The sequence below is a fragment of the Mustela lutreola genome, chromosome 1, assembly GCF_030435805.1.
Source record: "Mustela lutreola isolate mMusLut2 chromosome 1, mMusLut2.pri, whole genome shotgun sequence".
Lineage (NCBI taxonomy): Eukaryota > Metazoa > Chordata > Mammalia > Carnivora > Mustelidae > Mustela > Mustela lutreola.
The window spans coordinates 85,262,012-85,334,100 of record NC_081290.1 but is presented as its reverse complement, the minus strand read 5'-3'; positions in this window follow the sequence as shown (position 1 = coordinate 85,334,100).

The following is a 72,089-nucleotide window of genomic DNA, read 5'->3' as shown; positions in this document are numbered from 1 at the left end:
CTGCAAATTTAGGGAGGGGGGATAATGCCATTATTTTTTCAACAAGATAAGCCTCTGCTGAGAAAATGAAATTATATTCTTTAAACAACAACTAAATCGGGACACCTGGGTAACTCTGTCATTTAAGCATCTGCCTTCTGATGGGGTCATGATCCTGGAGTCCTGGGATGAAGCTCTGTGTCTGGCTCCCAGCTCAGCAGGGAGTCGGCTTCTCCCTCTTCCTTTGTCCCTCCACTGCTCATGCTCTATCTCTCTCAAAGAAATAAACAAAATATTTTAAGGGGCACCTGGGTGGCTCAGTGGGTTAAAGCCTCTGCCTTTGGCTCAGGTCATGATCTCAGGGTCCTGGGATCAAGCCTCACATCGGGCTCTCTGCTCAGCAGGGAGCCTGCTTCCTCCCTCTCTCTCTGCCTGCCTCTCTGCATACTTGTAATCTCTGCCTGTCAAATACTAAATAAAATCTTTAAAAGTATATTTTAAAAGATTTTTAAAAAACAGTAAAAATAATCTTAGCAGCATTTCCTGAATGCTCCTTATTTTCTGGGAATTTGGCATTATTTGTCACGTTCTTTATGTGCATAAACCAATTGTTACTCTCAATGGCTACTAAGTTAACATGTTGTTATTATTTTCAATTATGAAGTTTTAGAAAGTACAGGAAAATTAGGTAACTTGCCCAAGGTCACAAAGATAGTAGGTATCAGAGCTGGGGTTAGATCCAAGGCAGAGTTATTTTAAATGCTTTGAAGTCCAATCTGTTGAATATTATACTAAGTATACTCATAGCAATCAAATGGTTTGCATTTGAATAGTTCGGTGGTTCCTAAAGCAATGTCATGGAAGCTCAGAAACTTGAATGGAAGCAGTGAATGTCTCTGAACAACTTTCATGCTCCTAAGTAGCATGATTATTACTCATACCTTATCTTGTGATAAAGTATCTCTATTTCTACTTATTTTTTTATTTCTACTTATTCTATAAATATTTCTAGGTATGGGACTCTTTCTAGACCCTGAAGACAAAATTGTGAAGAAAAAAACAGAATTCCTTCTCTCAAGGAGCTTGGATTTCAGTAGAAGAAGATAAATGACAAATAAATAATGAGATATAATAGCATTGTGGAAATATGGTAAATAAATAACTAGAGATAAAGACAGGCCTGGCTCCACCACTTTCTACATGTGTCATCTTGGGGAAATTACATAAACTCTTTGTATCTCTGTTACTTGCTCTGTAAGAAATGAGATAACAGTATCTATTCACTGAAGTGTTAGGAAAATTAAATGCATAAATATTTGTAAAAATATTAGAACTCTGCCTGGTGCCAAATAACAATATAAAAGTGTATGCTAAATAAAAAATTTGAAATTTGTTACTAAATGCTTTAAAATAAGCAAGATTAAAGAAATTAGATATTAGGGTAATTAAGGATGGAGGAACTTGGCATTTTAAGGAAAAAGAAAAAACTATCGGGGAAGGTGTCTCTGTTAAGTTTCCATGTGAACAAAGAACTGACAAAAAATTAAGAAAACAAGCCTTGAGGTACTTGGTGACCAACATTTTAAGCAATAAAAATAGCAAACACAAAGGCTTTGGACATGCAGTTGAAGGGCTGGAAGATCAACAGTCAGGGTTTAGAATGTTTGGGGCATGGGGTTAGGGGAGAGTGTGGTGACATATCAGTTTCTTGTTGGCCAAACAAAGGAGCCCATGGTCAAATCTGCTTTCGTGGCGAGTTAGTTTAGAGGAGGACACAGGAGGGTTGGGGCAGTAGGAGTGATATGGTCTGACTCACTGCATATAATTTTAATACTGACGGCCACTGAGAGCTGGGAGAATTCATTGTAGGAGGCAAGAATGGGGGAAAAACATTAATCAGGAATTATTTCAATAATCCATGGAGAGGTGATGCTGGCCTAAACTAACATATTACTGGAGGAGGGCATGGGAAGTGATTGTTTACCAGTAGATTTCCTGCATTAGACCTAAATGCCCAATTCTAATTTCTCATAAGTCTCCCATTGTCCCCTCCCTCCTAACTACACCTATATTGGTCATTCTCATTTCAGAAAATGACAACTCCATTCTTCCAGTTATTCAGTTCAAACATCTTGAAATCATCCTTGACGGCTGTCTTTCTCCAACACCTTGTGTCATGCTTCTCAATGACTCATATCAGCTACCTTGAAAACATTCCCTTCCATCTAATTCTCCCACTGCCTTCTGAATCTAATCTGCCATGATGCTCTTGCCTGTATTATTCTTATAAAATACATTTTAACTAGTCTGCCTTCTACAATTCTTCCCCCTAAATATTATCTCAATAGAATGGACAAATAAAGGGAGAACCTCTGTAGATATATCAGATTTTATCAGTCCTTTCCTTCAAATCTTCTATCAGCTCCCCACCTTACTGGAAAGGGAAGCCAACATCCTGCTGATGGCTCTAATGCCCACATGAGCCTCTCATTTCCTGTACCTGGTCTCCCCTTTCTCTTAGTTTCAGTGCTCAAGATTCCTTCTGTTTCTTGGTTGTTCTAGACACCACTTTAGCCTTCGGTATTTCTTTTCCTCTACCTGGAATATTCTGTCCAAAGAAATCCACCTGACTGGAGAGCATGGGTGTCTCAGTCAGGTGAATGACTGACTCTTGATTTTGGCTCACATCATGATCTCAGTGTCCTAGGATTGAGCCCTGCATCAGGCTCTGCATTCTGTGCGGAGTCTGCTAGAGTCTCTCTCCTCTCTTCCTCTGCCTCTCCTGTGCTCTCTCTCTAAAATAATATCTATATATAATATATCTATATATAAAAAATATATAGATATAATAATACATATCTATATAATAATATATATTATTAATTAATATAGATATAATAATATGTATTATATCTATCTATCAGACCACAATGTTCTAAAGTTAGAACTCAACCACAAAAGGAAGTTTACAAAGAACCCAAATACATGGAGACTAAACAGCATCCTTCTAAAGAATGAATGGGTCAACCGGGAAATTAAAGAAGAATTGAAAAAAATCATGGAAACAAATGATAATGAAAATACAACGGTTCAAAATCTGTGGGACACAACAAAGGCAGTCCTGGGAGGAAAATATATAGCGGTACAAGCCTTTCTCAAGAAACAAGAAAGGTCTCAGGTACACAACCTAACCCTACACCTAAAGGAGCTGGAGAAAGAACAAGAAACCCTAAGCCCAGCAGGAGAAGAGAAATCATCAAGATCAGAGCAGAAATCAATGAAATAGAATTCTACCAAACATTTAAAGAAGAACTAATTTCTATTCTCCTGAAACTGTTCCAAAAAATAGAAATGGAAGGAAAACTTCCAAACTCATTTTATGAGGCCAGCATCACCTTGATCCCAAAACCAGACAAGGATCCCAGCAAAAAAGAGAGCTATAGACCCATATCCTTGATGAACACAGATGCGAAAATACTCAACAAAATACTAGCCAATAGGATTCAACAGTACATTAAAAAGATTATTCACCACGACCAAGTGGGATTTATTCCAGGGCTGCAAGGTTGGTTCAACATCCGCAAATCAGTCAATGTGATACAACACATCAATAAAAGAAAGAACAAGAACCATATGATACTCTCAATAGATGCTGAAAAAGCATTTGACAAAGTACAGCATCCCTTCCTGATCAAAACTCTTCAAAGTGTAGGGATAGAGGGCACATACCTCAATATCATCAAAGCCATCTATGAAAAACCCACCACAAATATCATTCTCAATGGAGAAAAACTGAAAGCTTTTCAGCTAAGGTCAGGAACACGGCAGGGATGTCCATTATCACCACTGCTATTCAACATAGTACTAGAGGTCCTAGCCTCAGCAATCAGACAACAAAAGGAAATTAAAGGTATCTATCTATATATAAAATAGAAAAAGAAAAAAAGAAATCCACATGACTGTATCTTTCACATCCTGCAGGTCCTTACTCAGAGTAATCTCCATGAAGTCTTCCCTGACAACCCAATCTAAAATTCCAAGGCCCTACATCTACACACATACACACATACACACAAACACTGCTTTTCTTTTTAACATTTATCACTATCATTACTTAATACAGTATGCATTTTGCTTATTCATGTCATTTATTGTCTGTCTTGTGTTAGAATCTAGATTCCAGCAAGCCAAATTTTTTTTTTGTTTGTTTATTTGTTTGTTTTATTAACTGCTGTCTCTCCAGCATCTAGAACAATATCTGGCATATAATTGATGTTCAACAAATATCTATTAAATAACAAGTTAATGCTAATGGGTCCAACTTTATAAAATAGATCCTGACAATTGTTGATATAATTACATCTCTTATTAAAATAATTGTCTTGCAAACCATCAGAGACTCTTAATCTCACAAAACAAACTGAGGGTTGCTGAGGGGAGGAGGGAGGGAGAGGTTGGTAGGGTTATGGATATTGGGGAGGGTATGTGCTGTGGTGAGTGCTCTGAAGTGTGTAAACCTGGCAATTCACAGACCTGTACCCCTGGAGCTAAAAATCCATTATATGTTTATAAAAAAAATAAAAATAAAATTTAAATTAAGGAAAAATTGTTTTGGGGTATCTGGCTGGCTCAGATGAAAGCATTTGCCTTCAGCTCAGGTCATGGTCTCAAGGTCCAGGAATTGAGCCCCACATCTGGCTCCCTGCTCAGCAGAGATCCTACTTGTCCTTGTCCTTTTGCCCTATCCCCCACTCCCCATGTTCTCTCTTTCACCCTCTCTCTCAAAATAAGTAAATAAAATCTTAAAAAAATTTTTAAAAACCCATAAATGTCCTATTTTTCAGTTCAGGAAAGAGAAGTAAGAAATTTAAAATATACATACATATATATTTTATTTTTATATATGTATATATACATATATATACATGTATATTTACACATACACACACGCATAACTATGCAACAGAAAAATAATTCAAGTAAGCCAATATTTATTGAATACTTACAAGTCCCAAGTTTTTTGCTGGGAGGTGACAGATATGAAAATTAATTAGTTATGCTTCTACAACAAGTGGTTCAGAGTTTCTATTTATAAGATACTATTTTGTGAACATTTCAGGTATACTATGAATAAGGCTATTTCAGTACTTACATGATACCATTTTATATTCTCAACAGTGTCATATGCTATGGTAAGCATTAAGTTGGGGCATTCCTACATCATCCTCTAGTTTAGTGAATTTGAGCATATTATTTACATTTTTAGATCACTTTTATCTCATTTGAGTAATGAAACAGAATAATTGAGCATATTCAGTACATTGCCAACCAGAAATTACTTAGTATATTGGTGGTATAATATAAACTTGTACCTTAAATTATATAAATTTCATCTTACATGTATTCTTAATTATCATTAACAGTCTGGCAAACTAGGCAGTTTCTGAGGACAACTATAATGCAAAAGTCTAAGGAGAAGATGATATTACTGACAACACACAAAATTATGCACTTTGGGCAACGTCGTATGGAAACATGTTTAATGCTGGTAGGAATGCTACTTGCTATGATACTTCAGGAAAATATTGGCCAGAGAGATCAAGAGGCTTAAAACTGTGAGATATTCTTATGGGTGTCCAAGAAAGTCAAATGAAAGCTTGTTTGGAAAAAAATTCAAAGTAAATTTTGTAACATAAACTGAGACTCACTTGAGGAATAGTTTTAACACAGAGACTAAAAGTTATGGTGCTGATCATAGTTATCAAAAAATTTTAAAAGTTTATCCTCCTAAGACTTCATGTTTTGTATTGGAAAAGAGGAACACTGAAGGAACGGATAGCTTACTAAGAATTTATAGCCGCTGCCCAAGTACTTAGTGAAATGACATTGAGCTAGTGGTAATGAAATTTTATAAGTGAAAAATTTAAGAAATATTACAAAAGAAGAGTTAAAAATAATTCAAGATTTAAAATGTAATTTTAGTTTTTATGTTCCAGTAACTGAGCTTAAACTGTGAAGCATTTTCAACTTTTTCCTCTTTCCTGAAATTTGAGTCTTTTTAAACTAAAACTTATTATATAGATCAAAGCTTAATGAAAACAAAAACCTTATAGACCATTCTGAATATTTCACTAATTTTAATGTAAACTTTAAAAATAAAAAGTAAAATAAAATCATAAAAATAAAATGGTGCTATATGGAGTAGTCAGCTGAATTAAAGCCATTAATTTGATTTTGAGAAACTAAATTGAATTATTGAATTCACTAATTTAATCCAGAAATGTCTTTTCTTGCCATAAAGAAATTATTCTTCTTTTTGAATAGCATAAATGTTTCCTATAAATTTGCATCCCTTAATATTGTGTGCACATAGAAATGTTTATAATGTTCAAAATATTTTAAAATTTTATATTTAATTGATGCTTACTGCCACTATCAAGTAATTAAATATAAACTGCATTTTGTTTGAGATACTGGTGATTACTTATTACAAATGGAAAAATTTAACAGAAGATTATTCTTTTAAGTCTCTTCACTCCAATTTTTCAGTTTAATCAAACACAGATGGTTTGTACAAGACTAAAATGTTTATCTTTTTTTCTTTGGTGTTTATTAGAATCTGAACCCATTGCTTATCAGTTGAGAGTTTTTCTTTAAAGCATGAATTTGAATAATAAACTATTATAACATAATGAGACAGATGGATGTTTACACCTAAACTGAATGATACATAATTTTCATGGTCATCATTTTTCTTTTTCAAAAATCTATTTTGGCTTTTTTCCAATTTCTATCCACTTCATTAGTGCTCCATGAATTGTCCAACATGACAGTTATTTGATTTAACCGATTCAAAGGCATCCTACTGAGTAAGTAATCAAGGCCTGCTGATTCAACATTATACTGCGGGGAATAAATGTTTCAAACTGTATTATCTCTCAGTGTCTAATAAAGAACACTTGTATTTTAAAATTGAATAAAATCTGACCATTTTTTCAAGTGAAGTTTCCAACTAGGTAAAGTTGTATCAACTTATGATGGAAAGTACTAAACCCTAACCACTTGCTTAGGAGACAAATACACACTCTGTGTTCATTTTATGTTTTCAAATTTTATGTACCTTGAATTTTTTTTTCAGGAAAAAGCATTCTAGAAAATTTATCAAACTACTGTTGAACCCTGAATGAATATCAGTATCTAACAATTATCTTCAAAATGAAATTAGGATTTTTTTGTTGCTTACTTTTTTATTATTATTTTTTGTGTTTTATTTTTGTTTTGCTTTGTTTTGTTTGCTTGAGGTTATGGGCATTGTTCCACTGTTCTGCACAGTTCTAGCAAGATGTTAAAACTGAGATGTTTCCAAAGCAACAACTGTATGCATATTATCCTTTTTCTTTGAAACCAGATGATGGAAATGATCTCCATATGAATTACTATCTTTCTATTCAAACCACATTAGAAAAAAATACAAGTGTAGAATGTCATGACAATATCCTTTTCTTCTCTATCAATTGGTATCCAGAACATGATGTGTAATTCCAACCTTGAGTTCACTGCATGGTCCTCTTGCCTCCTAAACTGTCGTTCAAGTCATTGTCCATAGGTTTCATTATCTTTATCAGAAGAAAAGAAATTTACAAGTATCACTGAAGGAGCAGTGTTCTTTCCTTTTAGTATCTAGTTCAATCACAACACTGCCCTTCCAATAAGAAGTGATATTACACTAAGAATAATATTGGGCCTATTTCGAGCATTCTAATAGACTCAGAAAACAGAGATAAACAGAAGAGATGTCACCACCAAGAATAATAGGAATAATATTTTAGATAGTAACCAAAATATTCCTAGGGTATTTTGAGTCAGAGGTGTAATGGAATGTAATTAGTGTTAAAGTATTAACACAAAAAATAACTCTACCTGATTTATATAAGACTACATTTATCTTATCTCATATGGTTTCAACAGAACATGACCCAGAAAAGAAGAGAATTAGGAATAAATGTGGACAGAAAAAAATGTTTATACCCATAAATATCTGCGGAATTAACCAGTTCCTTTAGAGTTGATGTACAACAATTATATTTAAATATTTGTAGAAAATAGATTAATCATTCTAGAAAAAGTATTTTGTCACTCTCATTATATCCTGCCCTAATAAAGGCATAATTTAAAATACTTTTTCATTATTGATAATATAGATACACAATTGGAGCATGAAATAGCAATGATAATAAAACTCATGTAGTCAGAAAAGACAGCCATAATAGGACTCATTGAAGTATTTTCAACAAAAATTTGGTATTATTAGATCTGGCTTCGTTTTGCATTCTCTGAGGATTGTTTCTATGTGCAATAGAATGGAAGTATTCTTAACATTAGTCAAAATTGTATGAGGAAATGCAACTTTCCCATTATAAACTATACTGAAATTACTACATAACTGATGTGTTTCCATCATTTTTATTTTTTTCTCTTGACATAACATACATAAATAAAGCATATTAGGCATATGGTCATCTTATTGGTGCATACCAGTAAAGGGATGTGCATTTTTGTGAAAATATTATTGAAAAACATGAATTTAAATACTTGCCTAGAAATTTGTAACCCTGAAGGGGAGGAAGTTGAAACAAACAACATTTTCTTTTAATATTACATGACAATTACATTAAGATATCATACTGTGAGATATAAAAAAATCTTGAAATGTAAAAAGAGGAAATGGTGATTGACAGAACAATCTACAGTATGTTGAACTCAAAGACCTTGTATCTGAGAATGACTCAATCTGTTATCAAAAGAAAATTAGTTGACTACTAAGTTCTAAAAATAAGCAAGACTCCAATGGATCAACAACTTGTAATTTTATTTTAAAATTATGGAACATTTAATTCATGTTTTTATGATTATTTTCAAATGTTAATTCCTTCTTTCATTTGCTAGGGGATAACATTAAAATCAGTTTTTCATCTATAGTAAATTTTTTTAAAGGGCATTTTCAAATACAGACCCCTAAACACAAATCAAAACAAAAAAAACAATGATATAGAAAGTCTTTATATTTGCATAACATAAAAATTCTACTTCTGGCAGTTTTGGACTAGACTATCACACAAAGTTTTACACCAAATATGACTACAAAATCTATCATGCCATCCAAAGTTCAGAATATTCTAGGAATGTAGAACTTATTTAACATACAGAAATCTAGGTAAAACATTGCATTAATAAAATAAAGAAGAAACATCATGGGACTTTCCCAGTAGATGCTAGGAAAATGTTTGATCCAATTTAACACTTCTTTATTACAGAAACAGAGAAATAAAGCTTTTGGTAAACCATTAATAAAAGGGAACTTCCTTAATATTATGAAGAAAATGATATCAAAAATAAAAAAAATACCCAGCGGTAAAATACTGAAATTTGTCTTAATGAAGAATGGGAATGAGATAAGAAAGCAATCTACATCTGTCTTATTCAATAGTAAGCAAGAAATCTTAACCAGTGCTAAAATATAAAACTGAGAAGTGAAGGTTTAGGGACTGGTTAAAAAGAAATAAAATGACATTATTTATAGTTATGATTGGGGACAGTAGAATCTAAATAGCCTACAAATAGAATAATATAAATAAATGTGGTTAATACTATTTTTGTATAAAAGGCCAATATACAAAAAATATATTTTCATATCCAAACAAACAGCATATGAAAATAAAATTTTAAAGATGGTATTCTATACAGAAGTATCATAAACATAATATCAAGGAATAAATATAATGAAAAGTGTGTAACATATCTACACAAAACTAATTAAATACTATTGAGAGAAATTTAAAACAACAAATATTAAGGGAAAAGCATTCCACCTCATAAGACAAGAAGACTCACTGTTCTAAAAATATCTGCATTTCAGAAAATTTTGTGTGGAATCTATGCAATCCCATTAAAACATTTACAAATTCTTATATGAGTTCACAAATGAGTTCTAAATTACATATAAAAATTCAAAAAGTTAAAATTAGGGAAGATTATTTTTTAATACCTACAAAATGTAAACATTGTGGAGTGTCATAACTTCTAATAAAGCTACAAAAATTATGATAGTGCAGCACTGGTATGCTGAGAGATGAATAGACCAATGGATCAAAATAGAGCCTGGAAATTGACCCATTCATATTTAATTACTTGAGTTTTGACAGAAGTGGTACTGAAAACCCATGGGAAGAATTATTTTTGTTAATTCCCTGAATAAAGGATATAGACAAGAAAAATAAATAAAATTTGGTCACATCCTTCATACTTTATCCTTACTCAAATTATTTGTATTGGATTATAGAAATAAATGCAGATGGTATAATTAGCCCTTAAAAATCAATAAAGGAGGGGCACCTGGGTGGCTCAGTGGGATAAGCCGCTGCCTTCGGCTCAGGTCATGATCTCGGGGTCCCGGGATCGAGTCCCGCATCGGGCTCTCTGCTCAGCAGGGAGCCTGCTTCCTCCTCTCTCTCTGCCTGCCTCTCTGCCTACTTGTGATCTCTCTCTGTCAAATAAATAAATAAAATCTTAAAAAAAAAAATCAATAAAGGAAATATTTTTATGAGCTCTGAGTAAGGAAATATTTCTTAAACTGAAAGAAATGTACTAACATTAGAGAAAAGACTGATAAAATGAATTACATTAAAGATAAAAAATCTGTACATAAAAAGCATTTTTAAAAAAGTGTAAAATTGCAGCACAAAAAGAAAAATCTCATATAATCTACAAAGCAAAGAAAAAAAAAGTGAAAAAATCCACAGCAAGATAAAGATGGGATTTGAATAGATTTTCACCAAATTTATCCACCTGAACAATAATGTTGAAAAAGATTTGTTTGTCTTCATTAATAATTAGAGAAATGCCACTTAGAACCAAAATGAGATACTATTACACACCTAGAAGAATAGCTAAAATTAGAAAGACTGCCATAATCAAGTTTTGTCATCATTACTGGTGAGGTATAAATTGATAGAAACATTTGGGACAGTATTTGGCTGCACGTATTCCATTTGAAGATAATATACATATATTATACATAGTCATGTAATTATATTTTATAATAGGGAGTATTTTTCCTATGGGTTGCAATACATATATGTTACATGTTATAATTACATATTATTTCTATATGTAATTACATGTATATGTCTACATATATGTATGTGTATATGTAATTACACATATAATATGTAATATATATTACAACCCATAGAAGAAATATAACTTTTTTACTCCAAGAAATGAATGTATATCTGTATATAAGATGTATAAAATATGAAGAGTAAATTATATATTGAGAACTTATTAAAACTTTTTGAGGAAAAAGAGAAAAAAAAGAAATATGCTCCATGGGAAGTGAGTTTAGGGAAGTGAGTTTAGATTCTTCAGCTCTGTACACAAATAAAGTACTAATCTAGACTTCCATAAGAAGAGTACAATTTCAAAGTAGAAGCAGTTATATCTACCAAAAGAGTCAGAAGTATAAAATTGTAAACTCTACCTCTCAGCACATTACTATTTAATCACTTCATGTGCCTAAACGTTTTATCTGTCACAGTGAAAAGACAGTTAGGTGTATGTTCAAATATGCCTCATCTTTGAGAATGCCACATACTTTTTTTGTTCTTGTTGTCAGTATCTGTTAAAAAACAAATGAATAGACAAAAAAACACATGGTTTTGTTGGTGGTCAAAAGAGGAATATTTTATCCTTTACAGGTCAGCATGTAACATTGTTTTCTTTAAATATAAATATGTTAAAATGTAAAGAAACTTTCAAAAGGTTGGAAAGAGAAAATTGAAGGAGTTTTCTGAGACTTTTTCCTCTCATCCAACTTCAAGCTCATGGTGCTGACAAGATCCTTCCTCCACATCAGTTCCAAGTGTTGACTTGAAATGATACAGGGTTACCATTCAAATGGAAAAGTCTGAGACTCCAGCAGATGGTTTGCCTGCAAAATAAAGATAATCTGTGTCCACATTTTAAAAAAATAGTGAATAGTAAAGCATCTTAAGATACCAAAGAAACAAAACAAAATTTGTCTTTCATTTAAAGTGATCCTAACAACCCCTGAGTTTTCTCCTTGCATTTATGCATGGTTATTTATGCATGGCTTTAAAAAAGAAACACCACATTTTTTAAAATTTATTAATTTATTTGAGAGAGGGAGAAAATCCTCAAGAAGACTGCCCTGATGTGGGGCTCAACCTCACTAACCATAAGATCATGACCTGAGCTAAAACCAACAGCCAGTTACTTAACCTACTGAGCCACCCAAGGGCTCTGAAAGAAACAACATTTTGAATTAGTGTGTGTTTTCTTTTATGAAAACTCTAAGTATACATGGTATTATAGACTAAATAGATGAATGTTACTCTATGACAAATATAAAATAAATAATTTACTTCAAACTTGAGATTTTCTTTCACTGTTTTTTTTATCTAAAGTTACACTAACATTCTCCAAGGATATAAAAAAGAAGATCTAACTAGCTCTTTATAAGTAAAGTTTATTCAGCCAGAAGTTGTGATTATAAGATGGAAATAGTCTTTGCTAGCAGTTAGTGTTAAAATCTTAATTTTTAAAAAAATTCTAAAACTGACAGCAGTAGAACTGAAATAGCAATATGATTTCAAATACAGTAATTTATTAGTAAGCTTGGTCCAATTTTCGATGCTTGGCAACTTTGGTGAAATTTTTTTTCGAGAGAGACAATTGAAATGAATTTATTTTCAAGTAAATTTTTCAATAGTGTTCTACAACTCTTTCACTTGTTTCTACCAAACACAATAATGTACAAATGTATTTCAGAACTCATTTCATATTAGAAAACATCAACATATTCCTTAAAAGGTTTTTACTTATTTTGTGGGGAAAAAAAGAAAATATAATATCTAAACTTTGGCTTTTAAAATTTAACTTACTAGATTCTTTAGAGATTCTAAGGAATTTAAATAAAGATTATAGCTAATTAATATATTCATCTTCTCTTCAACAAATTGGAAATATTTTCTATGCATCTGTCATTGGGTTGAGTGCTAGAAATTTTGCTCCTTGATGTCAAGATGTTAACATATTTGCTATGGTCTGAATGTTTGTGTTCCCCCAAAATTCATTTTGAAATCCTAACCCCCAAAGGCAATGGTATTAGGAGGTGGTGACTGTGAGAGGCTTTACCCTCCTAAATGAGATCAGTACTCTTATGAAAAAGACCCCACAGAGTTCCCTAGCCTCTTTTGCAATGTGAGGATGTAGGTTAGGGTCCTTACCTGACAATATTAAGACACTGACTGAATTTCCAGCTTCCAGATCTGTGAGAAATAAATTCCTGTTGTTTATAAGCCACCCAGTCTGTGGTATTTTGTTAAAGCAGCTCAAGTGGACTAGAATAATGAAGAATGAAGAGGTTTATTCATCTACTTATCATAAGGTAAGGGGAAAAAATGTACCAATTCCAACGTGGCAGAAAAGATGATAAAAATTTGCATGTGGGAGCAAGGTCCTTCAAGAAAGAGGTGAGAATTCAACTGGTCCTTCAAAAAGAATGTTTTTCTGAGCAAAAAATAAATAAAATAAAATGATGATGAGATATTCCAAGCAGAAATTAAATTTGGAGCAGAGACATCATGAATTAGGAAGGTTGATTCATTTCTGTTCATATTTAATTGGTTAAAATTATTTCATGGACACTTCTGAATCCAAGAAGTTCTTCAAAATATGCCCCATGGCTGTGCAATTATTTCTAGCAAAATGATACACAGTTTTGAAGAGATTGTGGAAGTTGTTGTACAGCAACAAAATAAAATAGTTCATTTTTCCATTTGTCTATTGCCATGTAACATACCTCTCCAAAACACAGTGGCTTAAACTAGAATTTATAATAATTTCTCATGGCACTGAGTTTTGACTAGGAACAGATGGTTGGTTCTTACTTGGGGTCTGTCACAGTTATAGTCAATTAGTGACAGGGGATGAAATTATGTGAAGGCTGAAGTGGGTTGAATATCCAAGATGTATCACTCAGAACTGGCAGTTAATTCTGACTGCTATTTGGAAACTCAGGCCTATTGACTGTGGTGCCTACATGTGGCATTGCCATGTGTCTTTGGATTCTCACACCATGGCAACTAGAAGCTAAAAACAAGTTTTTCAAAGGACAAAAAACACTCACTCTCCGTGTCTTGAGGATTGACACAAACATTTAGCACAATCCTCACTTCTATCTTACTCTGTTGGTCAAAGCAGTGATCAAGATCTCTCACAGTTAAGGGAAGGAGAAGCAGACCCCACTTATTGGTGGGGGAAGTTTCAAAGAATGCCTGGTCTCTCTAATCCACCATAGTTCTCCCTTTAGTCATATATTATTTATATCTTGGATTCGTTACCCTAAAACATACATTCTCTCCATTCCAAGACTGTTAAATTCCATCCCAGTATGGCATTAGCTCAAAATTTTGAATCTTATCATCTAAGGTAGATCCAGGTGATATGATGCTCCTTAGGTGTCTCTTAAACTGAATCCTCTCACTCTAAAATTATGTAAACTAAATTGATAAGTTTCCACACCCCTTCTCTTCTCCTTTCAAAAAAGTCCACTACATAATGGTAAGTCAGAAACAGGATAACCATAACAGATATTCCTATTCAAAAAGGAGGACATTGTTAGGAAGATAGCAGTTACTATTTCATAGAAACTCTGAATCAGCCTGGAGGGTGTCACTAGTTCCTTCATTAGAGCTGAGTTGAGCTTTCTGAGTAAAATTTTTATGGCTCTTATCTCTATCCTATGAGCTCTTAGTGCTGTCCTCCAAATTATCCTTCTTTGTTCATGTTCACAATAATATAACTCTCTCTGTCTGCTTGAAGATGAGGAGGCCATATATATATATATACATATATATTTTTTCATTTTGTATTATCTCTATCCTCATCAGTTGAAGTTATTATTAATTCTGATGATATATTCCTTTTTAAAACATTATAGATTTTCAATGAATACCTTTAGACCACTTGATTAGATAGACCCTTCTTTATCTTGTGAAAAACCATGTGTGAGGGTTTTATGAGACAATTTTTTTTAGATCCAGAAGCACTCTGTCTTAGGAAAGAAGATCAATAGGGTAATCTTTTTAGATTTTGACTGGCTGAAATGGTATGGGTTGTACCACCACAAAATTTTTTCAGTTCTTACAAAGCATCTTTCTTCTTCATGCTGGATTTTGTATTTATCCTGAAGTTATTTCATATATATAGATAGATATAGATATATCTATCTATATCTATCTATCTATCTATCTATCTATATATATATATATATATATTTTTTTTTTCCCGGAAGAGACTCTAAGTGAGAAACAGACTGATTTTCCAACTCAGGAAGTTCTTACTTCTGTATATTTACTGTATATTATGTTAGAAAGCTGAGAATTTCCTTCTTTATATTATGTCTGTCTTCCTTATTTTCTTGTATCCATCTAAGAGAAATAAGTTGTCACCATCTACCTTCTGCTTGGAAATCTCCAGAGCCAGATCCATAAGTTAAGTAGGTACCCTTCCTATTTTCCACTTTATTGGCAATTTTTCTGTCACTAAATAAAAGTATATCATTTTTCTCTAACCACCAATTACAAATTCCTCTCTGTTCTCCCAAAACTCATCGATAATCTCACTGAGACCCTTCGAGATTTTATTAAGAATCTCTTCTAGACCCATTCAGCTTTGCTTACCCCCGGTCCAAAAGTCAGTGATATTTCCCAAAAACAGGAGCCCAGGACCAGATGGCCCACAGGTGAATTCTGCCAAACACTTAAAGATGAGCTAATACTTACTCTTAAACTATTCCAAAAAATACAAGAAGGAAAACATCCAAATTCATTCCATGAGGTCAGTATCACTCTGATACAAAAACCAGATAAAGACACAAGAGGGGTGCCTGGGTGGCACAGTGGGTTAAAGGCTCTGCCTTCAGCTCAGGTGATGATCCCAGGGTCCTGGGATCAAGCCCTACATCAGGGTCTCTGCTCAGCAGGGAGCCTGCTTCCCTTCCTCTCTCTCTCTGCCTGCTTGTCTGTCTACTTGTGAACTGTCTGTCAAATAAATAAAACCATTTTAGAAAATTAAAAAAATAAATTGTATTTATAAAAGAAAAAAAAAGACACAACAAGAAAAGAGAATTATGGACCAGTATCTCTCTGAATATAGATGAAAAATCCTCAACAAAATATTAGCAAATTAGATCCAACAATACATTAAAAAAACCATACACCACAATCAAGTGGGATTTAGTCTTGGGAAGCAAGAGTGCTTTAATGTTTGCAAAACAATCAATCTGATATATCATATCAACAAGAGAAAGGATACAAACCATATGATCACTTTAATAGATGAATTTGACAAAGCACAACATCGATTCATGATTTAAAATCCCTCTGCAAAGTTAGTTCTAAAGGCAACAGTAAAGACCTTAGATGAAAAGCCCCCAGCCAACATCATATTTGATGGGGAGAAAATGAGAGCTCTTCCCCCCAAATCAAGAACAAGACAACGATGTTCACTCTCACCACTTTCATTCAACAAAGTACTGGAAGTCCTAATCACAGCAATCAGACAACATAAATAAATAAAAGGCACCTGAATTGGTAAGAAAGATGTAAAGTTCTCACTATTTATTTATGAAGTGTAGTAATTAAAATAGTATGGTAGTGGCATAAAAATAGACACATAGATCAATAAAATAGAAAAGAAAATCTAGAAGCAAACCCACAATTATATGGTCAATTAATTTTTGACAAGGAATGACTATCCAGTGGGGAAAAAGACAGTCTCTTCAACAAATGGTGTTGAGAAAACTGGAAGCAGCACACAAAAAAATGAAACTTTATTTCACCATTCACAAAAAAACTCAAAACAGTTTAAAGACCTAAATGTGAGACCTGAAAATATAAAAATCCTTGAAGAAAGCACAGGCAGTAATCTCTCTGGTATCAGTAGTAGCAACATTTTTCTAAAGATGTCTCCTGAGACAAGGGAAATAGAGACAAAAATAAACTATAGAGAATACATCAAAATAAAAAGCTTCTGCACAGTGAAGGAAGTAATCAACAAAACTAAAAGGCAAACTGCAGAATGGGAGAAGATATTTACAAGTGACATATCTGATAATGGGTTAGTATCCAAAATATACAAAGAACTGATACAACTCAGCACGCCCAAAACAAATAATCAAAATAAAAATTGGTAGAAGACACAAACAGACATTTTTCCAGAAAAGATATACAAATGGCCAACAGACACAAAGAAAAGATGTTCAACATCACTGAACGTCAGGGAAATATAAACCAAAACTACAATGAGATATCACATCACATCTATCAAAATGGCTCAGATAAAAAAAAAAAATACAAGAAACAACAACTGTTGGTGAAGATGTGGAGAAAAAAGGACCCCCTTGTACTGTTGGTTAAATGCAAAATGCAAATTGGTGCAACCATTGTGGAAAACAGTATTGGGGTTCCTAAAAATTAGAAATAGAACTACCCTACAATCCAGGAATCACACTACTGGGTGTTTATCCCAATATACAAAAACACTCATTCAGAGGGATACATGTACCCCTATATTTATTGCAACACTATTTATGATAATCAAATTATGGATTCAGTTTTTGTCCATCAATAGACCAATGAATGAAGAATAAGCAGTGTGTATCGTATACACACACACACACACACACATAATGGAATATTATTCAGCCATAAAAAAGAATGAAATCTTGCCATTTGCAACAACACTCATGGAGCTAGAGTATAATGCCAAGCAAAATAAATCAGTCAAAGAAATACAAATACCATTTGATCTCACTTATATGTGGAATTTAAGAAACAAAACAAATGTGCAGAGGAAAAAAGGAGAGAAACAAACAAAAAATAGGCTCTCAACCATAAATTGTTGTTACCAGATTGTTACCAGAGAAAAAGTGAGGAGTGAGCAATAGAGGAAGTAGGGGATAGGGATAAAAGATTACACTTATCATAATGGAAAAAAAAATCAGTGATATTTTTAGATTTCAAATTCTGTCTTTTGTTGCACAGCAAATTATCTGAAAAATTAGAGGCTAATAACAATAACAATTCAATTTAATCTCATGATTTTGTGTATCAGAAATTTTAGCAGGGATCATCTGGCCAAATCTTCTGCTCCATGTGGTGCTGATTGAAGCCACTCAATAGTATCCTGCTGGTGGGTGGTGTCTAGAAGGACTAGAGTCACTTCACTCATATTTCTGATGCCTTATCAAAGATGGCAGGGAAGATAGGCTCAGTTTGGACTGTTAACCATAATATGCATGGCTTTCAAGCATGGTTGTCAGGATGGTAAAACTTATATATGGTGGACAAAGAAGACGCCTGGAGAGTAAATTCTCAGAGGTAGTCATGGAAGCCGCCAGTCTATTAAGTCACAAGTCTGAACACTGGGATTGTGTTACTTCACCATTTGGCATTGGTGAAAGTAGTCACAGAGCCTATCTTAAAGGTGGGTGTGTTGGTGGGAGGATTTGTAAAGGAGTCAGCACACCTATTTTAATCAAACATCTACATATTGCATTTAGGAGTATATTATGAGTAGAAGATGAGACTAGAACAAGCATTGAAATCAGAATTAAAGCAATTTTAAATATCATGATAAAGAGCTTGAATTTTAATTATAAGAGCAAAGGGAAAGGATCAGAGATAAATTATTGTTAGAGAATTCTAAATGATAATATAATTAATAAATTTGTTGATGAAGGAGTGCCTAGGTGTCACAGACTGTAACTGTTAAGCATCCCACTCTTGGTTTCAGCTTAGGTTACCACCTTAGGGTCATGAGATGGAGCCTCCAGTAGGTTCTGCCCTCAGTGTAGAGTCTGCTTACAACTTTCTCTCCCTCTCCCTATGCCCCTCCCCACTGCTCTAATTAATGAAAGCTTTAATAAAATAATTTGTTAATGGAAGAAAAGAGAAATGGGACAGAGTCTTGATGGAAAGGTTAATTTGAATCAAGTTTGGAGGGTTTTTGTTGTTGTTCTGTTTTTTAATGACAGGGGAGATTCACACATGATTTTAGGCTTTAAGGAGGAGTCAGTATGGGAGGAGAGATTACACATAAAGGGGATAATAATGGGATAAGGTCCTATGATGAAACCACAGGAAATGGAATCAGGAGTATAGGGTGCTGTGATTAATTTTGCAAAGATAGCTTGCTCTTTTCCTGGAGTCCAAAATAAAGTGGTAATCCTATAAATGTTACTTTATATGACAAAAAAGAATCTTGACAAATGTGATTAAATTAGAATTTTAAGATGGGCCCTAAGTACACTCGTATACATCTTTATAAGACAGAGACTCTACACAGAGAAATAGGCAATGTGAAGATAAAACAGAGAAATATTTGAAGATGGTGGCCTTGAAGACTGCCATGATGAAGACACAAATAAAGGAATTCTGAAAGCAAAGTGAAGAAGAGGCAAGGAAGGGATTCTTTCCTAGATTTTCCAGAGGGAGTGGAGCTCTGTCAACACCAAGATTTTGGCTGTTTGGTCTCCAGAATTGCAACAGGATAAAAGTATCATTTTAACATACAACATGTATGGTCATTTGTTACATGAGCTGCAAGAAATTGATCCAGAATGGATTAGAATTATACGATTATACTTTGGCCTTTCAGTTTATGAAATCCCTTAGATAGAATCCTACACAGATTTTCGTTTAAAAATATCTAGGGATTGGGGCACCTGAGTGTCTCAGTGAGTTAAAGCCTCTGCTTTCGGTTCGGGTCATGGTCCCAGGGTTCTGGGATCGAGCCCCACATCAGGGTCTCTGCTCGGCAGGGAGCCTGCTTCCCTTCCTCTCTCTCTGCCTGCCTCTGCCTACTTGTGATCTCTCTCTGTCAAATAAATAAAATATTAAAAAAAAAAAAATCTAGGGACAGCCTTAGAGCTCGGTTAGGAATGAGACAGTAGCACTCAGTAAAAAGTCAGGCTGAGTCAGATTGTGCTGGGTTCAGACCTTGACTTTTGCATTTATTCACTTACTGATTCTAAACAAATTATCCTCTCTAAATCTTAGTTTCTCAATTATAAAATGGGAATAAAATAATACTTATTTTACGGTGTTACTGGCAAGATAAAAAATACAATGTATATATAGAAGCAAGCATAGTGACAAAAATGTTATTAAAAATAACTGTGTGTGTGTGTGTGTGTGTGTATGTATATGTGTGTATGCCTGTGTGTGTTTGGGGAGGAGTACATATAGTCTAGAAGCAGCGTGCAGAATGTCATGACTGATTTTGGGGTTCAGAGTCAAATTCTCTATTACTACTTTCTGGACTGGTTACCTTGGACAAATTATTTCACTTCTCTGTGCCTCAGTGTTATTCTTTGAGAAATTGTGATCATTATAATCTCTTTGGTTTAATTGTTTTGTTGATAAGGCAATGTATAATTGTAATCCATTTATAAAGTGCCTGGAGCTTTGTAAGAAACCAGTCTGCACTTGATAATTTATTGCAGTTTAAAGAAGGTGTGAAAGTTGCTTAGATTTTACAAAGATTCTTTCTTCATTCCAGAGTTTTCCATTTTAATTGAATAATCCATCATCTATATGTTAATTTTATTTGTTCTGTTTCATATGCCACTTTATAGATACAGTCCAGGCCTGGGAATAGAAGAAGTCTTACTATGTACGTAAGCCAAGTTAAGCAATTGATAAAGTCAATGTGAAATATTAATTCATTATTTGACCATTCTGTACACTGCAAAATGGTCTTCATCAAAATTTAAGTTGTTTTTACAGCTCCTGTGAGCTGAGAGTTAAGGAACCAATGTGAGAGTTAGGAATTTGTGGTTAATTCTTCAGAAACCTATAGTACTAAATACAAAATCACTCTCATTCCTGAGAAAAATTTTTCTCATTTTATCTTCAGTCATATTCATTATGACTGAATGACCAGGAAATCTTTAAAAAGTATGTGGTATTTCTTTTATTTTTAAAAAAAATACCAATCCATAAAGATATTTTACTTGAAATGAAATCTGTAAATGGATATACTTTTATATCCAATAAAAGGATATAATTTTATCACTATTATCACATAATTAAAATATATGTTTCATCTTATATGTATATATTTCTTCATAATGAAAACAATAAGACTTCAGATATTAAAAGCGAGCTATGAATTATGAAAAACACTACATCTGCAAAATTTGAAGCTTCATTTTTCCTATTTCCCTGCTCACTCTTTTAGAGCACCTTGTTACTCCACTCCACTGGAGGAAGGAAATGTAAACCAGTAAAAATATCAAAAAAATTATCTACATCAAACAGTAAATCTAATCTTCTCATTTCAGGAAGAGTCCCGGGAATGAGAAAAAATAGTACTAAAAACAGGGAAGAAAGAAGAGAAAGAAGTTTAAAATCATAATGTTTACATAGATACAAACACATGAATAAAACAAAGAGGGCAAAATAATTCATAAAGACTGTTCATTATAAATTATACAGTACAGGTTATTAATAGCTTATTAATGGGGGTGGTTGAGGGAGAGCACAGCCCAGTCTTCTAAACTATTGGAGAAGTTTTCTCTGAAGGAAAGTGGCGGCCAGAGGGATACATGAAGCTGGAGCAGTGTGGGTGGGCTGGGCGCTAACACAAATGAGTTGCTTGAGCTAACAACACTGACTTTTCAAATATCCTGGTAAGAGGAAGGACCAAATAAAAGACTTGTGAGCTCCTGGGATCTGGTGATAAAGAGTAAGGAGTAAAAGGGCCAAAAATACATGCTCTTTATTCCTCAGTCTTAAAGTTATATTAAATTTTGGTTTGTTAAATAAACATGAAAACGCATAAAGGAAAATAAGCTTTAGTGTTCATTGTTTAGGGTAGCAAATTAGTTAAACTTAATTCTTCAAAAGGAAGGGGACAGAAGGAACACTGCATAGTACACCACCAAAAGCTAAATCTTTCATTTGTCCACTTCTTTGGTTAGAAGACCAAAAAAAGGACAGAGGAGAACTTGGTTCCAACACTCTACAAGTGCAATATGCTATAAGCATTTTTAAAGGACAAGATTGTGTGAAAATTTCAGCTTCTGAATGAAAACAGAAATAGGCTAATATCACCAGCTTTGAAAAATATGACTTCCTTCCCTAATTTCCCATCTACTTCCAATGCAGTGTTTTAATGCATCATCTGTATAAGCAAAGGAAAGTCTCAAAAGTATGTATGTGTGATCAGAAGAGAGTAATATGTGCGGTGGCTTCTCAAAAGGACAAATATCAGTTCAAGCTTTTCTCTTTCTTGCATTATTATTCTTCCTCAGTGAGATGGTTCTTTCACTTTTATAGTTAAAATTAATGCTAAGTTCAGTACTTTTGGGATAAAAGAAGCAGAAATTCAATTTTGAGGAATTTACATTTCATTGATACAAGGGTATTACATTGTGAGTGGTACTCAATTTCCAGGGCATAAATTTTCTTTACATACTCAGAGACTGGTATTCTCCTTTCATTCAGTAAAACTCAGAAGCTACAATAGGATAATTCATAAAGACCTACTAGGTACTTGCACTCAGCTAGGCTTGAGCATTATAATAGACTATATAAGGGTATACAAGTTTCTTGGCCTCATGGATCCTATATTCTCATGGGGTAGAGAAACAATAAACAAGTAAATATGTCAGTTAAATTAACAGAAATTGCAATTATCGTTATGAAGGAAACAAAGAATGTTGTGATAGGAAGATTGAAGTGGGGTGACAGCTTAGATTAGGTAATTAAGGAGGGCCCCTCTAAGAAGTGTATTATACTGGGAAAGTATATTTATTCTTGAAGGAAAACCAAACATGAAAAGAGCTCAAGTAAGCTCCCAGGAGATGTGACAGACACAAGATCCTGAAGAGAAGGTTTTGTTTGACAAACTCATGGTAGGCAGAATTCTAAGATGACCTTTGTGAGGTTCTCATCTCCTATTTAGCCAATTGCATACTAATCTGGGCACTGCTGGGAAGAGATTTTTCAGACATAATGAAAGTTCCAAATCCTTGAATCTTCTACTGCAGAAATAACCTGGGTGGGCTTGATGCAATCGGGTGAGTCCTTGAAAAGCAGAGTTTTCTCTGGCTGGTGGCAGAAGTCAGAGGGATGAGCTCTTGTGGGCTTTGAGCAAGAAAGCACGTAGGGAAATTCTGAACTACAGGTGATGAGGGAGGCCTCTAGAAGATGAGTGGCTTATAGTCTAGAGCAAGCAAGAAAACAGAAACCTGGTCCACGAGCATGGAGAAATGAATTCTGCCAAATGCCAGTGAGCTGGAAGAAGCATCATCAGCCTCATATGAAGATCACATCCCTGATGGCTGTTCAGTTTCCTGAGAAAAGCATCTAGCTTAATTATACTTGGACTCCGCATCAGTGGAAAATGTGAACGGATAAATATGTGCTGCCAGTGCCACTAAGTTTGTGATAAATTGTTACCTCAGCAACAGAGAAACTCTGTTTTATGAAGCTCTAGATACCAATTATGAAGCTCTAGATAACAACAAGAGGCTACTGTGACTGGAGCTTCCCGAGAGAGGAGGTATAGCCTAAAATAATACAGGCAAGGTGGATGGTGAATAGCAAACAAATCACATAAACATATTTAATGCGATGGGTATGCACTTGGCAGACTACATAATAGTGTTGATCACTATATGGATTATAACCCATTTTTGACATTCCAAACAATCAGGCCTTCAATGTATTAAACATTGAAGATACAAAGATGGTAAATGCATAGCCACTGGTCACTAAGATGCATGACTTTATAATCAAGGATAGCAGAATGTGCACAAACTGTTTTCATTGGTAGAAAGAACTGTTGACCTGTGTTTAGAGCAGTGGGGAGACACTTCAGGAAAATGCCCTGGAGGACCAGTATGAAGGCTGGGCCTTGTAAAAGTGAGTTGAAGTGACTCAAGCAGACATTTTATTCTTCTTGATGGAAATACATGGGAAGTATACAACACTACCTTTAGAATAGCCTTGCCAGGGAAGAGGAAAGGGAAGGGTTGGGAAGGGGGAGGGAGGGCAGGGAGGAAAGAAAAAGAAGAGAAAAGAAAAGAAAAGAAAAGAAAAGAAAAGAAAAGAAAAGAAAAGAAAAGAAAGAAAAGAATAGAAAAGAAAAGAAAAAAATAGAAAAGAAAAGGAAAGAAAATGGACTTAAATATGGTCAAGACTGTAGAGTTTACTACCCATGTGCAGGAAATACAAGGGATGGAAAAACATTAAATAATGCCAGAGGAAACACCTTCAGCCAAATGTAGAATGTTGAAAATTTCCAGAGCAAATGATGCAGATTACAAATAAAAATAAAATAAAATTACTGTAAAAATAAATTTTAGAGATATGCCAAGCAATTGCAAAAGACCTTACTGAGATCTTGATTCAAAAATATCACCATATATAGGGTATGTGCTTTGGTGAGTGCTGTGAAGTGTGTAAACCTGGTGATTCACAGACCTGTACCCCTGGGGATAAAAATAAATGTTTATAAAAAATAAAAAATTAAAAAAAAAAGAAAGAAAAAAATATCACCATATAAAAGTATTTTTTAGATAATTGTGGAAAGATAAAATCAGAATGGCTATAAGATGATATTGAGGGACTATTCTGATTTTGGTGGGTAAGTTAATCTTAAAAATATATCTATTAAAGATACTTGATGATATATTTCTGATTAAAATGACAAAGCACCACATCTATTCATTTATTTACTGTATAATTAGAAGTGATTAAAAGGGAAAAAGTGATGAACTAGAGACAGTTTTTTGGGTCTTTTTAATGAGCTTTCTAAAGACATGACAAGTTGTTGATGAAAGGTCTTTCACAGACAGTTTATTGATTGATAGAGAGTTTTAGGAAATTTAAAGTGCCTGTAACATATAGGCACTCCTAAATGTTTGCCTCAAGTGTATCATTTCTACTGTGCTGGAAGGACTTTTTCCTCTGGTGAATGAATGTGCTCCTTCAGAAATCAAAAGCTGTCTTAGCTCATTTGTAAACACTCATCTGCTCTCCATAGCACTTGGTTTGTTTCTGTCTCAGACCCTGAAACTGGGCATTGGTAAAATTTTTACCCTCATTCATTTCCCAATCTAACTTCTCTTCCTCAGGGAACCATCTGCTGCTACAACTCTGAGCATCACTGAAGTTGTAGTTTACAAGATTGAATCTGAAAGAACTCTGTTCCCTCCAAAATCTGCTCTACTCTGACTCTGTCTTTTCCACCTCTTGGGCAAGAAAACTCAGAGCAACTAAATAATGCTGTTTCTGCTATGTTAGCCCCACATCTAATTAACTGTCAGTTACTGCAGATGTTAATTCCAGTGCTTCTTACACATCTTAAATCTATTGTCCTGTGGCTGTCAACAATTTCCTTGAGATATCTGATTATTTATTGCAAGAAGCACCAAACTTGTCCCTCTCCTATTTTTCCTCTATTTTAATTTATGTTTCTCAAATCTCAGAGATCTGTTTTTAAAAGTGAACCTCATGGTTATGTGTTCACAATGCCATAACAACTGGGGCCAGATTTATTGATTTAAGCACAAACCCACTGGCCCTGACATTCAAAAAGCTCCTAATTATTTTCCTATTTCTTTATTTCTTAATTATGTTCTTGTAAAGACTAAGCAAGCATTTACTTATACTTGTAATAATAGTAATAGCAATAATGCTAGTACTAAGAGCAGCACATTCACATTTCCCTTTATGTATGTGTTCAGTTCCAAAAAACCCAATTATAGTATTTCAAATATATCTATCACCTTTTAAAAAAGTGTTTATTTGAGAGAGAGAGAGAGAGAGAGAGAGAGAGTGCACACAGAAGGAAAGGCAGAGGGAGAAGCAGACTCCTTGCTTGAGCAGGGAGCCTGACATGGGGCTTGATCTTAAGACACTGGGATCATAACCCGAGCCAAAGGCAGATGCTCAACCAACTGATTTATCCAAGTGCCTCTGCCTGTCACTTTGAACCAAACTTCAACCAATCAGTTTTCATTTAATTGCTTGATCATTTCGGTTGACGTATGGTTAAGTTCCTGATAGTATCCTCTCTTTTTCTTTACACCTTCCGGCTTCTTCCAAGAGCTCCCTAGGCATCTTCCCTAAAGTTTTGAAGGTCTGGATCACATTTTAAAACTACTTATTATAATGTATGGCTTTCCCTTTATTAGTTGTATTCGTTACTTAGGCTATATACTCCAGGTTAAAGAACATCTCCAATTTTGTGTACTATCTTAATGGAGAATAGCATGTTGCATATCATAAGGAATTGATAAATATTACTTGTAATATTTCATAAATATCAAAATATGTATTATTTGTCATATTTCCTCCCATTTTATAGCAATTTTTCTAGCTAGACAGACCTACTGACATGTAAAAAGTCAAAGCTTTACTTCAAAAATTACTCATTTGATCAAAATCTATAATTTCTTCACGTTAGTGTGCATTTAACTATCTGGAAATGCACCTTCTACAGATGGGAAGATTTCATGGAAGTCTCCTTCCAGATTACTTATAACAGTCTTAAATAAAACCAGGTCCAGGATCATGTATAGAAGATATCTGAAGGAAGTATATCAAGACAAATTCTTATTTATTTTTATATTTTTCTTTCATACATGTTAGACAATTTTTTGTCCATGAGAAAGATCTTCTTCTTCATAACTTCATGGTAACTTGGTTATATACTAGGTCTGCAAAAAATTCTCGATATTGCCTTTGGGTGGTTGCCAAACACTTTCAAGAATAGAAATGGTGGGACACCTGGGTGGCTCAGTTGGTTGGACGACTGCCTTCGGCTTAGGTCATGATCCTGGAGTCCCGGGATCGAGTCCTGCATCAGACTCCCAGCTCCATTGGGAGTCTGCTTCTCTCTCTGACCTTCTCCTCGCTCATGCTCTCTCTCACTGTCTCTCTCTCAAGTAAATAAATAAAATCTTTAAAAAAAAAAAAGAATAGAAATGGTGATTTATAGTTTACACTTTTCTTTAAATAGACTGCAGCTACCAGAAAAAAGTTACCATAAGTTGAATAACAACGAGTAATTAAATATCAGAACTACATGAAGGAAATGTGGGAAAAACTGAGTCACATTTTAAAAATGATTTTCTTGTGTAATGTTTTCTAACAGTTAATACCTCATAACAGGAAATGCCAAAATTTCCTAAGAATTAATTATTTTTGAACTTAAGTCTATTAGTTTAAGTCTGAAGTTTGGTTATCATATGCCATTAGCCATAGTACAAAAAAATTAAAATGTATGTAAAAAGTGTTTTTTGGTTCTTACAGAATACAAATTTAAATATTTAAATGTAGAAAGCATAATTTTTGTTTTTCATTAAAAAATTAGATTTTATACACTTTAAGGACCATTCTACAGGAAAACATTAACCCTCTGTTAAAAAGATTTTTTTGCATGTGTGTATGAATTTTTGTAGTCAAAAAGTCTCCAATAGTTAATGAATGTTAGAGTTATTATTATTATTGTAACTTTATGGCTTTGATATCTGCAGATTAATTCTTATCTCTATGTATTCCGTGTAAATTAACACCAGGTAATTTTTATGACCTTACACATTTTATAGTGAATCTTTGTTCCTCAGTTTTCTCCCCTATAACATATGAATAGTATTACCTACCCATTATCATTATGAGGAATAAACAAATTAATACATGTAAAATCCTCAATATGATTCTTGAGACATAAACTTTCAATAAATAGTATCTGTTATTGTATATTCTAATATGAATGATAGGAAAAAAATGTGTCTTCCAACATGTGCAGTATGTTTTGAATGTCTGTCTTCCTTGCTGCACAAAAAATACTGAGAGATGTGTCTATGTCTATTTAATTCATCCCCAAATCTCCTAGCCTCCCAAAGTTCCTGACACAGAGAACTCCTAATGGCCATCCACCGAGTCAATTAGTGGTTTAAAGACCAAACTGGCTAGAGTATGACAAGATGGAATGACTTAGTAAGGACTTGCCTCTTATGTCCTGTGAATCCAAGCCAGTATTAAATATTGTTTGTTTGCAATTGGTATTATATATTTTATATATTACAATTAAATTAATTTAAATTGGGGGTTAATAATTTAAGAATAGTTTTCTGTGCTTTGATTTAGACATATTAAGACCATAAAAAACCAGAAATGCCAATAACTGCATTTCACTGCAATTTTTTCTGATGCAATTTGATGAAAACCTAGAAGACATTAATAGTTACATTCAATGAGTATTTTATATTTTTGGTGAATATTTGTATTTTCATATATATATTTATATATAAACTATATTTATATTTATATATAAACTATATTTATATATAAACTATATATAAGACAACAATAAAATATTATTTATGCCCTTTATTTCAAATATGCATTAGGATATCTAAAAGGAGAAGAATCTGAATAAACTCACGTCTAAAACTTTATATTAATTTTTCATTCCCCACATTTAAAATCTTTTCTTTAGGCTTATTGTACTTCTAAGTATTTAACTTTTTTTTTTTAATTTTTTATTTTTTATAAACATATATTTTTATCCCCAGGGGTACAGGTCTGTGAATCACCAGGTTTACACACTTCACAGCACTCACCAAAGCACATACCCTCCCCAATGTCCATAATCCCACCCCCTTCTCCCAAACCCCCTCCCCCCAGCAACCCTCAGTTTGTTTTGTGAGATTAAGAGTCACTTATGGTTTGTCTCCCTCCCAATCCCATCTTGTTTCATTTATTCTTCTCCTACTCACTTAAGTATTTAACTTTTTATAAGATTATAACGTAAGACAAAATTTTTTTTTAAAGATTTTATTTATTTATTTGACACAGAGAGAGAGAGAGATCACAAGTAGGCAGAGAGGCAGACAGAGAAGCAGACTCCCTACCAAGCAGAGAGCCCGATGTGGGGCTCAATCCCAGGACCCTGAGACCATGACCTGAGCCAAAGGCAGAGGCTTAACCCTCTGGGCCACCCAGGCGCCCCAAGACAAAATTTTTTTATCTTTCATTTACCGAATGTATGCTTCATTTATCCTTTGTGATTATTAATCAATCTTTCAACATTTGCCCCTTTTGTTATCATTAAAAATACATTGTTAAACAAAGTACTGTCTTTTAAAGGGAAATCCTTTATATTGTTATGCCTCCAAAATTAATGCATGTCTCAAAAGCAAAATATTTATGTATGATATATAAAACCAAGAACTTTCATTTTCAGCATCATCCACATTATATAAGCCTTTTCTACAGCATGACGCAGTATATGTATGTTTGCAACGTTAAGATCTGCCAAATATTTATGTCACATTATACAGGGTTATCTGATTGTGTAATGGAAAAACCCTGTCACAGCACATAACATCAGTGTTAGTTTCAAATTGCTGTGAGAACCCAACTTTTGAATCTCTTGATTTATGTAGGCTTCAACATCTCAGCTTAACACTGATAGACTTTTTTGCACTTAGACTTACAAGCATGTGATCTGTTAATGGGAGTACGTGTGTGTGAATACATACGTGTGTGCTCACATATATAGGAGCCCTAAAATACACATGCACAGCCATGAAAATCCATGTGTGGATTATCACCAGCAATTGCAATTGCAGGAAAGATAGTTTTATAAGAGAACTTGGATCCTAAGGTAGGTATTAAAGCTAAAATAACATGAGTCAAAGAAAAGAATAGCCTCATATGCTGTTTTTACATATGGAATAGATTAATTTTAGTAAGTTGGCAACAAATGTATTCTTGCAATCAACTGTCAATCTACTAAATTTTTATTAGCTTCATTAGAATTTGGCTTCAATTAGGATTCTCTGAGGGGAAGAGAGCCATAGGCCCCTAAAACTCAATTTTCTAGCAAATATTTCAATATATTCTAAAATTTAAACTAAAAACTGTATTTCATTGATTGAGTATGCCCTTGAATTGGAAACATAATTTGTGAATCAGAGCCACATGCTGCATTCTCCATCCAGTTACCAGCAAAGTAGCAATAAAGCATTATAGAATTATATTAAATCAATTTTTCCTCAGGCAAATTTGTCATCATTTAGGTTCCTGTTTCTAAATTCCAATAAGAACATGGCCTAGAAGGGGAAAGAACAGTGCTAGTATTTGGATTTTTATTTTAAATGATTTGCTTATAGAATTGAAAAGTAAAATCTGTGTCATTATTCTGAAAAAGCAATAACCTCAGGCTAATTTCTAAAGGAAATGAAATTTGACTTAACACAAAGCAGTCTAAAAGACCAGATTTTTCATAAAGGTTTTGTTTACACAGTTTATTTCAACAAATATTTCCCGAGAGTCCACCGGGGAGGGGGACTACTGCCCAAGTAGAGTCAAATTCAGGAGAGCCCTCTTTAGAAGTGAAGGGAGAGACAGTTCTGAAAGGATGGAATGGTTGAAAAAGCACATACTTTTAGAGACTAAGAAGATGTGACTTTAAAAATCACTAGAACAATGGTTCTCAAACTTTGATGTGTCTTAGAACCAGCTGTGGGCTAACTGAACATAAAAAAAAAAAAAATCTCCCCCCCCCCCCAATAAAAGAACCAGCTGCAGGACACACACAAATACAGAGGCCCTATCTTCTTGAAGGAGCTTGTGCCTTAGTATTCTTTATTAGGTCTTCAAGTGACTTTGTTTCCCAATGCTGAAGAACCAGTAAATCAAAGTGCCTGAGCTGGAGGAGAAACACCATCATGAGTCTAAAAAGTGATCAGATGTTTGAGGTGTCAGCAATGTAGATAGCCCTTTCAACATGAAAGTCAGTGAAAATTAAGAGAAAGAAAGAATAATATCATGAAAGTAGTTCAAGTTAGTTGGAAAAGCATGCGAATGATGTCATGATAAAATTGTCCAGTCAAAGATGGGTATACAATGTCAGGAAAGAGAGAGTAAAGAGAGAAAAAGAAAGAAAAAAGAAAGATACAGTGCTAGGAGAGATGAGGGGGGTTGGATTCAAACTCCACTACAATGATTAACCTGAGGAAAAAGGTGATATCTTCCCTTAAGGAAAAGAAGGAGAAGATGAGTAAAGGAAGAGAGCAAGGTTGAGAATGTGAGGATGGGGGGAAAATGTTAAGAGAATCGTGTAAATGTTTCTTCATCTGCTTAAGGTGAAGGGAGTATGAGCATGCCAGTTGTTAAGTGAGTAGAAACATAGATGGCTGGATTAAGAAGTTGTTCATACAGCAAGAATCAAAACAATTTGAAAGTTAGAAGGAAACTATTCTTGCATGCTAGTGAGAACATTTCATTAGGCATTTTACTCCATGCCTAAAATTTACTGAAATGAAAGATACATTAAATAAAAATTAGTTTATTTCCCAGTTTGCAAAGGATTGAAATCTGGACGGATAATGTTTTTTTATGTTTAGTTATCGTGTGAGACTGTTCTTCAGATCATTAACTCTTATGGATGTCAGATGCATAAACTTCATAAAATAAACAAGAAAGGGGAATGATAGTAGAATTTTTACATCATATGTAAACAGACATAATGGGGATTATATTTTAGGAATTAAAATATATTTAATTTTCTTCCTTGATTTGTATCCCTTTATGTTCATTTATTATCAAGGCTGATATAAGCATTTTATTTGCTCTGAGAAGTAGACAGTGATCTCACTTGGGGCAAAAATGTCAATGATCAGCTTGGAATCTCAATATGACTTTCTAGAGTCCATAAAATGAAAATGCTTTCCAGGTTTCATTGAGAAGATAATTGTTTTTCAATATTGTTTCCTTTTTTCTTACCATATCAAAAGCTGGGATAGAATCCTACTATACGCGAAAGAACTCAGTATCTGATACTCAGTTTTGATCTTCATCAATATGAGAAATGCAAACTTCCAGTTCAAGGGAATTATGGGAAGTAAAAGGGGGCAGAAAATGAAAAACAGGGCACCATGAATGTAAGTTAGGAGTCTAGCATGCAACTAGACTCCTATGTGCCTCCTTAGTGCCATTATGAAAAGTTGAGAGGGGATCCAAGACCAGAGTTTCCCATTTGAGCTTCTAGAAGTTTACATTGTGGAATTTCTTACTTACTCACTGTATAAGAATATTTGAATAAAAGCAACAGTTGATATTCTTGGGGAAGTGGAAAAAATATTATTATGATTATTTCTTAACTTTCACCCACTAACCCCCACATTTACATACACAAACTTTTGGGTGACATGAAAAATTCAAAAGTCTACATATGTCTTGGTACTTGATATCAGCTTGTTAATAGCTGACAGTGTCGGGCTGGTGAGTTTACCAGGGAGATTAGTGACTCTGAAGTGAAATGATGCTAAGGGAAAGGTCCAAAACAGCAAAACAGAAGCTGGAAGAGAAGGACATCATCAAGATGGCAAAATAGGTCATTTCTGACTTTGTTTCCCTTCACAAGAACAATTAACAACTGTTCAAGAATAAGACATCACTGAGAGAATCCTAGAACATGGGCATGAGTTTAAAGCATCCCTGCACCACGGAGACCAAGACAGACTGCATTGGAAGCTAAAGAGAATCAGTTACACTTAACTGCATTGCTCCCCTGCCCAGGCCAGTGCAGCACCATGCAGAGAGGCCTTCCCTGAGCCTCTCCATTTCTCCAGTGGAAAAAAAGCACTAGGGAGGTGGAGCATCCAGGCATTGGGGTCACTTTGTAGGAACCCCTAGTCTGATCTCACACCACAGGGATTACAGGGGGATTCTACAGGGCTCAACCATAGGAAATCCAACTGCCACAGAGAAGGAGGATGGGCTAGCAACAACCAAAACACAGATCTTGGCAGACTGAGTTTATATCTGCAGTGCCCAAGCAGTAATCTCAACCAGAGGTTTTGCTCATTTGCAGAATCAAGTTGGGGGCACATTCTGAGCAGGGAACATGGAGACTGCAGATCTGCCTGATTTAGATCTTCAGACGAGGAGTTTTGCCAGCCATAGAGCTCAGTTTGCCCATGCCCACACAAGAGGTGGAGTCACAGACCCATTCATTGTCCTGAGTATCTGTGAACCCCATATGGTCTCAAAAGATGTATACAGAATGTTTCATCCAACAAAAGAAGAATACAAATTCTCCCCCAAGTAAACATGGAATATTTTCTAGGATAGACTATGTGTTAGGACATAAAACAAGTCTTACTTAGCAAATTGAAGAAGTCTGAAATAATACCAAATGTCTTCTCTGACCACAATGACATGAAGCTAGAAATCAACAACAAGAAGAAAACTGAAAACTTCACTAACACATGGAAATTAAACAACATGCCCCTGGATGACCAAAAGATCAAAGAAGAAATTAAGAGACATAACGTTTCTTGAAAGGAACAAAAATGGAAAAACAGCATACAAGAATTTATGGAGTGCAGCAAGAGCAGCTTTAAGAGGGAAGTTCATAGTAATACATACATTAAGAAGCAAGAAATATTCCAAATAAACAATCTAACTCTATGCTTTGAGGAACTAGAAAAAGAAGAACAAACTAAGACCAAAGTTAGTAGAAGAGTGGGAATAATAGAGATTATAGCAGACATAAATGAAATAGAGAAGAAAAAAAAATAGAAGATAGTCAAACTAATATTTGGTTCTTTGAAAAGATAAACAAAATTGACAACTTTCACCCACTAACTAAAGTTAGACTAGCCAAAGACAAAGGCAAAAGGACCCAAATTAACAAAATTATAAATGAAAAAAAGACATTAAAACTGATACCATAGGAATACAAGGACTGTAAGAGGCTACTATGAAGAACTATATGCCAGCAAACTGGACAATCTAGAAGAAATGGGAAAAAAATTAGAAACATACAATTTACCAAGACAGAATCAGAAAGAAATAGAAAACCTGCATGGAAAGACTACTGCTTAGGAGATAGACAGTAATCAAATAGCTCTCAATGAAGAAAAGCCCAGGACCAGATGGCTTTACAAATGAATTTAATCAAACAGTTAAAGAATTAATACCAATTCTCAAATGCTTCCAAAGATATCAAAGTTGAAGAAATACTCCCAAACTTATTTTATGAGACCAGTGTTTTCCTGATATCAAAACCAGAAAAAGACACTACTAGAAAGGAAAACAACAGGCCAATATCCCTGATGAATATAGATACAAACATTCTCAATGAAATACAAACAAACCAAATTCAGCAACACATTAAAAGGATCATTCACCATGATCAAGTGAGACTTATCCTGGAGATACTTAGCATCACTACTCACTAGGAAAATGCTAATAAAAATGCAATGAAAGATCATCTCACACCTGTTAAAATAGCCGTCATCAAAAAGACAATAGAGAACAAGTGTTGGCATGGTTGTAGAGAAAAGAAAACCTTGTGCATTGCTGGTGGGATTGTAAATTGGTAGAGCCACTATGAAAAGCAGTATATGATCCTGTCATATGATCCAGCAGTTCTATTTCTGGGAATATACCCAAAGGAAACAAAAGTGCTAACAATAAAAGATAACTGCACCCCCAAATGCGTGGCAGCATTATTTATAATAGCCAAGGCATGGAAACAACCTGTGTCTATTGATAGGTAAATGGATAAAGAAGTTGTGGTATACAGCCACAAATAAATGAATCACAATGTGGAAGGACCCTGAAGTCATTATGTTATTGTGAAATAAGTCAAATACTGTATGATCTCACTTACATGTGGAACCAACCAACCAACCAACCAACCAAACAACTCACAGAAAAGAGATCAGATTTGCGGTTGCCAGAGCTAGAGGGTGGGTAGGGAGAACTGGAGGAAAGTTGTCAGTAGGTACAAACTTCCAGTTAGAAAATAAATAAGTACTAGGGAAGTAATATACAATGTGATGACTACAGATAACATTGCTGTAGGCTATATAGGAAAGTTATTAAGAGAGTAAATCCTAAAGAGTTCTTACCACAAGAGAAAATCTTTTCCTTTCTTTTTTTTTCCCTCCCTTTTATGTCTTTTAAAAAAAATATTTTATTTATTTATTTGAGAGAGAGACAGTGAGAGAGAGAATGAGCAAGGAGAAGGTCAGAGAGAAGCAGACTCCCCATGGAGCTGGGAACCCAATGCAGGACTTGATCCTGGGACTCCAGGATCATGACAAGCTGAAAGCAGTCACTTAACCAACTGAGCCACCCAGGCGCCCTTCCTTTTCTGTCTTAATTTGATAAAGATCACCTGCAAAAAACTCTTCAGATAACATCATACTTTGTGATCAGGAACTTGAAGCTCCTTCCTACTGAAATCAGGTACAGTGCAAGAATGTATACTCTCACCACTCATTTTCAACATCATACTGATTGATACATGACATGTCATTATACATTTGTCCAAACCTACAGAATGTGAAAAACCAGCAGTGAAACCTGAGGTAATCTGTGGATTTTGAATGATTCTGATGTATCAATGGTTTATATACCATTCTGGTGAGTGACTGTTGACAATAAGAGAGATTATGCACTTGTAAGGCAGGGGATATGTGGGAAATCTGTGCACCTGCCTTTCAATTAGCTGTCAACATAAACTGGTGCTAATAAAATAGGTTTTTTTTTTCCTTAAAAAAAGCAAAATAAAAGTTCTTAATGGTCATAATTAGAATAAAATCCTTTTATTATTGATTTTTCTGAAATGTGTTTCTTTCATCATTGAGAGAAAGCTTTTCTAAAACTTGTTTGTAAATAAGACAAAGGTCAATTGTTTGAGTTCCAAACAATGAAATGTTATCAATTAACATAGGTTTATTTTTATTTAAAATAACTTAGATTGATATACATTAATTTGGTTTAAAACACTACAAATTATTGAATTTATAAAAGCTAGATTTTGTTAATTACCTTTCAGTTGCTCCAGCCATGTTTGGGAAATACAATGACAACAATTTCTGTAAATAAAGTTATATAGTTTATCATAACTATGATTCTGTTGATATTCAAATAAGGCACGAATATCACACTGTCTTCATAAAATGATGTCTTTTTTAATAAAACCTTAAAGGCATAATTGATTTATTTGATAGCATTGTGGCTGTTGATTACTCAAATTTCTATGTTTAATTGACTAGGTATGTTTCAGAATTATCACTGGCTTCTAAACAGCACACTTCTAGTTCTAAACCTCTAAAACTGTAATGTATTACGCAGAGGTCTTTTTCCTGGGGGAGATATCTTCAGTTTCAGCCATTTTCACACCTTCTGAATGGCAAGCTGGAGACTTAATAGATAAGGTAGAACATATCTTTAATGGGATAACCAGCAATTATTTTGTTAGTGGCTTATTAGAAAATAAGCCTGTACAGATGGAGTTAGAAAATTTCTTAATCAACCAGATTGGGGAATATGAAATTTGGCTTATGATCAGAACTAGTGGGAGGAGAGCTTTTATTAATTAGTCCAGATGGAGACCAATAATAACAATATTGTGGAAAAGAGTTAAATTGGATTGATGGCTCTTAATTAGCACTAACTAAATGTTTCTGAGATTAGAAATTTTTCTAAAAAGTTCACTTCTCAAAAATAAGTTCTTCTTTGATTTTGTTCTAGATTTTTTTTCTCTATGTAATGATACTAAACCATTAAATTGTACTAAAAGGTGGTAGCCATGATGGAGTGCATTTATTTTTTAAATATTTTTTAAAATATGCATTAAAATATGCATTCGGCTTGAAGCGAGTGCCAGATACCTAGAGACAATGTTAACAGAGATACCTTGCAGGAGGTCAAGATCTTAGGTCACAGGAAATTTCAGGAAGCAGACAGTTCAAAATATTAAAAAAAAATTATTTACATAAGTTATTTTTATACATAATAAAACTATACATAAAATATGCATATCATATATTAACTTACCCAAGATGGCTTGGTATCTATAGCAAAATACTCATACAAACCTAATTTGTTGGTCAGCAAGTTTTAAATTTTTTTTCTTTCTTTCCTTCCTTCCTTCATTCTACTTTCCTTCCTTTTTTCTTCCTTCCTTCCTATTTTCCTTCCTTCCTTCCTTCCCTCTTTCTATTTATTTAATTTTCTGAAGGAAACTAAATGCCTAAGGAAAGATTTCTTGAAGTCACGTTTACATTCAGAGTTCTTTGAGATACCTAGGATAGCAAAACTGGCGAACAGTATTATTTGCTTGAAATTGAAAGTTGTCAGTTTCACCCACTGACTAAAAATGTTAAATTTAAAGTAATGATATAGGAGAATGACTTACAGTAACACAACAAGGGGTGTCAATGACATACCAGTGAAACCAGTGAAAATTATTTTAAAAACCACTCACAACCTGTTGAAATGGTACTTAATCAGCTAATGAAAAAAAGATCTATTCAAGAAAATCTATGAGAAGTTAGTAAGACAAGAGACTATGATATGTGACCCAAGACCACTCTGCCTCCCATTCCCAGTTCAGCAAGGCACAGACTCTACTCCAGATGACTGAGGCCAAGAACACCAAGCTCTCTCTCTTCTAAGCTCTTAGTCAAAGGGCTTTCTTCCTGGGAGAAGCATGACTTCAACATTTCTCATCCTTCCAACTACCTGTTGCTGAGGCTAAGCCCCAGCCAAGTGGTTGAGAGAGATAGTACCCTTCCAGATTCTATTATAAAAAGGAGACACCACCTTGGGCATGGCACACTGAGAATACTGGGGTCTCCTTTGCTGTTGCCCTGGCCCATGTTTACTTTCCCCAAAAACCTATCAGAGTGTCACACATAGTTGGTCCTCAATAAATGTTTAATAGAAAGAAAGGGGTTTGAGAAAGAAGGAAAAAATGAAGACATGAAGAAAAGAGACATACAGAGAACATTTGAGTAGCAACCAAAAGCTTGTATGCCAAATGTCAACATCAGTAGGATATTACATAGAGATGATGTTTGAATCCAATTTAAAATTTGTTCTGGAAGAAAGGGCCAATTGGATAGTAAACTACAGTATATTTTTTCAACATTGTGACAGAATTGATGGTCTAGTGAGCCTTTAAAACACCATTTTCTCAATAAAACTAGTACTTAGCCTTTCTTTTATTGCATACAGTTTTGATTTAGTAAGCTGAATTCTGCAGTTCTAAGTAGAAAACTTTATGAACAGAACTATTCCCTTTGGCATCTATATTCTTTTCTGGTAACAGGTGTTTTTATTTCATTTCAAAAGAACAGACTTTTTGCTATAAATCAATGTAGCATTTCTTCTTTCTTCATTACATGTCAACTTCTGGTTTTACTACACTTTATTGGATTGCACTTAGTATGAGTGCAAAACATATTTATGGTATTGGTGGATCAGTTCACAGCATTTGTTTATTTTTTTTCCCTAAATGAGATGAGTGAAGTGCATATTCCTTTTAAAACTGACAGTAGAAGTAATTTCAAGTGGCTTATCAAAGACCTCACATCTTTAACAAGTTCTCAATTTTATCTAAGAGAGCCATATGAATTTAAAATGCAACTTCTGCATTAACTTACTGCCTATCTTTGTGAAGCTAATTTATCATCCTTATGAAAAATGGGAGACACACATTGAATATGACATGGTTGGTTCAATTGCTTTGGAGACAGTCTATGCTACATTAATTAAATCATGCTTAACATGTTCCATTGGTAACTGAAGTTCTTGGAAAAATGCCCTTATTCTTAGAAATATTAATACTGTGAAAAAAAAAAAAAGAAATATTAATACTGTGAGCTGTAATCAGAAGAAATCTTAGCACTGAGTTATGGAATTTAGAAAGATCCTCATAAGTTAGAAAGTTGAGCTCTTCTATTTTATAATAATGAAAATCTGAGATTTATAGATGGTAATATGAAAAATGTCCCTGGGCTTTGAAGGGTAAAAAGATGATACATATAACTTACTACAGAGTATTATTTTAATTCATCATTTCCAAACAATTCATTTACTAAAATAGAGAATTCATATTTGACAAAGCCATGTTTTAATATTTACAATGAGGTGAACTAAAGAAGACTTTTGCAATGTAACATATGCTATCACCATCAGTGAGAGACTCTCCCTAGTGCTTCCTAATCTTTTTATTTTTCTCTTCATGGCCTACCTAGAAAATGAAAGTAATATTTGCAGGGAGCTTATGGTAAACTGACAAAGCTGCTGGTTGGAAGGAAAAAGTTGCTGGTTGCTAATAGTGGGCAGGTGCTCTGCTTTCTAAAATACATGTTCAAGTGGAGTATAACTATGATTTTTAGGCAATTTTCTCAAAAAGTTTATAGACAAAGAATATTTATCATTTATATATATAAGCAATAGACAAATATATATAATGTTCCTAAGTCATTGGACTTCATTTAGACATTTTCCCACTATGGTTTATTTTTCTTGTTCTCTTAGAATTCACCATCAGCATCAGGTTCTTCTCATATTCATTACTTTCCTTGCTTTTTATTATCTCCAGTATCCCCAGAGTCTTTGAATTTAAGCGCAGCATTTTTGAACCTATTTATGTAAACTTTTGCAAAATGTACTCTATTTCTTTTATTAGTCTTATTTAAGACAGCTCCCAGAATTCAACGGATATGAATTTAGGACAGTGAACATTGGGAAAAAGTTATTGCTTTCTTCCTCATGGTGTCATGATCGGAGTCCAGGTAACATTAAAAAGATCCCAGTAGAAGACCTCCACTCTACAGTCAAGGAAAACTTAAGAAAGTTGATTTAAAGCCCTCAAACCAGGGGAGAACCAATTTTATAAATCTAGGCAAAGAATATAGGGACAATGTTAGAGGAGCAGGGTTCTCTGCTCTTTCTTCTGGAATTCAAGTTCTTATTATCAAAATGAAAATTTAATAGTATAGATTTAAGGCCACCAAACTCACAGTCAGCTCAAGAAGAAAGTAGGTTTCAAAGTCAGGAATCCCATCACTAAATATAAATAGTCTGAACTTGAGCCTCAAAAAAGGAAACTTAGACAGTGAATGATTGGTCAAATCAAAGCAGCATCAGTGGTAAGGATGACCTGATTCTGATGTGGAAGGCTAACAAATGACCTACATTCTATTCTATTCCACATGTTAGGCTGTGATGGGTGCATAGCTTGGTGACAGCAATGAGTGAATTAGTGGGTGAGTAAAAGCTTATTTGAAAAGGTCAGACAGATAGAGGCAAGAGATTCATGTCCAGAATCACACAATGATCTGGTTGATGATTTAGAGCAGTGTAAAGAGGAGTGTTGATCTGGGTTAACCTTCGAGAGTCCATGGAGGAAAAACAACTGGTGGATTGTTCCTTCTCCTTTCTCCCTGCAATCACTAGATATTTAAAAAATACCTTCCTGGTTATTGAATGCAGAATACTTTATATATTTGTGCATAAGAAACCAATATTATTCCACATTTTAACTTAAAATTCTTAGGAAAAGAAAACTACTTTTGTTCCTTCCTTTTATAAAATATAAATAACATACTAAATGTCAGTGGATAAAAATGTGCAAAGAGAATGACAGCTTTTAAGTTCATGACCCATGACACGTTAATGTGTCTGTTTCTATCTCTAGTTGATTCTCTACCTATCTATGGATTGGCATTTATATTTTCCAAGCCATTTCCAATCAGTAGAATCTCTTCATCGAACACTGAAATTTATATTACTTAGACAGAATAAGTGAAAGAATAGAGGACATGAAGAAGTAAACCAAACTATTACAGCATTTTAAAAATTCTTTTTAAATAAAAGACTAAAGGCAGTCTAAGACAATCAATCCTCATGCATATAAAATATACTTAAAAGGCTACTTTTTAATTTAATAAATAACTCAAAATTAATTAATTGTCTAAAGCTTGGTTTGTAAGAAATCCAATCTCAGGAGAAGTCACCCCCAAATTTTCAAATGCAAAAAATTATCTTTCATATTTATCCCTAATGAATATTATATTATGTCTTATACTTCTCTCCCCTTCCTCTCTCTTTCTCTCTGTTTGCCTCTGTGTCTGTCTGTGTATAATTATGTATATGAATATACATTTTTATGTGTATATATGTAAATATATATGTACAAATATATTTTTATTTTCCCACATTTTTAATTGTTAATTTTCTGGAGCTGTCCATTAAATAAAAATATAATTACTCTGTTACTCCAGTCAGTTATTTACAATATTAAAGATTTCTAAGAATATACAATATTTAAGGTAGATTATTTATTTATGATAAACGATTTAAAAGATATATTTTTGAGGAAAGCTAGTGGAAATTGAGCAGATATAAAATTGCTTTTTAATTGTTTCAATTATTATGATCATCTTAAACCTATATTATTTTAGTTTTATTCAGATACTTAGATTAATAATGAAATAGCCACTACAGTGTGAATATTTTTGTGAATAAAGATTTTGAGAAAAACAACCAGTTCACTTACATACAAGTGGTTTTGTTTGTGCATTTTAAAAAGTCCAGAGACTGCAGGTAATGGGTACCAAAGCTTTATTTTTCCCTCAAAACACCTTTTGCTTATAAAGCAGTCCCTACTTGCGGTTTTTCTTTCCCTGATTTCAGTTACCCATGGACAACCAGCATTTTTAAGCAGATGATCTTCATTCTGACATATAATCAGAAGGTCAACAATAATCCTATATCATGCACCTCATTTCATCTCTTTCACTTATTCCCTGTATATGTATATATCCTGGAAGGTGTGCATGGACAATAATTTTCAAATAAGCAATCTTGTCTCTATATCCTTTGGGTTTGAAGCAAGTAGATTTTGGTGCATTCAGGAAATTCAGGATGAGGTGAGAAAAATCAGAAAAAGGATGGTAGTGGGAGTGGAAGAGGAGGCAAAATGTTCTGTAGATTTTGGCTCCTTAGAAGGGAGGAGGCAGTGCTGCATAGACCATGTGTGCACTGTGCTCAAGATGGGCAGATGGTATCCTGCAATCAAACAACTAGCACATAGGAGTCCAGAAACAACCAAGGAAAAGGGAATAAAAGACCAGGTACTTAAGAAGTTGGACATCCCTATTGAAAATGCAAGCCAAAATTGGGCTGGGCCAAATACCAAGTCCCTGCTACTAGTAATAGTAAGGAGATCTTGCCAGGGTGTCCCAGATAGTCTGTCTTCCTCTTACACATTTCTTACCTACTTTTCCTAGCCAGCTTTAGAAATCCTCTAGAATTCCAAGTGGACTGGGAAATCAGGCAGACCTGGCAGCTACCATTCCTCTTCAACTGTCCTAAACTCCTATCTTTTAAGAAACCTGATACTCTCTGCTGTAGCTGAGTTCTGAATTCCAAGACTTAGGATGATAGCAAAATGTTATTGATAATGATGATGATCAGGAGGATGATAAGAAAAGAAAAAACAAAAATATTTCTATTAAAAGACTACTTGAAGTTGGAATCACTTGTACAACATCTCACTCTATGTTTTACATCCTTAGTGACAGGATTTGGCAGAACAAGGTTTAGAGAATGTGTTAGCTTAGTAGTATACTATGGAAATAAGCTTAGTTTCTGAAGGTTTCAACCAGGGTGGCTTCTATTTCAGTTAAAATTTATTGCTTTAGATTTCACTCTAGAGCATCCTTAAAGGATCATGTGGTCTTTGATGTAAAGCAGAGATCACATATATAACAACCCTAAAGAGGTTATCAAGAGTCTGCCAAAATTTAGCTCATTTTAATTGACCACAGATGAAATTCTTTTTTATTGAGACCAAATCCATTTATTTACAGTTTCTATCCACCAGTTCTAGGTTTTTCTTCTGAAATTAGACAGAATAAGTCCCAAATAACATCTTTTCAAATACTTTAAACTTTTCTTTCCTCGTGTCTGTTATAGGATACCTTAACCTCTGATCTAACACCTCACACACACCATTACACACACACACGCTGCCTTTTCAAACTAAGCATGGCACATTCTTCTAAACTGTCCATCATTATGTTTGCTTTTAAATGTTCTCAAAATCTTCAATGTTTAACTAAACATATTTTTATATGTGACCCAGAATGGAATATAATATGTCAGGTAGAGTATTACCTCTTTGAACTTTACATAGCCATGTTCTACTGTTTCATATCAAGCTTACAGTCAACTAATCCTTTGCTTCTGTCCTCCATACTTTTCTCTACATAAAAAATTTTTCCAATTTTGTCCAACATCTCTTTAGGGTTTTGAGTGAACAACCTACTGTGAACCTTACAATATTTCTCTTTATGACATTCTTTTAATCATCTACCTGTGGTTCCATCACTTTTTGCAACAGTGTATTATAATTAAATATATGTGAGTTACAGTATTTGGTGTTTTCCTCCAAACTCAAGTCTGTGTCTTTTTCCTGGAAAAATTGATTTGCTTGGCTAAAAAATCAAACCTGAAGATGAATGGTGTCCCTGGACTTGTTGAAGCTTGAATGTTGACTCTCAAATCATAGTGGAAAGTTTCTACAGGTAAGAACAGAACGTAAATAGCTAAATATTGCTTTTAAGAAAATATTCCTATGCTGTACTGGTACATTCAATGTTATGCTGGGCCTCTAGATAAAAGAATGACATCAACCTGAAATAGTCCAATGAGAAAAATGTAAATCTAATTCTAATCAAATCAGTAGACCCAAATATCAGTAGTAGAGGTAATATAGGGAGAAGAATGCTATATTGTTATAGCAGAGTCTAGATAGTGAGGAACTCTAAAAGATAAACAAATATATTGCAAGATAAAAATATATTAGTAGGCAACCTACATGTGAGACCAGAAAACATAAAATCCCAAAAGAGAGCACAGGCAGTAATTTCTCTGACATCAGCCATAGCAACATTTTCTTAGATATGTCTCCTGAGGCAAGGGTAACAAAAACAAAAATAAGCTTATTGGGACTACATCAAAATAAAAAGCTTCTGCAAAGCAAAAGAAAGAATCAACAAAGCTAAAAGACGATCTACTGAATGTGAAAAGATATTTGCAAATGGCATATCCAATAAAGGGTAAGTATCTAAAATATATAAAGAACTTACATAACTCAATGCCAAACAACAACAACAACAACAACAACAACAAACAAATAAAAAATACACAAAGAATCCAATTATAAATGGGCAAAAAATATGAACAGGAATTTCTCCAAGGAAGACATACAGATTGCCAACAGACATATGAAAAGATGCTTAGCATCACTCATCATCAGGAAAACGGAAATCAAAACCACAATGAGATATAAACTACACCTGTCAGCATGGCTAAAATTAAAACCACAAGAAACAACAAGTGTTGACAAGGATAGGGAGTAAAAGGAGCCCTATTGGACTTTTGGTGGGAATGCAAATTCATGTAGCCATTGTGAAAAATGGTATGGAAATTCCTAAAATAATTGAAAATAGAACTACACCATGATCAATCACACTACTGGGTATTTACACAAAAAATACAGAAAAACTGATTTAAAAGAATACATGTGCCCCTATATTTATTGCAGCATTATTTACAATAGCCAAATTATAGAAACAGACTAAGTGTCCATTGATAGTGAGTGGACAAAGAAGATGTGGTACGCATACACACACACAGAGTGAAATATTAATCAGCCATAAAAATTATGAAATTTTACCTTTTGAAACAACTCACGTATAATAGTAAGTGAAATAGGTGAGCCAGAGAAGGACAAATACCATATGATTTCACTCATAAGTAGAATTTAAGAAACAACAAATGAATAAATTAAAAAAGAGACAACCCAAAAAACATATTTTTAACTACAGAGAATAAATTGATGGTTATAAGAGGAGAGATAAGAGGGGATGGGTCAAATCGGTGAAGGGCATTAAGGGTACACTTATCTGATCAGTACTGAGTAATGTACAGAATTGTTGAATCAGCATATTGTACACCTGAAACTAATAGAAAACTAGCTATAGGCAGGACATCAATACATTAAAAATTGAAAACATTTACTTCTTTCACTTTTTAAAAAATATTATATTTATTTATTCGACTGAGAGACATAGTGAGAAAAGGAACACAGGTAGAGAGAATGGGAAGGGAGAAAAAGCAGGCTTCCCACTGAGGAGGGAGCCGTACCTGGAGCTCCATCCCAGGACCCTGGTATCATGACCTGAGCTGAAGCCAGATGATTAAGGACTGAGACACCCAGTTGCCCCACTTTATTCATTTTTAAATTGGAAATTTGAACACTATTGAATGCTTGATGACATCAAGAAATTATTGTTTTTATTTGTGGTGATGGCATGGTAGATACATTTTTAAGAAGAGCTCTTATTTTTTTAAAGCATAATGATATATCCACAGGATAAAAAAGATACAACTTTTGGGATTCATGTCAAAATAATTCTTGAAAGGAGAATTGTATGTGTGGAGATGAAATAAGATTGGAAATAAACTTACAATATTAAACTGATTGATAAGTATTTGGAATTTCTTTGTATTAGTCTATGTATTTTTGTGTAAAATGATGTTTGTCATAAAAAATGTTCTATGTGTAAGAGGAGGGTGGGGAGATGGGTGAGCCTCATGGTAGATATTAAGGAGGACACATTGCATGGAGCACTGAGTGTGGTGCATAAACAATGAATCTTGGAACACTGAAAAAAAATAAAATTAAGATGTTAAAAAAAAGATGTTTTTTAAAGTATCTTTTGGCTGAATGACTGATTTAAAGATACACACACACACACATACATATACATAAGGGATCATATAAGAAACTTCTTTTTTGATTTAGGGTTTTAAAGGACTACATTTCTACCTCTAAGGGGGTCAGGTGATAATTAGAAAAAATAACTTTGAAATTAAAATGCAAAACTAGAATGGTGGAATAAATGCTGAAGTGTATAAAATGAGAATTGTATGAAATATCTGTCTTTGACAAATTCATAGAAAAATGGAGGCCGATAAACAAGTAAACAACATGATTATTGTGCTAATATATGCAAACTAATTGTGCTATGGAAACTAAAGGAAAATCATGACTCATTCTACCTGCTTGGATAAAGCGTGAATTACTTAGAGGAAAGGATAAACTAAGAGGATAAAAAGGGGATTGACACTTGATTTTGAAAATTTCTGAATTAAGTGCCAAAATATGGAAGTTAATCATGTAAGGAAGTCTTGGAGTTTTGTGATATACCAAAATATCTTGAAAAATAATGATAAAAGTAAAATAGTCTGGTGATTTTGTTAGGCATGTATAGGAAAGGGAAGGACTGGAGGAAGATTTGGTTGGAAGTCTATTCTGAATACACACACATAATTTATATGTAATACTAGAATTTTTTTGTTGTTTTCTTTGGTGTTGGTATAGTGCTATATATTATAACAGCTACATAATGCATGTTTATCAGAGATAGGTGGTAGGTGGGCTTCCAGGGCTGGTTAAGTGGCTCTGCCTATCTATTTCCATGGCTAATATGGAGCCCAACATGACCACTGCAGTTCTGGCATCTTCAAGGTAATGAAAAGAAGGTAAGAAACCTGAGGAGTGATGCCTTTTCCTTTCAGAGCAAGACCTGGAAATGGTGTATTTTTTTCTTTTTAATTTGTATTCTTTCCTGTCCTAAAATGTAAGTAGTGGTTAGCATGTAGAACCTATGGTTTGTTTGTTTGTTTAAAGATTTTATTTATTTATTTGACAGACAGAAATCACAAGTAGGCAGAGAGGCAGGCAGAGAGAGAGGGGAAAGCAGGCTCCCGAGTGAGAGCCTGATGTGAAGCTTGATCCCTGGACCTTGGGATTATGACCTGAGCTGAAGGCAGAGGCTTTAAGCCACTGAGCCATCCAGGCGGCCCAGTCCTATTGTTTTAAGCCTTTAAAGATTTTACACATGAGAACAAGAAGCATGAAAGAAGCTGGGAAATGCAGCCTTCAGTTTGGTGACTATGTCCAACTAAAACTCTTTTACTATGGGAGTAGGGATGAACAAACACTAAGGAACCACTAAAAGTTTTTTATATGGACTAAAAAAGTTACCTAAAAAAGAAAATAAATAAATAAATAAATAGCAATGCTGAAGAAATGCCTTAGTTAATTAGAGAAAAAAAAGAGAGGACCTGAAGTATGTGGCAATAGTTTGCAAAGGTTCCTCTTGTTCTTTTAAAATTCAATCTCAGAGTATTTTATTTCATAAATAAAACAAAAATACAATAAAAATAAAGTAAAAATAAAATAAATAAAATACTAAGTATTGTTGAGTATACATAAATATTGGGTATTTTTCAACTGACCCACAAATTGGAGAAAAAGAAATGAGAGACAAATTCTTTTCCTATAATGCACATTTTTTCTTCCTTTAAGGTAGAAGACAAAATTGAAGATAAGTTAATCATATTTCATTAAAAATATTCATGCATGTTAACTGTTCAATTTCTTTTTCAAAATATTTTGATAGAATTAAAGTATAACAAAGTAAGTATTTTTCTTATTCTAGAATTGAGTCAAATTCAGCATGGGGTAGGTGATAAACCTAAATAGAAAATTTTTCATAATCTTGTCAAATTTTATAGTATAAAAGAAAATTTCCTTGACTAAAATGAACATTATTGTATATAAATTTTAAAATTTAAAAAATCCTATAGGGTTTGCCTATAGTATACAGATTTTAGGACAAACTATAAAACTCATCTGATTGACTGTGCTTGTGGCTAGAAACAGACAGACCAAGAAGAGGAAAAGAGAGCTATTAAATTACAAATAACTGCCAACTTTATGGCAGTGTCTAGTGAGAGATTCTTTTCTAATCACCATCCCGAGTCCTGACACTGAGAGTACACATTACTCAAAATATTCAACTACCTCTTTCAGCTAACTAGATATGAAATGCATAGAAATGGAAACAAAGACAGACTTTGAACTTTTGATACTTCATGTGAACCTCTAATTTAAATATACATTTCTCAGCTGTTAGTTCTCACTTCAGTTTCAGAACAATATTTTTGACCTAACCTCCCTACCAAATTCAGTTATATGAAGCAAGTAAGTGTATTCCCCCCTGGGATCCTTGAAAAATGACTTAATTTGACAAAGAAATAATTTCTTTTCTCTACTTCTCTCTTTCCCTTTCTCTCTCTCTCTTTTTGACTATGAGCCAATGTTAAACCTGAAAAATGATACTAAACCCTTATAGCAGCAGACTTCCCAAAGCTAAATAACTAGGAAAGGCTTGCTAAATAAATACTTAGAGACACTCTAAGATTCCTTTATAGTACTTTCAGTTGTCTAATTAGGCAGGTACAGTAAATCGTGGTGTGTAGTAACAAGCAGCTAGAATAATTTAGATGTCTGGGTGGTTGGCTTATAAAACATAAACGCTAATGCTGTCCTTCATGCATCAAAAGTTGAAATTAGAACTTTATATGTATCTTAAATCAGTCTGACATGTTATGGCACAGAGTAAAATGCCACTTTTCAGCTGTAATAACTTGCTTGTCTATATAAAAAGAGAAAAGCCAGGATAAGGGATATGTTTGGTATGATATCTGATTATTTTTTTCTTTTACTTTTATCTGATACCAATAACTTAAAGCCAGATAAATATTTATTCTCATATTAAAGGGAAAATAACAGATGTTGGTAAAAACTTCCCTGACATGAGTCTACAAGTTCAGAGGCCTCTAGAAGTTTTTGTCAGAGAATTACATCTCCATCGTCTCAAGAAAACAAACAAACCTGTTTTAGTTTATCTTTTTTCTTTTCATATCTGCATGCCTATGATAACATTATTGTCTAACTGCAGAAAATAAATCTGGAAATAGTAAATACTAGTAAAATTTCTGAATATTTTTGTTAGGTATTTTATTTTTTGTATTTAGTAATTTGGAGGGCTTGTTTCTTACGGTAAGGAATATGTCAAGCTATTGTTTTATTCTTAACAATATTTACCTTTTTTCTGGAAGATTTAACAGGGTGTGATGGAAGAAAAAAGATGTTTTGCAGTTGATCTGTTTTCTGTTCATGTATTACGACACCTGATTTAATCTCTAACATCAATTACACACATCTCATCTTTGGTCAGTTTCAGTGGAGATTTAAAAAGGATCAGTATGGAGTGGGGAGAAAGTCATAAGATCCTCAAGCTCTAATCCAATTTTTAAAAAAATTGAATGCTACAAATTTTTAGAAGTAATAAACTCAACTCAGTGGCTGGTGATGATATATTTTTTATGTAAAATAGAACTGAATAGTTTAAAAAAAAGTACATCACAAGTGGTAAAAATAAATAGAGTTTTAGGAAAAGTTTGTTTTAGTTTGTGTATGTGTGAGTACTGGGTAAAATGTATTTTTTTTTTCTTTAGATCTGATAAAATTAAACTAGGTAATAAAGTTCAGAGGCCCTTCAGTACTCTCTGAAATGAAGTTCAGAGCCCTTCAATAAATAAATAAATAAAGTTCAGAGGCCTTCAAGTTGTTTTCTGATCCCAACTAGTCCCTTTCCAGTTCACCAGAAAGAATTGAAAGCATCATACTGAAAATCGCTGCTCTGGTACCCTGGTAAAAATAAAAGCTATAATTTCCTCCCAAGAGAATGAGAGACTCAACCTCTAGGCAGCTCAGGATAATTGTTGCAAGATTCCATACCTGAATGAAGAAATCATAATATATAATCCACAGACTTGGTTTGTCTTACGATTTGAAATAGCAGCTTCTACTAACTTTCCCTCAAAATACCTATGAATAAAATGGAAAAGTCAAAAACAGCAGCAATATTAGAAATCAAGCCTGTTAAACAAAGTAATGCCAGAATCTGGGAGTGTTCTCCATTAACTATAAAGCAGGTAGGAGAACATATTATCTTAAGTTTCAGGAAAACAAACAAACAAACAAAAAACAAAAAAACCTTAGTGGAAGGTCATTCTTAACCAGAAAATTTGGCATCCATTTTGTTACTCTTTCAATTGACATCTGACATTTTTAGAAAGCCAGAGTAGGGGCACCTGGGTGGCTCAGTGGGTTAAGCCTCTGCCTTCAGCTTGGGTCATGATCTCAGGGTCCTGGAATCAAGCCTTGCATTGTGCTCTCTGCTCAGCAGGAAGCCTGCTTCCCCTCTTTCTGCCTGCCTCTCTGTCTACTTATGATCTCCCTCTGTCAAATAAATAATAAAAGTTTTTTTTAAAAAAAGCTGGAGTAATTAATTATTAATAGCTAACATTTAATAAACATTTAATATTTATAGTGGCATGCTTTATATGAATTAATATCATCTCCATCTTGTCAATGAAGAAGCTGAGCATAGAGTATTAAGTAACTTGGTCAAAGTTCCACAGTTGTAAATAATGGAAGCAACATTTGATTCTAATGATTCAATGATTCTAATGATTCTCTAACCTGTAGTCTACTTGTCAAACCTTTACAATACACTGCCACTGAATATTATTCTGAAAATCATCTATTTTAGTACCCAAAGTAAATTTCTGGAAGAAGTTTAATATTTCCAATGGACCCCAAGAACTCTACAAAATATAATCAATTGATGAAAAGCAGTCTTTGAATCTTCAAAAGAATAAGGGTTTCATATAAAATATCTTCAACAAGCCAGCAATTATGGAATTTAAAATATTGTAAGGGGAGAATATCTGAGAGAAAAGGTGCTAGGATGGAATGAAAAGGAAAATAAGCAAAAGAGGTATTTTTAAAAATCTGGAAAAAAAATAGAATAAGAACATGATACTGATGGATGTAAAACCAAGATTAATTGAGAAATTTAAGATACAGAAGAAATGTTAAGTAGATTAAACAATTAAACAGGATTTGGTAGATTTGAAAAAAAAAAGAATGAATATTATGTTCTTGAAGAACAGAAAACAGGGAAGCAAGGAAGCTTAAAACAACTGAAGAAAATCTTTTCTTCACTGACAATAATGTATTATCCAAAGAGGTATACCATATTTCAAGGAACACCAAGGTGTTCATAACATAAATGTTTGCATTTTTTTTTTTTTTTACTGAGAAGGAATAAGGAGAATATTAATCAGGCATACTAGAAGAAAAGAGTTTTTTTACTACAATGGAATAAGCATGTATCATATGTACCCTGCGCAACTTTAAGTGACAGAATGCAATATAAAAGCAATGAGATACTGTGGGGAAAAAAGTGTGTGAACTGAAAATTTGATATCAATTATTTAATGTACATGTAAAAGTAAATACATGTATCCTTAGTAATGAAAATCTAGGAAAAATATCATGGAAAAATATCTGTAAAAATTACTTTCTAAAAACTTTTGCTTGGGGCGTCTGGGTAGCTCAGTCTGTTAAGCACCTGCCTTCAGCTCAGATCATGATCCCAGAGTTCTGGGATCCTGCAGGTAGTTGGGATCTAGGACCTAGTCAGGATCCCTGCTCAGTGATGAGTCTGCCTCTCCCTCTCCATTTGCATCTCCCCTGCTCACGCTCTCAAATTAAAAAAAAATAATAATAATAATAATCTTTAAAAATTCTGCTATTTCTGAAGAAATATTTTAATTTCTGGGCTGTTAAAGATCTTGTGGAGCGCCCAGGTGGCTCAGTCATTAAGTGTCTGCCTTCAGTTAAGGACATGATCCCAAGGTTCTGGGATTTAGTCCCACACTGGGTTCCCTGCTCAGTGAGGAGCCTGCTTCTCCCTCTCCCCACTCACCCTACTTGTGTTCCCTCTCCTGGTGCCTCACTCTCTCTCTCTGCCAAATAAATAAATAAATATTTTTAAAAAATTTTAAAAAGAGCTTGTATTACTTCTCTAATCAGAAAAATATACAGATAAAATGTAAATACATAGATAGATATAAATCGTACCTATAAAAGTTGAATACGAGGGGCGCCTGGGTGGCTCAGTGGGTTAAGCCGCTGCCTTCGGCTCAGGTCATGATCTCAGAGTCCTGGGATCGAGTCCCACATCGGGCTCTCTGCTTAGCAGGGAGCCTGCTTCCTCCTCTCTCTCTCTCTCTGCCTGCCTCTCTGCCTACTTGTGATCTCTCTCTGTCAAATAAATAAAATCTTAAAAAAAAAAAAAGTTGAATATGAAACTATATGAAATGCATTTCTTTTTAAAATTAATACTTAATATAGATATAAGCATATTGTGTTTGTATGAAATTTAAAATTAGTATGTAATTTTGATCATATTGTATAAACACAACTATGCTTCAAAAGGACATGGGAAAAAATGTCCAAAACACAGACAGTATTTGTCTACGTATTAAGTCTATAGATATCTTTTTTTCTTTCCTCTTTTGGATACTGTATATATTTTGTTGGGAATCATTGATTATGTCCTATAATGGAGAGTTAAAATGTATTGATAAATAATTAGAAAGCAAACCCTCCTTGTCCTAGCCTCCTCTCATGTTTGAGATAATTGACCAAGACTCTCAGGCATCTATTAAAAGTCCTAGAAGGTGAGAAACCTGAAACCTCACTCCCTTCTTTTTAATCTCAATCAATAATTATTCTTGAATTTCCCTGTAAGGTTCCTGGGAAGAGAATGTAGAGAACATAAAGAAGATGTAGCGATACTTTTTTCGTATCTTTGGTTTTGTTTCTGCTTTGTTGTATTGTGTTCACGTACCTAGCTCCCTGTTCTTCCATAAACTAGGAATGACTAGAAAGGTTTAAACGCAACTACTCAGCCCAGGTGAATTATCCAGTACTGTGATATTAGAAAACATGTAACCTTGAAATCATGTAACCTCAGATTCCTATAAGCAGAATGATTGCACTTTCTTTGACCCTTAAGCATATTATGAAACATATTCATGGTGCCTAAAAAATCCTGCTCTGGCATGTGGCAGAAAGAGATTTAGAAGGGCTTTTTAAGCTAACCCTTCTCCTGGGTTCTCTATATAAGAATCTTAGTTTATAGAAAACAAATTACCTCATGTCCAAGGCTTTCAGCCCATTTTCTTTTTTTGATCCAGCCACATGGCATATAACTTTAACAGATAAAAAGTGAGCAATCACAGGGATATGCAGAGAAATGAGAAAATTTGTGAGACACCAAACCCATATGTGTGTGTTAATACATCAGAATTTGATCTGAAGAAAATCTAACTCCTGATAAGATGACCATTCTTGTAAAGTGCATTTAGTGTTTCAGATTGGAAGGTTTACCTGGATGACTTTTAAATTCTGTGCAATCACTCACTGCCAATAAAGTTTATAAATATCTGAATGATTGACAGTTTTTGACAAAATACATACCTGAATAAAATTAGAATTAATTTAGACACACTGATTGACATTTTGAGCTTTACATTAAGTTTTACTTTCAGGGAAAATTCAAGATGTAGTTATGACTTTTTAACCACCAAGGAACAAGCATTATTGAATTTTTTTAAGTTACAATCTTATTATTTGATGTTAAGGTATGTGTCTTAAATTTTACTAAAGGTAATTTGCTTCTCTTTCCATTACCCTGTCCTGCCAGTACTTCTATCCATGAGTCTTGCAATAAAAATATAATAAACAAGGAAAAGATGTTGAAGGTCCTTGTGTATTTTGGTAAGAGGAATGGTGCTGGGAAGGGGGATAGAAGTGGGGCCAGGGGGTGAATAGTTTCTTATAATAGGAACAAGAAGATTTGCATTTCTTTTTCATTGTGTTTTGTTGCTGTTGTTTGGATGAAGGTTTATATCAGCTCTATGACAAAATTGGAAAAGACTGAGAGTACAGGTTGGGAGAAAGAAATAGTAATCCAGTAAGAAGGGTGCTAGGAAAAATGTTTCCTTGCTCTAATCTTTCTCCTTACTGGACATTGTTAAATGACATTGACCGATTTGGGAGAATTGTGTAACACATGTACATGACTGAGGACTAGCGGATTTTGGTCCTGGATATCTGGTACAGGATTAATGCTGAAGCTCTTCAGGAAAGTGGATGTGAAGAGGTTAATAGACATTTTAAGTGCATACTTACTACAAGGGATCCCTCGTCTCCATTTATGAATGTAGAATATTCTTGTATATCACACATATATTTGGTGAGATTATATCTTAAAGCATTCACCTTGGACTTTTCTTTCTGTCTACATCCCATCAGTCTTCCACGCAGAATCATGGAGAAGTAAAATTTTTACAGCAGAAAAGGAATAAGAAAGAAAGAATCAAAACTCATTGTTTTGAGTACCAAAATAATATTTTGAGAATTGAAATGAAAGCCTTTGGAAACACTAGTGTGTATGTGCATGTGTCTGTGTTAGTATTATTTAGTCACAAATTGCATTTATTTGGTGTTGGATATTTAGTAAAAAATTATAAAGGGAGTAGGTGGAAAGCCAGATTACTATGCTGTGCCCTTTGGCTGAAAGGAGGTAATAGAAAAAAACAAAAAAAACAAAAAAACATGGATAAGCCTGTGCCACAAAATGGGAGAAACAGAGATGGAGGACCATGCTGAGAAGAGGGAAATCAAGATGAAGCAACTTCCAAGACCTATCTCTACCCAGCATCACGGCCAGAAAATGTTAGGAAAATATTTCAGTTATCCATTGCTTTTAACCAATCAATTCACAATTTAATGGATTAAAATAAGAAAATGATTTGTTATCTCTATTTCTGTGAGTCATCAATTTGGAGAGGGCATCTCTGTCTCATGATAAAAGGAATTTCAGTTATAAGACTTAAAGACCAGGGGCTGTGATTTTTCTGGGGCTTTTTATTCACATATCCTGTGGTCGACGCTGGCTATAAGCGGAGACCTAAACTGGGGCTATTAGCAGTAAAACACACACACTGTCACCTGGTATTTCTTATAACAAGGTAGCTGGGTTCCACAGCTGAGCATCCTCAGTGAGAAAGAGTGCAAAGCAGAAGGGTTTTTTAAATATATAAATATATATGTCTATATATATTTATATATATGTATATAAATAATTGAAATAAGAATCTTGAAGAAATATTAGTACTCTCATATTCATTATAGCACTATTCACAACAACCAAGACACAGAAACAACCTAAATGTCTATTGACAGATGAATGGATTAAAAAAAATGTGGTATATACACACAATGGAATATTATTTAGCTTTAAAAAAGAAGAAAGTTGTGCAATACATAACAATATGAATGGACCTTAAGGACATAATACCAAATAAAATTAACCAGACATAGGGGTTCCTGGGTGGCTCAGCCACTTAAGCATCTGCCTTCAGCTCAGGTCATGAGTATCCTTACTGGCATCAAGCCCTGCATTGGGATCCCTGCTTAGTAGATCCCTGCTTCTCCCTCTCCCTCTGCCCCTTCCCCTGCTTGTGCTCTCTCTCTCTTTCTCAAATAAATAAAATCTAACAAAAAGAAAAGAAAAGAAATAAGCTAGACATAGAAGAGCAAATTCTACTTATGTTAAATATCTGAAATAGTCACATTCACACACTCGAAGAATGGAATGGTGGTTTCCAGGGGTTAGGGGAAAGGGAAATGGGTTGTTGCTCATTAATATGCATAAAGATTCCGTTAAGCAGGAGGAGTAAGTTCTAGAGATCTGCTGTATAACAATACAGCTAGAGTTAACAATACTATATTGTACATTTAAAAATTAAAAAAAAATCTCATGTTAAGTGTTCTAACCACAATAAAATCATTTTTTAAAAGAAAGGAAAAAAAAGTCATATAGCATCACTTCCATAGTACTCCAGTAGTAGAAGATTAACATTAAAGGGGATCAAAGAGGAACACTTTAGGGTGAGAGGAATATTGCCTATCACCACACTTGTGGTGATGGTAACAGAACAGACAAATTAATCAGATTTTAAATTTAAAATTGCTAAGTATTATTATCCACATATTAAAAGTGATTTACATGGTTTAAAAAAAAAAAAAAAAGCATCCAGGGATTGTTAGGATTAAAGCTGAAGATGAAGGGTACATGGTAATTCATCAACTATTCTCTCTACAAGTTCCTATATTAAAAAGTTACAAATTATATGTTGTTAAATGTTATGTAGGAAATATACAAGTTGTATCTGATTATATGACAAAATGAACCAAATCTAAACTGAAGGGGATAGTGATGCTTAAGGAAAGCTGATGTGGGGGCGCCTGGGTGGCTCAGAGGGTTAAGCCTCTGCCTTGGGCTAGGTTCATGGTCTCCGGTCCTGGAATTGAGCCCTGCATCAGGTTCTCTGCTTGGAGGGGAGCTGCTTCCCCCTCTCTCTCTGCCTACTTGTGATCTCTCTCTGTCAAATAAGTAAATAAAATCTTTGGGAAAAAAGCTGATGTGATGGATGAATCGGAGTTAGCCAGGTGAAAGAGTGTGCTGGGTTTTAGGAGGAGAAATCCTTTCCGCACAAGGAACAGCTTTGTACCAGAACTGAGAATAGCCTAACTGAGGGACAAAAAGGAAAGCAGCACTGCATGAGCTCCGAAAGCGGATTTTATTATAAAGCTCTAAATGCGACAAATTTGACCATTAAAATAGTCAAGGCATAAAATTCAGTCAGGACATCACTCTCACCTTGTTAAAATTTGATAAAATGTTTTAAAAAATTAAACTTTAAAATATTAGATAAATTCCAAAGCTATAAGGATAATTCAAGAGCTGACAATACTCCAGGTCTAAAATACAAGTGGGTAAAGTATTCAAGGATTAATGTCTTGTTCCTCACCGATGGGCAACATTGAAGCTATTTTTCAAGGAAATGATAGAGGTAGAATTCTTCAAATGGAACTTTATTAAAGAGAGTGGAAAACATTTCTCAACCCCTTCATATCAGAGTTTTGATAAAATATCTTTTTAGAGCAATATCACAGGTTTTTTAGAGCTAGTATCATAGGTTTGGGGAGAGAGGAGAGACATACTTACATAAACTCCACACTTAGGGCTTTAAAAAAAAAAAAAAAAAAAAAAAAGGTTTGCTCTGTACACCAAGAAAAAAACAGAAACAGACATTTCTTAGGTGGTGGTAGCTGCATTCCCCACCAGAAAATCAACAAGGACAAAGAGGGCCAATCCAGTTTCTTCGTATTCCCCATGTGTTAAAATACCACTATGCCAAATGCAATCAGGGATCAATACTTTCTTTTAGGCCTTAGTGTCTCCTTACTTGGTCACACACTAAGGGAAATGATCAAGTATTATCCTTTTATTTTATTTTATATTTTATTTTATTTTATTATTATTTTAGTATAGTTTTCCCTTTTGTATCTCCAGTGCCTGGAAGAGTAACTAACACGTAATAGGCACCTATGAATAATTGGTGAATGAATAAGTAAAATCCTTAAACAAATAATTAATGCATTTAATTGAGTGTAGGGTAGAGACTTAACCATCTGAGACTTGTTCTTTTTTTTCATCCTTTTGCCTTAGAATCCTTCATCTTCTGCTCAATAGCATTTATTCTTAATTTGAATCACTAGTAATAGGAATCCTTACTTAATAAAGTTCCAGTTGAATTATTTGATACATTCTTAAAGGAAGTGGCTCAATTCTCAACATTTCCATGCACTGCAATTTACTATTGTGCTACAATTTACTCATGTGCATGTTTCTACAATATTACATTCTATACTTTTCTAAAAAAAAACGTAATGCATTTCCACTAAAATATTTCCAGCCAACACATATCAATTACATATAAATATATATATATATTTTAGTCTACTAAAGACAGTTTCCAAAATCATGTAGTTTACTTAGTTAATAAGTTATAAAATACATAAAAGTGGTAAAGTTTTATTTTGGATATTCACATCTATTTTGATACGGTTTTTGTATGATTGGATTGATAACAAAATGTTGGAGGATATAATAGCTTTAAGCACTGAATTAAACAAATTTGGGAATTTGAATTAAAGGATCAGTCTGAGTGGAAAATATTATAAGATAGGCCCTTTGCAAAGGAAAATAGATTGTCACTTGGAGAAATATCCAATCTTTACAATTTTTTGGCATCAGGGGCTAAGGTAATAACTGTTATAAACTAGAAGAGTGGAGACAACTGGCTTGGTGTCTGAGCCAGTAGTCATTACTCTGTATCATGTCCTCTAAATCTTCGGGAATGTGAAATCCTGAAGCTTTTTCCCTACTGCTGAAGGAAGTCTGTGTGGGGTCTGGAAATTGCCCACTTTTCTGTAAGCCTTATCCTTCCTCTCTTTTTCTCCCCTCCAGGCAACCCTCAGGCTTTTTTTTTTTTTTATTTTTTATTCTTAACTTTATTTTCCTGTATGTAGCCTTACTCTGGGGCTACTGACTTGCCCCTAGTCCTACAGGGCATTAGGCAGAGCATTCTTTTCTGTAAAAGATAAAATGCAGGAGATCTGGATAATAAACAAAGTCACTTCTGAGTGATCTTGTAATTCACTTATACTTGTTTCACTTGATAAAAGAAACTCCCACCCTTTGCTTCTGGAAAGAGTCTTTCATCTGTTATCTCTGAATTTGCAAAGGCTAGATAAATGAGACAGAACCCTTGCAGAACATTCCATTTCCTTCCTTTAATTTCTTCTTCACTAATTTCTTTAAATGTTTGACATTGGTCAGTACTCTAAAAAAAAAAAAAAAAAAAAAAAAAAAAGAATAAAAACCATGTTATAATTGTCTATGTGACAGGATGTCTTAGGCCTCTTGTTTCCCATGAAGAGCTAAGACAAAATCTCCCCTCTGGCCCATTGATTCATGGCTGGTGAAGCCTCTGTTTCTCCTGACACCTGGTGTGCAAAAGATGCAAGACTCCTGAGTTGGTTCTGTGGGGCGGGGTGGGGGGCATCCATGCAACTGGATCCCAGCCCCACAGAAGTCATTCCATAAATCTGGTAATTTAAGCTTTTAAAAGATAAAATATTACTTTTACCAAATTAGAAACATGGAGGTCCTCAAATGTATTTTTTTAAAAATGTCATATGTGACTGGGTATTCTCTGCTCAAGAACTAAAAAACAAACTTAAAAAAAAAAATCAGTTGTAGCAAATGCATGGGATGTTAAAAAATGGCTCTCCAGTGCTAAAGGTACAGACTTGGCGGTGTATTGGTAAACTTTAATGACAACCTTCAGGAAAAGCCCTCAGGTACAGAATTTGTGGCGTTCTCTGGTGTGCATACCCCTACTATGTCCACTTTTGAGCTACCTAGGAGACATCGGTAAATGTGGGGTTGGAAAGAAATGTGTACAGTTGGTTCTTGGGAACGAGCCTGAGCAGTTTCCAACATCCTACTGTGAGATGAACTAAAGAATGTATGTATTTTAATCTGGCCTTGGATATTAGTTTGAAATCTGTGCTTTAGAAAACATACACACAGAGTATTACATGTTTTTGCTACTAAAAGAAAAACATTGAGTGTTTTAGGGTGAAATGTTTCAAATTAAATAAATAAACAAACTTGAAAGGGACATTTGGATTGAAGAAGGCATTGTTTCTCATGCAGGTTTAAATTCAGTTCATGTGAGTAACACAACCTGTTTACAGTTTCCATAGTTCAACTTAATTTCTTTTCCTCTCCTCCATTCCTTTGTGGTGCTGGAATTGAATATCAGTTAATTTGGGATCAACTCTTTCTTAAGAGACATGAGAGTTGGGAGGCTTATGAAATAATCAGGTAATTAGTAATAATCATTGTCAGCACCATTTATCCTCTTTAGTATCTGCTAAGATAGCTACAGAATATTCTGGATCTCAGTCCTGGATCCATGCTGTAAAAATTTCCCTTTTCCATATTGTATGGATTTTAGGTCTGCCCAGTTGCACCCACTATTTTCTTGGCTTTGTGGAAACATAGAAGTGGATCTATTTCTCCAGGATCTCTCGGTTATAATGTCAACTAAGGCTATATCTAGCTAGATACAACACTTAAACACCTCTATCTGAGAACGAATCATCTTCCTCTACTCTCAGTACCTACCAACCTATCTGTGCATTTTCCTCTTTCTCAAAGGCTTCATCCAAGCACTCAGATATAGGGGCTTTCCCTTCTTGAGACCCACATCATCAAAAATCTTACCCACATCATCAAAATTTCTCTTCCAACTATCCTTCATCCTCTACCAACCCTAGCTTTGAACACCTAACCCCCTGTCCTGTGTTGAATGGTGGGACAAGGAAGCCTTGGTCTAATTTATGATGCTATCTTTCAAATGTTTTCAGGTCATGAGCACTCTGTCTTCCCTAAAGGACTTTACCTTTTGGAACGAGAGAGAGAGAGAGAGACTCCCCCTTTTCTCCTTGTTGGCATCACTTTTCTCTTTAAATAAAAGAGTGCTAAATGGTCTAGCAATTACATTTGTCAGAGAGAGAGGAGCAGGGAAAGGAAATGTCAGAAAGAAAAAAAAATCCTTTCTTAATAGAAAAATCTTACCACATTGCACTATTGAAGTAGTAGTTCTTATATTTTCACTAGATGCTTCTATTCTAAGTATAGAAGAGCTAGTAGCTTACCCACAAAGAAGTTTTCTCTTCAGTATTAGATTCTGAGAAAACCTGAAATCATAAAGAAAAACTAAAACTCGGAGGAACCTGTGGGAAGAAGACTTAAATGAGGAAATTCAGGGGAGGTAGTGCTACAGCAGCCAACAGCATAACAGATTGAGCAAGTATAAACTGCTGGGCCCCAGAGTAAGCACCTAGAACGTTTGAATTTTTTTTTTTAAGATTTTATTTATTTATTTGACAGACAGAGATCACAAGTAGGCAGAGAGGCAGGCAGAGAGAGAAGAAGGGAAGCAGGCTCCCTGCTGAGCAGAGAGCCCAATGTGGGGCTCAATCCCAGGACCCTGGGATCATAACCTGAGCCAAAGGTAGAGGCTTAACCCACTGAGCCACCCAGGCGTCCCTTGAATTTTTAATAAACACAAAATCTGAGAGGTCCCAAGAAGCTGAAGATGAAAAGGAAACATAAAATTAAAGCAATACGTTTGAAATAAGCTTGCAATATACTTTTAAAAGGGGCATCTGGGTGGCTCAGTTGGTTAAACGACTGCCTTCAGCTCAGGTCATGATCCTGGAAACCAAGGATTAAGTCCTGCATCTGGTTCCCTGCTCATCGGGGAGTCTGCTTCTTCCTCTGACACTTTCTACTCTCATGTTCTCTCTCTCTAACTAATAAAATCTTAAAATAAAATGCTATTAAAGTGGTAGAGTGGGGCACCTGGGTGGCTGCCTTCGGCTCGGGTCATGATCTCAGGGTCCTGGGATTGAGTCCTGCATCGGACTCTCTGCTCAGCAGGGAGCCTGCTTCCATCTCTCTCTCTCTCTCTGCCTGACTCTCCATCTGCTTGTGATCTCTATCAAATAAATAAAAATTAAAAAAAAATCTTAAAAAAAAATTGGTAGAGTGGTACCTGTAAGATTACCAAAACAGAGACAGGACCTAAGGGCTAGAGCCTGAGATGGTAATGCTCATCCTGGAACTGCAGACATGGACTCCAGAGTGAGGAAGAAAGCCAGAACGGAGATCACTGCAGGAAGCTGGGACAAGCCATCATCTCAAGAGACTGAGAAAGAAAGAAAGAAAGAAAGAAAGAAAGAAAGAAAGAAAGAAAGAAAGAAAGAAAGAAAGAAAGAAAGAAAGAAAGAAAGAAAGAAAACTGAGTCAATTCCTGGAAGAAAACAAATAAATGTGTGTGTGTGTGTGTGTGTGTGTATAAAATCTCTCTCTCTCTCTCTCTCTCTCTCTATATATATATATATATATATATATATATATATATATATAAAATCACCATATATATGTATTATCAATGTACATATATAAAACATATACCTCTGAATATGTGTACTTATATGCATTTTCATGTAAATGTCTTCTATGAAAACTCTGAAACCCCTGTGCTACTAGGCTATATGTAGTATGAAATCTGAATATGCAATAAATGTTTGCCTGTATGTGTTGGAATTCTGTGAGCAAAGCAGTTAAAATAATTTTGATACTGGTTAAAAGAGAACATAATAAACCTTTTAGGTTACATCTTTCTTCCCTTGTCCTGTATTATTTAACCTTCATAGACATTGCTGTCAACTGACACACTATTCAATTTTAGTGTTTTTTTGTTTTGTTTTGTTTTTGTTTTTGTTTTTTAATGTATTCTGTTTCCTGGAAGTCAGGGGTTTGTTTTAACCTCACTTCCTAGAGAAGTGGGCCTGGTACACGGCACAAAATATGATCAGTAAGGATTTGGCAGGTTGATGTGGTAGTTGCTATTGACAAAACCCACTAAAAGAACTGTCAGCAAACTGCACAAGATTATTATTCAAAAAAATTGCAATAATAAAGGGATTTTAAAATTAGTTTTTTTAAAGTCTCTTCAGCAATTAATAGATAAAAGCAGATATGAAAAATAAGATTCTAAAAATTACACATATGCTTGTTTAAATTAAAAGCATTATTAAAAAAAGGAAGCATTGTATAACACAAAAGAAAACCTATGCTCTATCTTTTTGAAGTCATAGATGCAAAATAATGGAAATCATGAGGCAGTTATATACTAGGGGCTAAGAATATAGGCTCTGGGATCATACATCAGAGGTTTAATTGAGCAAGTGTTTTATTCAATGGTTTTTAACACATGTTACTGAGGATGGTGGGGGTGCAGAGAGGAAGAGAGGGAAAATAGAAGAGAGGAAGGTAGAAGGAAGAAGAGGGTAGAAAGGAGTGCAGAAGAAAAGAAGGGAGGAAGGCAGGCAGTGACAGAATAAAAGAAGGGATGAAAGTCTCAACATCATGGCTCGTGGTTTTCAAAGTTCCCAATGGGACATAAGAATAGATTTAACCAGCATGCTTTGTTTACAGATTTTTTTGACATTTTTCATTCTACCTTGTCCTATATTTTCCAGTAATTTCTGCCTGTATGTTCTCAAATATACTATCCTTTGAGAGAGCCTTAAAGGATTTAGCTATGAATTTTCTACTGTAACTGTCCCTCATTTTAAAGGTGTTTGTGGGTGTATACTTGTGTGTGTGTGAGAGTGAGTCTACTCGTTCCCTGAATACAAGGAGATAGAATAATATTGAATTATAGAAATCTTTTTCCTTTTCTTAATGTTTGAACTCTTGGCTGCATGACTTTGTATAATTTCCCAGTCATCTACTTTGGAGAGAGATAAGCCATAAATATATTTTTTTTGGTGAGCATATATCCCAAAATATATTTTGGGTTATTGCCTAACTTACCTACCAAAGAGACTGTGATTGTTCACATAACATTACAGTGTCTCTTTCAACATGGGATGAAAAATGTGGTTTGAGTCTGCAGCAGGAAATATATTTCTTAAATTCATTAAACCCCACTGTTCTCTATATGCTTAGTTTCATGATTATTTCTTTGATTAAATATGTCAACTTCACAGATTTGAATTTTCAAAATGGAACAGTTTGTGAGCTTTAACCCTGGCACAAGACTCAAGATATATAAAGTCTGAACAAAATTATAGAGTCAGTTTCAGAGGAATAAAACCTCTCAACAAGAAATTAAATAATATTTAAAGACACACTGAAAATGTGGCAAGGAAATGGAAATAATAAAACTTGTGATATTTTGTGATATTATACAGAGTTAGTTTGAAACTGCTAAAAAATATGTGTATTTGTGCATATGTATATTTGATAGTATCATTTGTTAAATTTATATGTTAATATAGTTATATAAGTATTTAAAATTGGAAGGAACAAATGAATGTGAATAATGAATAAGAATCAATAATGCTTTCACATTCTTCAAAACGCTAGTTTTTGGCTAACAAGCAATGAATAAATAAAACAAAAACAAGTATTTGAAAATTAATAGTTAGGGACTCTTCTAAAATGTATTTTCATGATAATTTGAAAACTTAAGCTGATGCTACCTTCCTAATGTGCTGAGCTTTCTCTAGCCTGTAGAAATGGTTTTATATATATATATGGTCTGAATTATAGTTATTCTTTGATATTATCTGTGTTATGTTCCTTTATTTAAATATGTCTTCTTATCTATGCTGGTAACCAACAATTAGGTAAGTAGCCAAAGAATTAGTAAAAAAGAGGCACCTGGGTGGCTCAGTCATTAAGCATCTGCCTTCTGCTCAGGTCATGATCCCGTGTCCTGGGATCCAGCCCAACATCTGAATTCCTACTCAGTAAGGAGCCTGTTTCTCTCTCTGCCTCTACTGTTCCCCGGCTTGTGCTTTCTCTCTCAACCTGTCAAATAAATAAATAAAAAATCTTTAAAAAAAGGAAATAGTGAAAGAATTTTTCTAAGTCATTTTTTAAAATAGGATTATTACTATATGTCTAGATGGTTCACATATATTGAAGATACTTCTATAAATGACCCATGAACTTATAATTAATATTTCATGGGCTACAACCTACAGAGGGACAAGATGCAATACCTCTGACTTAAGTATGTATTCACTAGAAAGGGTCAAATGGCACAATGTAATGAGACATCACTAGTTCACTTGGTACGTTTTTCAAAAATCGAATATTTTGACATAGACTTTGAAGGTAGGGGAATGTGGCAGTTTCCTAGATGTGCAGTTAGAAGGAAGAAACTCCAAAACTGTTATAAAATAAATGCGCTTGTTCAATATTTATAAGGAGTTTTCCCCCAATGTTTAGTAAGGCTATTCTTCTCATTTTTGTTCTCCAAAATTCAATAACTTAGTTAATTATTATTAAACATTAACTAGTTTTCTGGTTTATTAAATTAGGCTAAAGGAAGGCTAATTAATTTTTCAGTGACTCTTTTCTTTTCTTTTTAAGACTTTATTTACTTATTTGACAGACAGAGACCACAAGTAGGCAGAGAGGCAGCAAAGAGAGAGGAGGAAGCAGGTTCCCTGTCAAGAGGGGCTCGATCCCAGGACCTTGGGATCATGACGAGAGCCGAAGATAGAGGTTTTAATCCACTGAGCCACCCAGGCGCCCCAACAGTGACTCTTTTTATATAAAGTTGAAACTTGCCTCAGGATACTCCACTCATTCATTCATTCATTCATTCATCCAATACCTTAATGAAAGTTGTTTATCATACATAATGTCATTTCTCAGGCCAAGGGCTAGTATTTGAGGATATAGTGATGGGCAGGGGAGAGTTTTCTAATTTTGAAAAGGTCTTAATCCAGTGACAGGCAAATATGTTATCAGCTAATTTTGTTCCTATATGTTTTGATGGTGGATCATTGGACACTCAATTATGTGAATTTCAGTTCTTCTTACTTCTTACTTCTTACTATAAATCTCAGTCAAAGATTATAATCCCTAATGCCAACATATTTTGAAAGAGATTTTACCAAAAACAAGGAAAATAAATTTGAAGAAAGAACAAATTTAAAAATTACCCAAAATACAGTTGAAGAAAGAAGATAGCTTCAGAAATTCTCGATTAGTGACAGCCATATCCAAAATAAAACCTAAAGTAACACAAGAAATTGGACGCAGAACACAAAGGAATAAAGTTATCAATCAGAATTTCTTACTTACTGATGCAAATAAAACCTGAAATTGCCCACAGATCGCTTAGGAAAGAAAACTTGGACTATGCACTGCACTGAAACTCTTACTTTTCTTTTTTGGATGGAAAGTACAGATAAGAAACCTAAAAGTTTCTGCAGTTCTTGAAAAAACGGCAGGCTTGGCTAAGGAATTAACTTATGTAAATATTGTGAGTTTGCTCCACTGGATTCAAATACTTCAATCAAATAAAGAGTTGGTGAGGAAGTGCTTTTTAGTCAGGTTTTGAGAGTAGATCCCTTTCATTTTCTTTCCTTTCCTTTCCATTTTTTTTTTTTTTTCTTAAGATTTTATGTATTTATTTGACAGAGAGAGAAAGTACACAGGCAGGGGGAGCAGCAGGCAGAGGGAGAGGGAGAAGCAGATTCCCCGCAGAGCAGGGAACCCAACAGGGGCCCCATCTCAGGACACTGGCATCATGACCTAAGCAGCAGGCAGATGCTTAACTGACTGAGCCACCCAGGCACCCTCCCTTCCATTTTCTTAGCAGGTAGGTCTCCTGGGGAGTTGAGGAGAGTAAGGAGGATGCTGGTCTTGAACTGTGAGGATCTCACGGCTTTGTGGCTGCACTTTGCCGCTTACAAATGCTGGAGTTCCACAGTGTTCTCAATGGAAACTGCAGCTTCCCTCAAGAGTTTTTCATGTGTAGAACTATGCTACCATCCAGCCCACTCTCCCATCTGGGCACTGCATGTTGGAGGTACCTTTTCCTCCCATGCGATACCTCACAGATACTTGTCTCTGCTCTCTCACTGGGAAGCTGTTTTCTGAAACAGGCCAAGCAGCTGCTTCTCAGGAAACTGCGACAACCTCATCTCCCAACCATCTAGTCCTTTGTCAAGAGCCTAACTAAGTCTTGGAAAACATAATCTTCAACTCTCCCCCACAGGAAGAATGTCCTCAGGCCTCCTGGACCTAAGCCGTGCTGGCCTTCTCTAAAGGGGAACGAGGCAAAATATCTCACTCTTTCTTATTTGGAAAACACAATTAAGTTCTCCTCCCAGAGGGTTACATGACAGACATACTTAGTAAACCTAATTGCTCCCCCACAGGTAACATGATTTTTTTTTTTTTCCACTAAAAGCTGGAAACAAATATTAAATTCTAAGTTTGAAAGAAGTTGAAAATCACATTATAACTTTTGGAGATAGACGTTAAAAACAGCAAACAAAAGTACATATTACCAAAAACAAGTACTAAAAATGACTTTGGAGTGTTTTCTTTCAGATAAATGTAATTATGGAATTCAGTTTCTAAGGATGTTTTCTGGATAGAAGTTTCACACAGATTATAACCTTTAAGAGCTCATTTTTATTGTTTCATTCCAATGTCATATGACTGTACTGAGTAAAGTATGTTTTAAGTCACTAGGTGAGTAACCAGGGGCTCATGTGCTGACCATTTCTCAATAGATTTGGAATTTTTACTCTTCATTTTAAAAGGAAAAATCTGTTGAAATCCTGAGAGATCACAATCAAAGAACCAGATCATCCATTATTTTTGCTCCCTTAGGAAATTGTGAGGAGTAATTCTGCTGATCATATTGTTTTGTTCAATTGAGGTGTTTTGGTTTTTTGAGCAGAGAAGTGTCAAGTTGAAATGTTTTTTTTTTTTTTTTTTAATCATTTTTAAGGAATCACTCAACCAAATCAAGTAATTGAAAAAATGGCACTCTTTTTATGTGAACCAAAATTTCTTCACATAACCAGAACCAAATGCTAAATTCCATTTTAATCAGGCCAGATCAGTTTACATGGAATGAATTACTATCAAAACCATCATTAAAAGTAATAATAATTTGGGGCGCCTGGGTGGCTCATTGGGTTGAGCCTCTGCCTTCGGCTCAGGTCATGATCCCAGGGTCCTGGGATCGAGCCCCACGTTGGGCTCTCTGCTCAGCAGGGAGCCTGCTTCCCTTCTTCTCTCTCTGCCTGCCTCTCTGCCTACTTGTGATCTCTCTCTGTCAAATAAATAAATAAAATTTAAAAAAAAAAGTAATAATAATTTGATTCTGTTATAAAATTTGTAAAGTTGTTGCCCTGTGTTGTATTGCTAAGTTCCACTTAAATTTGTGCTGTAATCTTATCGATCACAGTACAAACACAGTTAGAAAGAGAAAACCAATTAAAACTGCAAGAATAAGTACGCTTTAGTCCATGTAACTTTTTCTTTTTATTTTTTGTACTCAGACCAAAAAAAGTTCAGTAAAGAATGCTCCCAGAGGATACTAGTTGGCCAACATGTTTTGAATTTTGAGGTGCAGATCTTTTCTAGATAACTGTAGACTTGGCTTTAAGGATGCGGCATTTATTTTTGTCTTTGCCTCTACTGGTTTTTGCAGCACTTCATCCGTAGTCCATTACATTTAATGATTCCCACATCTATGTGTGGAATTCATGATTGAAGGTAAAGATAAACCAAATACGCTCCTCATCCACAGTTTGTCTTCTTATATAAAAATTTATTTCCTGGCAGTATGCTTATATATTGAGAAATATTTTAATGAATAGTTTCCATATATTTGTACTAAAAGTTGAGAATATGTTTTAAGATATAGCTTTTCCTTAAATTATCTACATCGCTTTACAGTTTGGAATTTAATTGTCCATTAATAAAAGTATTTGAAAACTATTCATTATAAGCAGATACCTTTTAAAGTCTGCAATATTATAAATTGTAAAGGGAACATGTTCTATGTGACTCTGGGGTTCAAGCTCCTAATTCACAGTGACATATGTCTCAGTGAATTCACCAACAGCCAATAGCTGGTTAACAGTTCCTTTAACTGTGCTTGGAGATATTTGGGAACTCTATACAGGAAGAAGCTGTTAAGTTACCCAGTGCAGCTGTGGCATGAAATTAAATACAAGTCTATCATCTTTACTACCCAACTCCAAATGCCTATGTGGAGCTCATATCTTCTCTAGAACTTTGATGAATTTGTCAATAATAGTTTTGGGCATCCAGAGACAATAATTTACACAGATGTTGATATTCTCTTAAGAGATATTATTAGCAATATCATTATGGAAGTTTGTTTTGTGGGCAGTAATTGTGAAATTGGTAAGAGAGGGAAAACAAAATAGATGCTCTATGGTGACTGTGGCAAAGCTGCCTTTTGAGGACCCCCTTGTTAGGTATCCTTTATATGGAGACTTCATAGAGGAGGATTCCATGAATACTCTATCTAAATCAAGTGGATCCATGGGGCTTCTGGGTGGCTCAGTCATTAAGCATCTGCCTTCAGCTCATGTCATGATCTCAGGGTCTGGGGATCAAGTCCCACATCTTGATCCTTGCTCAGCGGGAAGTCTGCTTCTTTCTCTCCCACTCCCTCTGCTGTGTTCCCTCTCTCGCTGTGTCTCTCTCTGTCAAATAAATAAATAAAATCTTTAATAAATAAATAAATAAATAAATAAATAAAGTGGATCCAGTAATATAAAAGGTTACAATATTTTGAATTTGTTTCTATATATCAGGAAGATATGGTAGACACATATAATCTACTGCTATGTAAATATGAGATGATCTCCCATATGTAACTTAAATTTTTTAAAGGAACAATTTTATCATTTTTCCAACTACACACATGCCATCTATATGGATCTCTTTGTCAGTTTATCTAAGACCTTGGTAGAGTGATCAGTATTGGATTGAATAAATACTGGTTTGTATCCCACGTGTGTCTGATTCAATTTTCAGAAACCTCTCAGGTCAACCCTTTCTAGACTAATCTTCCCCTAGAATGTCACTGGCATGACACTAGTATCTGGTCTATATTTTCACCTCTATCATGTCCTTAGTACATAGAATCAAACTGGGCACAGAGTAAGTACTAATTATTCTTTGAATAAGTGAATTTTCTTTGACCTTAAATGGTCCATAGTCTATTTCAGTACAAAGAAAGATAACCCTGTCTCTGTAATTGTTACCCCTCACTCACAAGATCTTGTCGTCCTATCTACTTAGCCATTTATTCCCATATCATCATACTCTTAAACTACATTTCCAAACCCTCTATTTCCAACATCTGTTACCCATATACTACCTCTTAACCTTGGAATTTATTTCTACCTACAATTTGTAGACTTGGGAATGGTCTTCTCAGTCCACCTTTTCCCTGTTTTTCCTGTCCATCAGGCCCCTAGGATCTTTTACCTCCCACCTCCTTCTGATCCACCCTGTCTGCCATTTTACATCACCTGTTCTCTGCTCCCTCACCCTTTTGAAAAACTCCAACCCCCCTTAAATTCACAACTTGATTCAAGATTTTGAATGTGCTAAGAATTAAAAGATTTGGGGCACCTGGGTGGCACAGTGGGTTAAACCCTCTGCCTTAGGCTAAGATCATGATCCCAGGGTCCTGGGATCGAGCCCCACATCAGGCTCTCTGTTCAGCAGGGATTCTGCTTCCCTTCCTCTCTCTCTGCCTGCCTCTGTGCCTACTTGTGATCTCTGTCTGTCAGATAAATAAAATCTTAAAAAAAAAAAAAAAGAATTAAAAGACATGTAACATGTTGATTGGGTATCTTTAAATTATTCATCTTGGAAGCTCTATGTTCTCCCTATATGTTTCTTTCCAAATAAGTATAACTCATTTAACCTAATTTCAAATCTTACTGATTGCCTTATAGGAATTAATGGGAACAAAATGACATTATTTCAAATTAGATTCTAAGGAAAGTAATAACAGGGGAGGAAAAAGATATTACTGGCTAATTTCAATATTTCTCATAGGTAGAAAAATTAAAAAAAAAAAAAAAAAAGATCAGCACACCTCCAAAGGCGCGGAGGAGGCAAAGATATTATGTAAAGTTATTAGAATACTTGTAACTGTATTAGCTTGCAAAAAAAGATCTCCAATTCTTCATCTTTCCCACCTACCTTACCACTGTGTTTCTGGGCTCAGCCATATTATTCCCTTTGGTCCATGGGAAATTAATAAATATACTTGGAACTGAGGTTTGAAAATGTACAAGCATATCAAACCTATCTCATTTTACTGTGTTTCACTTTATTATGCTGCATTTTTCTTTTTTCTTTCTTTTCTTTTCTCTCTCTCTCTCTCTCTTTTTTTTTTTTTTTTTTTTTTTTTAACAAATTGAAGGTTTGTGGTGATCCTGAATCGAACAAGTCTTCTGGTGCCATTTTTCCACTAGCATTTGCTCTGTGTCATATTTTAGTAAATCATATAATATTTTAAGGTTTTTTCATTATTGTTGTATTTGTTATAGTGATCTGCAATTGGTGGTCTTTTATAATTGTTTTAGGGTACAACAAACCATACCATATAAGATGGTGAACTTAACCCATAAATGCTGTGTGTGTCCTGGCTGGTCCATTGACCATATGTTCCCCAGTTTCTCTCCCACTCCTCAGGCCTTCCTATTTCCTGAGTCACAGCAGTATTGAAAGTAGGCCAATATCCCTACAATGGCCTCTAAGTATTCAAGTGAAAGGAATAGTTGCACATCTCTCACATCAAATCAATAGCTAAAAATGATAAGCTTAGTGAGGAAGGCATGCTGAAAGCCAAGACAGGCCAAAAACTAAGCTTCTTGTGCCAAACAGTTATCCAAGCTGTGAATGCAAAGAAAAAGTTCTTTAAGAAAATGGAAAGAGCTACTCCAGTGAACACACAAATGATAAGAAAGCAAAACAGCATACTGTCGATATGAAGAAAGTTTCAGTGGCCTGGATTGAAGATCAAACAAGACACAATGTTCCCTTAAACCAGTGCCTAATCCAAAGCAGGACCCTAACTCTATTCAGTTCTATGAAGGCTGAGAGATGAGGAAGTTGCAGAAGAAAGATCTGAAACTAGCAGAGGTTGGTTCATCAGGTTTAAGAAAATAAACCATCTCTCTAACATGAAAGTCCAAGGTGAAGCAGCAAGTGCTGAGGTAGAAGCCGCTGCAAGTTCTACAGAAGATCTGGCTCACTTCACTAATGAAGCTGGCTACACTGAAGAGCAAATATTCAATACAGATGAAATGATCTTCTGTTGGAAGAAGATGCCATCAAGGATTTTTATTTTCTTTTTTTCATAGTTAGAGAGAAGAAGTCAGTACCTGACTTCCAAGCTTCAAAGGACAGACTAATTCTTATTAGAAGCTCAGGCAGTTGGTGAGTTTAAGATGATGCCAGGGCTCACTTAATATTCTGAATATCTTAGGGCTCTTAAAATTTATGCTAAATGTACACCGTCCTCTATCAATGAAACATAAGTATTAACTTTCAAGTTTTATTATTTAAGAAATACACATTGTAAGGTAGTTTCTTTTGATGGACCATGGCAAAATAAATGGAAAAACTTATGGAAAGGATTTGCCACTCATGATTCATGGGAAAAAGTCAAAATAAAAATAGGGACAGGAGTTTAGAAGAAGTTGCTTCCAGTCCTCTGGATGACTTTGAAGGGTTCAGGATTTGAGTGAAGGAAGAAACTGCAGGTGTGGTGGAATAGCAAAAAATAAATAAATAAATATAACCCGAGAATTAGAAGTGGAGCCTGAAGATGTGACTGACCTGTTGCAATCTCATAATAAAACTTGAACAAATGAGGAATTGCTTTTTGTGGATGAGCAAAGAAGTGATTTCTCGAGATGGAATCTACTCCTGGTGCAAATGCTATGAAGATTATTGAAATAAC